This window comes from Nycticebus coucang, chromosome 8, assembly GCF_027406575.1.
Source record: "Nycticebus coucang isolate mNycCou1 chromosome 8, mNycCou1.pri, whole genome shotgun sequence".
NCBI classification, from domain to species: domain Eukaryota; kingdom Metazoa; phylum Chordata; class Mammalia; order Primates; family Lorisidae; genus Nycticebus; species Nycticebus coucang.
The window spans coordinates 127,832,943-127,905,031 of NC_069787.1; the positions used below are offsets into that span (position 1 = coordinate 127,832,943).

General features: G+C 40.3%; 1 protein-coding gene across 1 annotated transcript; it reads left to right on the forward strand.

Moving 5' to 3' along the window:
- Positions 1–4,236: 4,236 nt before the first annotated feature.
- On the forward strand, positions 4,237–52,670 carry OTOL1 (otolin 1). The gene is made up of 5 exons (XM_053600727.1): positions 4,237–4,280; positions 42,191–42,553; positions 46,554–46,643; positions 49,292–49,363; positions 51,707–52,670. Exons 2-5 carry the CDS (start codon positions 42,199–42,201, stop codon positions 52,603–52,605), a joined length of 1,416 nt encoding a protein of 471 aa, XP_053456702.1. The 5' UTR covers positions 4,237–4,280; positions 42,191–42,198; the 3' UTR covers positions 52,606–52,670.
- Positions 52,671–72,089: the final 19,419 nt, after the last annotated feature.

Consider the following 72,089-nt stretch of genomic DNA (forward strand, 5'->3'; position numbering starts at 1 on the left):
TCCATTCAGCAAAATATTAGCTGTGGGTTTGTCATAGATAGCTTCAATCAGTTTTAGAAATGTGCCACCTATGCCTAACTCTTCAGTGTTCTAATTAGAAAAGGATGCTGGATTTTATCAAATGCTTTTTCTGCATCTATTGAGAGGATCATGTGGTCTTTATTTTTGACTCTGTTAATATGGTGGATAACGTTTATGGACTTGCATATGTTAAACCAGCTTTGCATCCCTGGAATGAAGCCTACTTGATCATGATGTATGACTTGTTTGATGATAAGCTGTAATCTACTGGCTAGGATTTTGTTGAGAATATTTGCATGTATATTCATGAGTGAGATTGGTCTGAAATTCTCCTTTTTGGTTGGGTCTTTTCCTGGTTTTGATATCAGGGTGATGTTTGCTTCATAGAATGTGTTGGGGAAGATTCCTTCTTCCTCAATTTTTTGGAATAATTTCTTCAGTACAGGAATAAGCTCTTCCTTGAAGGTTTGATAGAATTCTGGTGTGAAGCCATCTGGATCAGGGAATTTTTTGGTTGGAAGAGTTTTTTATTGTTTCTTTTATCTCAGTGCTTGAAATTGGTCTGTTCAGGAGCTCTATTTCTTCCTGGGTAAGTCTAGGGAGAGGGTATGATTCCAAATATTTATCCATTTCCTTCACATTGTCAAATTTCTGGGCATAGAGTTTCTGGTAGTATTCAGAGATGATCTCTTGTATCTCTGTGGGATCAGTTGTTATCTCCCCTTTATCTTTTCTGATTGAGGTTACTAGAGATTTTACTTTTCTATTCCTTGTTAGTCTGGCCAATGGTTTATCTATTTTATTTATTTTCTCAAAAAACCAACTTCTTGTTTCATTAATTTTCTGAATGATTCTTTTGTTTTCAATTTCATTGATCTCTGATTTGATTTTGGAGATTTCTTTTCTTCTACTGAGTTTAGGCTTAGATTGTTCTTCTTTTTCCAGTTCCATAAGATGGCTTGTGAGACTGTTGATGCGCTCTCTTTCTGTTTTTTGAATGTAGGCATCTAAAGCAATGAATTTTCCTCTCAAAACTGCTTTTGCAGTATCCCACAGGTTTTGGTAGCTTGTGTCTTCATTGTTGTTATGCTCAAGGAAGTTAATGATTTCCTGTTTTATTTCTTCCTGCACCCATCTGTTATTCAACAGAAGATTGTTTAATTTCCATGCCTTTGGGTGGGGTGGAACGTTGTTGTTAGAGTTGAGTTCCACCTTTAGTGCCTTATGGTCTGAGAAGATACAAGGTAAAATTTCAATTCTTTTGATTCTGTTGATATTTATTTTGTGTCCCAGGATATGATCAATTTTGGAGAATGTTCCATGGGGTGATGAGAAGAATGTATATTCTTTATCTTTGGGATGGAGTATTCTATATGCGTCTATCAAGCACAGTTGTTCTAGGGTCTCCTTCAAATCTCTTATATCTTTGTTTAATTTCTGTTTAGAGGATCTGTCCAGCTCTGTAAGAGGAGTGTTAAAGTCCCCTGTTATTATGTATTATCAGATATCATATTGCTCAGACTGAGTAAGGTCTGTTTCAAGAATCTGGGAGCATTTAAATTGGGTGCATAAATATTTAGAATTGAAACGTCTTCTTGTTGTGTTTTTCCCTTGACCAATATAAAGTGACCATCTTTGTCTTTTTTGACTTTAGTTGCTTTAAATCCACATGAATCTGAAAATAGGATTGCAACTCCTCTTTTCTTCTGAATTCCATTTGCCTGAAAAATTGTTTTCCAACCCTTGACTTGGAGCTTTAATTTGTCTTTTGAAGCCAGGTGTGTTTCTTGCAGACAGCAAATGGATGGCTTGTGTTTTTTAATCCAGTCAGCCAATCTATGTCTCTTCAGTGGGGAATTCAAGCCATTAACATTTATTGAGATAATTGATAAGTGTGGTAGTATTCTATTCATCTTATTTTGTGAGAGTCCATTGCTTAGTTTTATCTTTTGCATCAGTGTGGAGGTTAGGTTCTGTTGTTTAATTTCTGAATTCTTACTTTGCTGCTGATCCATTGTGGTGGTCAGTATGCAGAACAGGTTGAAGTATTTCCTGTCGAGCTGGTCTTGTTGTGGCGAATTTCCTCAATGTTTGTATATCCGTAAATGATTTGAGTTCTCTGTCAATTTTTAAGCTTAGCTTAGCAGGGTACAGAATTCTGGGCTGGAAATTGTTCTATTTAAGTAGATTAAAGGTAGATGACCATTGTCTTCTTGCTTGGAAAGTTTCATTGGAGAAGTCTGCGGTCACTCTGATGGATTTGCCCCTGTAGGTCAACTGGTGCTTACTCCTGGCAGCTTGCAGAATCGTTTCTTTTGTCTTGACTTTGGACAGGTTCATCACAATGTGTCTTGGAGAAGCTTGGTTAGAGTTGAGGTGACCTGGGGTCCGATAGCCCTCTGAAAGCAGTGTGTCAGAAACTTTGGTGATATTTGGGAAATTTTCTTTATATATTCTCTAGTATGGCTTCCATTCCTCTGGGGCATTCTTCTTCCCCTTCTGGGATTCCTAAACTCGTATGTTGGAACGCTTCATAAAGTCCCATAATTCTGACAGTGACCATTCTGCTTTTTCTCTCTTCTTTTCTGCCTCTTTTACTATCTGAGTTATCTCAAAAACTTTGTCTTCTACCTCTGAAATTCTTTCTTCTGCATGGTCTAACCTGTTGCTGATACTTTCCATTGCATCTTTAAGTTTCCTAATTGACTGTTTCAGTTCCTTCAGCTCTGCCATATCCTTTCTATATTCTTCATATCGTTCATCTCTTATTTGATTCTGTTTTTGGATTTCCTTTTGGTTATTTTCCACTTTATTAGCAGTTTCCTTCATTGTTTCCATCATTTCTTTCATTGTTTTCAACATGTGTATTCTAAATTCCCTTTCTGTCATTCCTAACATTTCTTTATAGGTGGAATCCTCTGCAGTAGCTACCTCATGGTCCCTTGGTGGGGTTGTTCTGGACTGGTTCTTCATGTTGCCTAGGGTTTTCTGCTGATTCTTCCTCATGAGTGATTTCTTTTATCTGTTTCCTTGCCCTAATTTTCCTTTCACTTCCTCTTGCTCTTTATGTTCTCATGCCTGTGGACTAAGGGTTAGATGAGTCCTTTTGGTACAGGACCAGAAGGGTGAGAAGGTTGAAGAGCAAGAAAGGGATGAAAGAAAGGAGGACCGAGTGAAAAGAAAAAAAAATAGAGAAAGGAGAGGTGGTGGGTAAAAGGAATATTGACAAAAAGAAGAGAGGCACAGAAAGAGGGAGACAGAGCAATATAGGTGTACAGTAGGGTACTTTGACATAACCTTAAAAAAACCACCTTCTGGGGCTGCCCGGTGGGTGCTTCCCTTGAGGTCAGCAGCTCTTTGCTAACCTGAGCAGACACAGTACCCCACCTCCACCAAGTAGAGAGGAAAGACAAAAATGCTATAAATCAAACCAAAACAAGCAAACAGAAAACTTTATGGGATAAAATTGGCTGGAGAAACCAAATAATAGCGGTACAAACACTAGCCAAAATGAAATTCTAGTTATTAAAAAAGGCAGCAATGGGAAATTATAATTAAACTAGAAAAATTGAGAAAGAAAAAAGATCTGTATGGAAAAGGTTGAAATTAAAAAACAAAACAACATCAAGAACATCAAAATAAACAAAAAAATAACCAAACCAAAAAAAAAAAAAAAAAAAACACAACCAGAAAGAAACAGTATGTTTATGTTGTTTAATATTGTCTGGGCAACACGTGGTCTTCTGGAGTATGAGATGTTAATCACAGTTCTGATATTACTGGAGGCTGCTGATTTCTCAAATCCCAGCAGGTAGACACCCTAAATCTCTCTTCAGCCCACTTAAAATGCACTTTGAACTTGTAAACTTGCTGAGTAGAAGCTTTCCTAGGAAAGTGCTTGTCGCTGGAATCACTGCTGATGTGGCTATCCATTTACCCAGTGTGCCAAAACTGGTCTCACTCTGCCCCTGAGGGTTAGGGCTGCAAGGCAGCTCAGACCCCACCCTTAGGCTACTTGGTCACTGGGTTACCAGTTCCCACCCGATTCTAGCTCTGCGACCCTGAGGGCGGAGCTTGCCGGGGCAGATCGCTCACAATAGCTCCCTGTGGCCCACTGCCAAACACTATTAGCTCTGTCTGGCTCAGTAGCTCAGACTGGGGCCCTAGACAACAGCCAAAGTTCTCCACATTCCCGCTCAGGCTCTCCCCAAGTCAGTTCAACTGAGTGCCAAGTCCAAAGACAACAAAACAGTTCACAGGTAAGGCCTTTCCGGGTTGCAGTCTAGCTGCTACTGAACTTAACAGTTGCGGGCGGGTTTAGACGGATTGAACACACGCGACCACTTGCCGTTTTTCCACTGTTTTAGTCCTCCTCTTGGGGTCCAGAAGTCTCTGGCTGACTCTCTGTATCCTCACAGGGGTGATGATAGGCAGATCCCACCAGCCAGAGATGCCTGGAGTCCTATCTCCCCGGACTCACGGGGCCCAGATGCAAGGAAGCTATTACTCAGCTGCCATCTTGCTCTCCACCCGCCTAGTTGAAAGATCTTAATTGGCTTTCATTTATGATTCTAGAGTTGGGCAATAGCTCATGCTATGAAATTGAATGAGTGTTCTGACAAGCTGAGCAGAGGAGACTGCTTTTATAGACAGAAAAAGGCTGAAGAAAGGAGAAATGCAGAACAAAAAGCTGATTGGTCATTTTAAAGTTACTTTCCCTGCAAAGGTTAAAGCAGAGAGGACTTTCTTACCATGCTGACGAAACATGGCCTGTTTGGGCACTTGACTATTATCTCTCTCTCTCTTGATTTCTCTGAAGGTCAACAACTTAGTTTTGTGAAGTGGAACTTCAGCTTAGTACCTCCATTTCCGTTTGCTCTGTGGGGTCCAGTGCAGGAGCTCAGTCCAAACCTATGGCTTTTTACAAATTTTATTTAACAACCATCTAACTCTGGAACATTAGTGAAATCATGTGTTTAGTTTGTCAGGAAAAACTACACACAGTATGCTATGAAAGATGATTTGGGCTAGTTTCCTCGTATATTATTGAGAACACAGATATTTGTGAAAGAAATACGTTTTTACAGTTCCTTTGCAGATTTCAAGTCCATCAACTGTTCAACATGGAGTTGGTAGCTCACGGTGGAGTCACTAATGTGGAGCCTGGAACATTGCTAAGCTCACAGTGGGGAAATCAAGTATTGATTGTTTAATACGATGCAAAAAAATCACACAACATGTGTATACATTTTTTGTGGCCTATACAATTGAACCAAATATAATCAAGCATTCAGATCAGGAATCTGCAAGCTTCTTTTTGTAAAGGGCCAGAGAGCAAATGGGTTAGGCTTTGGGAACCATACAATTTCTTTTGCAGCTGCTGCTGTAGCATGATGGAGCTGTACACAAGGTGGAAATAAGTGGCTTGGCTTTGCCCCAATAAAACTTTATTTATAAAGCATGCAGCGTGTGCAGTGTGCCCTATTTGGCCTGTGAGCCATAGTGTGCCAACCAGTTTGAGATCTCACAACCATTTTACAGGAAACCTGGGGGATATAGAAACACACTGAACCAGCCAAACCTAGGAAGTGAGGCAAATGACTTGGTTTTTCCAAAAAATGTCTATAGCATGAAAGAAACATTTTGCTTCTTCGATAAATGCTTTCTTTTTGATCTGACACTATACATTTCTTGATTGGGAATAAAAAGGAAGGCTGAGTGTATTGGGCAAGGCATAGTGGCTAACCGCGTACCTTTCAGTGGCTTCATGGTGCTGCCCCTTCTCCTAGGGCCAAAAGATCCCTCTGTCTGGACCAGTCACAGTTATTCATTCATCCCTCTGGCTGTAGTACTCTCCCTAAGACATGAACATTTGATCTCAGGCAATCCAATCAGGATTTTTTCCTTTAGATATTTTTTTCTTTTTAAGTGAAACAGAGAAAAGTGATCTTTTCTCTTCTGGTTGTGAGAATATGTGAACATACTACATGTACAAGCCCTGAAACTGACTAGAGTTTCAGGTTTGATTTTAAAAGAATGATGCTAACCTGAAAAGAAAAGCTGAAAGAGGTTGTGTGTGTGTGTGTGAGAGAGAGAGACAGAGACAGAGAGAGAGGTGGGTGGTGGGCACAGCGATCAAGAGAAAATGAGAAGGGAAAGGGAGGGGAGAGACATTATTTTCAAAGAATTCTGTTTAATTTTTCCCTCCAAAATAATTTTTGAGAGGATTAGACATAATATGTATAAAATTTCTGGCATAGCTGACTCTTCATAGATGCCATCATTTTGTCCTAAATCATAAATGGTTTCTGTACCTCCTCTATTATTTAATTTCTTAGGTTTATATACCTTGACTGCTGGCTCCATGCAGGCAGGAAACTTCCTTGAAGAATGTTTAATAAGCTGAATTAAGTTCTATGAAAAAGATGGTCTTTATTGATAAATAAGAATATGAAGTTGCATTATTGGATTAGCACCAGAATGGTCTTTAATGTTTTCCAGTGAAGGTAGACTTGTATTCTGTCAGTTTGTTTCAGGTTACAAGTGGCATTTTAGTGGAAGACTCTGTTCAGAACTTTTTTTTATTCAGTGGAAGAAGTATGGTTAGACAGCTAAATCCTAGAGAAAGCTTTTTCTCGGAAGTTTGTGGATGAAATGTTATTCTCATGTAATTCAGGTTCTAATGTTGAGTATTCAAGGTGCATTTTTAGCTTAATAGCTGTAAAGCAATGGAACCACAAGTTGAAATGGTTTTAAAATATGGGAAGACTTAAAATTATAGTGAACATGTCATTTGGAATAATTGGTATTCTAAACAAAGTCTGAAAGAAGTCATTAGCGTTATTCAAAGCAATTAGCTGATGGTTCTTAAAAGACCCATAGAAGTTGAATTTATTTACTTTATACAATTAAAGGCTTTAAATATATAATACTGAAATTATTGATGTAGTTTTAAAGTCAGTAACTGAAACTCTTTCTTTTTTAAAAACCAAATTGCTTAGAACCCTAAACATATCTAGTGCTATTCTGAATACAAAGCTTACTTAGTTACCAAATTTGATGTCAGATCCACATTAAAATTTTTTTTTTTTTTGAGAAAGAGTTTCATTTTGTTGCTGTGGGTCATAGCTCATAGCAACCTCAAACTCTTGGGCTTAAGAGATCCTCTTGCCTCAGCTTTCCAAGTAGCTGGGACTACAGGTGCCTGCCACAAAGCCTGGCTATTTTTAGAGATGAGGTCTTGCTCTTGCTCAGGCTGGTCTAGAAATGCTGAGCTCAGGAAATCCACCTGCCTCAGCCTCCCAGAGTTCTGGGATTATAGGCATGAGCTACCATACCCAGCCTTCAAATTTTTTAATAAAATATGAATACATCCTAGTTATAGTATCTAGGTAAAGTATATCCTATAGCTTCCACCTTACAGTTAATGCAATTTTCTTACATTCTTTAAAATTTTCTTGTACATTAGTTTACCTTTTTAAATTGACATGATTGTGCATATTTCTGTGGTACAATGTGGTGTTTTGACACATGGATATATTGTATAATCATCAACTCAGGGTAATTAACATATTCATCACCTCAAATATTTATCATTTCTTTGTGGGAATATTCAAAATCCTCTCTTCAAGCTGTATTGAAATACATAATACTTGATTGTTGGCTATAGTCACTCTACTGTGCAATAGAACACCAGATTGTATTCTTCTTTTCTAACAGTAACTTCGTACCCATTAACCAACCTTTTTCTATCCTACCCAACTTGCTAATGCTTTTGTCCTCATTCTCAAGGAATATTACAATTAAATAGAAAACTGTGACCTAAATAACAGATATTTTATTATTTATAATTTATATTTATATGCAGAATTTATTTAAAAAATGTTTTCCTAAGGATGCATTTTTTTCTTGAGATTCATTTATTTATGAGCATAATTCAGTTTAAATAATAGTTGTAGGAAGACAAATAAATTGTGATACTTGTTCTTGAGTTTAAATCTATATTTAATTCTATGTAAATAAATATTTAAAAAAATTATATTGGGGGGGCAGAATAAGATGGTGGACCAGAAGGATTGTTCAACTGAGTTCTCCTAGAATGACTGGGGAAAAAGAGAGAATCCAGCCATACCTGGCACGGGGACTTTACCCAGAGTCACAACTCAGAGAGCACAGTGAGGAGGTGGTGAGCTGGATACAGTATATGACATGGAGAGTGAAAATCTGATGAATTAGGCAAGTGATTGCAAACTTCTGGGATCAGCTGGCCCCCATAGAGGTCTGGGATAAGAGGAAGCCTATCTGGAGTTTTCAGTTGTTGGGGGAAGCTGCACATTGAGTAGAAAGCTTAGAAGAGTGGGCAGACTAAAATGGTATACAGCAACCAGATTTGAATGCCAGTTGGAGTGGATTTATCATAGGTTTGGTGGCTGGAGAGGCAGCCATACTGAGAAGGTCTTGGCAGTCAGGGAGCTGCCATTGTGAGAAGGTCATGAGAAAGTCTTAGCAGGGGTCTAAAGCACAGCCGTCTTAATTCTGCATGCTGGGATCAGAACTCCACTCTTGGGACAGGCTGAGGGACTCCTGCACCCCACAGGAACTGGAGTCAGGGGGCATTATGAGACCTGCCCTGAGCTTCTTGTGAGCTTTAAGATCCCAACCTGGCACTGTCTGAATGCTGAGGAAACAATCAGGTGGTCACTGAAGACAACTAGGTTTGGAAGAAGGACAAGGTTGCTGGCTGTGTTCTCCATCTCCTAAAAGAACCACAGCAGCACCTGGTGTGCTAGCAACACATTGCAACATACAGTCATCAAGAGCAAGGACTTCTGTTTATTTGGCCACAAGGAAGAGTTTGACTTTGCTCAGGCTGAGGCCCCTTTAAGACCTAAGTTCTGAGACAAGGCAATTTGAAGAAAAGGAGGCAGTGAGAAGGAAAAAAGGAGGACAGTGAGATGAACAAGAAGAAAGAATAAGGAGAAACCAACAGAAAAATTCGAGCAACATGAAAAACCAAAACAGAGGAACTCCCCCAAGGGACCATGAGGCAGCTACCACAGAAGACTCCACCTGTATAAAGAATTAATGGACTTGACAGAAAGGGAATTTAAAATACAGATGATAAAAACAATAAAAGGAATGGATGTGAAAATGGAAAGACTGAACCAAAAGGCAGATGAGAGATACGTAGAATATAGAAAGGATGTGGAAGAGATTAAGGAAATGAGGAGACAATCATAAAATGTAAAGATGCAGTAGAAATGTTATTGGGAGGCTGAGGCAAGAGAATCACTTGAGCCTAAGAATTTGAGGTTGCTGTGAGCTATGATATAATGGCACTCTACCAAGAGCGACAAAGTGAGACTCTGTCTCCAAAAAAAAAAAAAATATGCAGTAGAAAGTATCAAAAATAGGTTAGACCCCGAAGAGGAAAGAACCTCAGAGCTAGAGGTTAAAATTTTCAAGTTAACCCAGGTAGTTAAAGAGGCAGAAAAGAAGAGAGAAAGCAGAACAGGTCCTTAAAGAACTATGAGACTCCATGAAGCACTCAAACATATGAATAACAGAGATTCCTGAAGGGGAAGAATATTGTCCCAAAGGAGTGGAAGCCTTTGGGACAATACTGGAGACTATCATAAATGAAAACTTTCCAAAGAAAAGACTCCAACACACTCCTTTCAGATGGATATTGTACTCTGGGTCATCTCAACTCAAACAGAATGTCTCCAAGACACACTGTAGTGAACCTGTCCAAAGTCAAGATGAAACAAAAAAAGATTCTGCAAGCAACCAGGAGTAAGTGCCAACTCACCTACAGAGGCAGAGCCATTAGGATGACAGCAGACTTTTCATAGCTCAGTGGCTAGGACACCAGCCACATACTCCAGGGATGGTGGTTTCAAACGCAGCCCAGGCCTGCCAAACAACAACGACAACTACAAGAACAACACAACAATAGCTGGCGTTGTGGCAGGCACCTGTAGTCTCAGCAACTCAGGAGGCTGAAGCAAGAGAATCACTTAAGCCCAAGAGTTTGAGGTTGCTGTGAGCTGTGATGCCACGCACTCTACCAAGTGTGATATAGTGAGACTCTGTTTCCAAAATAAAAAAAAAAATGTTTTCAATTGAAACATTCCAAGCCAGAAGAGCATGGTCATCCACCTTCAATATTCTTGAACAAAACAATTTTCAGCCCAAATTCTGTATCTTGCTAAACTAAGCTTCAAAATTGATGGAGAAATAAAATCTTTTGCAGATATACAAGCACTGAGGAAATTTGCCACAAGAAGACCAGCTCTACAGGTAATACTTAGACCTATTCTCAACACTGACCATCACAATGGACCACCAGCAAAGTAACCAATAACTCAGAAGCTAAAGGTCAAAACTTGGCTTCCATAATGGCTCCACAAAGGATAAAACTACACAATGGACTCTCACAAAATAAGATAAATAGAACTCCACCACACTTATCAATTCTCTCAATAAATGTCAATAGACTGAATTCACCACTGAAGAGGCACAGGCTGGCTGATTGTCTAAAAAACCCATAAGCCATTCATATCCTGTCTCCAGAGAGACACACCCAGTCTTGAAAGACAAATCAAGACTCAGGGTTAAGGGGTGGAAAACAGTATTTCAAGCAAATGGAAATGAGAAGAAAGGAGGGGTTAAAATCTTATTTTCAGATACAAGAGGATTTAAAGCAACTAAATTAAAAATGACAAAGACGAACACTTTATCCTGGTCAAAGGAACACTACAACAAGAAGCCATTTCAATTTTAAATATTTATGCACCCAATTTAAATTCTCCCAGATTTATGAAACTGACCTTGATGGGTCTGGGCAATATGATATCCCATGACACTATAATAGTCACGGATTTTAACACCCCTCTAACAGAACTGGACAGATCCTCTAAAGAGAAACTACACAAAGATATAAAAGGCTTATATGTGACCCTAGAACAAATGGGATTAATAGACATATACGGAATACACTATCCCAAAGCTAAGGAATACATATTTTTCTTGTCAGCCTGTGGTGTGTACTCCAAAATCCAGATAACCCAGGATAATCTCCCTATTTTAAACTGAATACATTCTTATGTGGCTTAATTTTAGTTCTCTATAGATCCTAGTTATCAAGCTCTTGTCTGATTCATAATATGCAAATATCTTTTCCCATTCGGATGGTTGTCTATTTGCTTTGGTTATTGTCTTTCTATCAATGGGCAAGAGACAGGAATAGAACCTTCTCTAAAGAAGACAGATGAATGGCTAACAAATATATGAAAAAATGCTCATTGTCCATAATCATTAGAGAAATACAAATCAAAACTACCCTGAGATATCACCTAACCCCAGTGAGAAAGGCCGTCATCACAAAGTCTCAAAGCTGCAGATGCTGGTGTGGATGTGGGGAGAAGGCAACACTTTTACACTGCTGGTGGGACTGCAAACTAGTAACAATCTTTTAGGAAGGAAGTATGGAGAATCCTCAACAAACTCAAATTAGACCTCCCATTTGATTCTGCAATCAAATATGGGATTTGGGCATCTACCCAGAAGAAAAAAATATCCTTTTATCATAAGGACATTTCCACTAATCTGTTTTATTGCAGCTCAATTTACAATTGCCCAAATGTGGAAGCATTCTAAATGCCCTCCAGTCCAGGAATGGATTAACAAGCTGTGGTTGTTATTGTATATGTATTCCATTGTATACCATGGAATACTATTCAGCCACTAAAAAAGATGGAGACTTTACACCTTTTGCATTACTCTGGATGAAGGTGGAACACATTCTTTTCAGTAAAGCATCACAAGAATGGAGAAACAAAAATCCAATGTATTCAATTCTAATATAAAGGAAGTAGATGAGCTGATACAGAGCAAGTAGGGGGAGGGAAACAGGGAGGGAAAGGGGGTCACAGCGTGTGGCACACCTCTTGGGCGTGGGGCACAATTATAAGAAGGCGTTTATCTAACAAGTGCAATCAGCGTGACCTAATTCTTTATACCCTCAATGAATCCCAAACAATAAAAATAAAAATAATAAAAATTATATTTTGACTTTCATTTCTGTCTATGATGCATTAACAGGGACAAGATTTATCTTAAATGACTAAATAACCAGACAATTGTCTCAAAATATATAAGACAATTGTTTTCTGATAGTGGAAAACAGGCAGTACAGGAGTGATTTTTAAGAAAACAGGACAAATAAGGTGAGGTCTATGACTTCTCTGCCTATAAGATAAAGAAAGTCTCCAGGTTAACACAGGGATGGGGAGCCCAAACATAATGGAACAGTTTCCTTTAGTTTGGGAGACATTGTGCATAGTCCACACAGTTCAATGTGTTTTCAACGGAAGGGCCAGAGTACTGTGGGGGAGAGAGGTACACAGTGAGTTCTGAACATCTGGCTCTCAAATGTTTATTCAGAAAGGATCAGCCAGAATACAACATGGAGCTAACACAGCGCCAGAATAGTTGGTGTTTCTACCAACCAGGGGTGGAAAGACCTCTATTCCCAGGATATCAAAATAGAGTGAAATTAGCCCTATTCCCTAAGGCATGCAGGTCAAATATGACCCATTTGGGGGGTATATACCATAAACTAAGAATAATTTTTACATTTTTAATAAATAAATTAGAATGAATACATGGCAGACTGTGCACGTCCTATAAAATCATTAACTATGTGGTCCTTTACAAAAATGCCTATTGAGCCCTATGCTAGACTAATTGCTGAGCCCTTCCCTAGACTAAAGGCTGTTCTAAACCTACCTAATAAAGCTTAAAAGCAAATTTCTAAAGTATAAAACCATGTCCAAGTAAATTAACCACATCTTAGAACAAAGCCTAAAAATATTTAAAGGAAAAAAAAGTCTAGTATGCGTGTCCAAGAATCTTAAATGCATCTTTAAACAATGTCCAAAACATTTAAAAGGATACAAAGTATCCAGTATCCAACAAGGTAAAAGTCAAATTGTCTGGCATTTGATAAGAAATTTTCAGACATCTCAAGAGTCGGTAAAATATGTGCCACAATAGGGAGAAAAACCAACCATTAGAAAAAGAGATTACATTGATGATATAATTAGCATGAAAGGACATTAAATCAGGTATATTAAATATATTACCTCCTTTGAAGAAGGCAGAGAACCAAGTATGAGAATAATGAATAGGTTAATGGAACGTATTAAATAAGATCTATACTGAACTTCTGTATGTGAAAAAACTCAATATATGAGAAAAATACACTGAATGGGATTGATAAGAGATGAGGCACTACAAAAGGTTATGAAGTGAACTTGAAGACCTAATCAAAGGAGTATGGAGATAAAAGGCTGAAAAAGATATGCAGATTGCCAGTTCACTGTGCTTCAAAGTATGACCTTGTTGGAGTCATATACATGTCATGTGAGTTACAGAGAGAGGAGAGAGATGGGAAGGAGGTAAGAAAAAGCATTTGAAAAATCAATAGCTGAAATATTATTTGATTCAACAAAAATTATAAACCCCACAAATTTCAGAATATCAACAAATTCTGATCAGAAGACACATTAAAAAAAAAAAAACCCTTAGGCTGGGTACAGTGGCTCACAGTGGCTCAGCACGCTGGAAAGCTGAGGCGGGCAGATTGCCTGAGCTCAGGAGTTGGAGACCAGCCTGAGCAAGAGTGAGACCCCATCTCTAAAAATAGCCAGGTGTTGGGGTGGCCACCTGTAGTCCCAGCTACTTGGGAGGCTGAGACAAGGGGATTACTCAAAACCAAGAGTTTGAGGTTTCTGTGAGCTATGATGCCACAGCACTCTACCCAGGGTAAAATAGTGAGACTCTGTCTCAAAAAAAAAAAAAAAAGAAAAGAAAAGAGAAACCCTCCCACACAAGGCAGATGGAATCAAATTCCTTAACACCAGGAATAAAGAGAAAATAAATAAGGCAAAGAAAAAAGACATATTACATACAGAAAAACAAAGATGACAAGAAAAGAATACAAACCATTAAATAGTTAAGTAACATACATAAAGTACTAAAAGAAAAAACCCCATTGTTCTAGAAATCTATTCCCAGCTAAAATATGTTTACAAAATGAAGGAAAAAATATGTATTTCTTAGACATATAAAAGCTAATGAAATTTATCACCAGCACAGCAGCATTATAGGAAATATCATAGAAATTCTTAAACAAAAGGGGAAATAATGGTAGATAGAAATTCAATTCTAGCCAAAGAAATAAAAGGAACAAGAAATAAATATTTGGATAAATACAAAATAGTTATTTTCTTATTATAAAATGTCCTTAATGAGTAATTATTTCAAACAAAAATTTTATAAATATATTGCTGGGTTTATAACATATGTAGCTGTAACCTATAGCACCAAGTCCTGAATTGGGGGAAATGGAAATAGAGTTTTATAAGGTTCTTATCCATGTATAAATTAGTGTAATATTAAGTTGAAGGTAGAATATAATAAGTTAACTATGCATATTATAATCCAAGAGTAAGGATCAGCGAACCAAACAGACACAAAAAGAACATATATTATGATCATATGATGAAGAACTTTATGCGAATTAGTTCAACAACTTAAATGAACAGCAAATTCTTTGATAGATACTAACTTCTACAGCTACAAGATGACTTTAGCGTTGTGCTGTAGCAGTATCGTAGCCAATGAGGTTTATCCGAGGAGTGATTATTGCTAAAAAAAAAAAGAATAGATGACTTCAGTTGCCCTTTATCTATTATATAAATTGAATTTATAACTAAGAATCATCCTGCAAAGAAAATTATAGGCCCAGATGTTTTTATGATGAGTTCTACTACATATTTGAGAAACAAATAGTACAAATTCTATGCATTTTTTCCCCAGAAAATAGAACACTCTTCAACTAATTTTATGGAACCAGCATAATACCAATACCAAAACCAAAGATATTGCAAGAAAGTTAGAGACCAGCATTCCTCATCAACACGAATGCAAATATTGTGTTACAAAGTAGCAACTGGAATTCAGCCATGTGGTAAATGGAGGATACATCAGATCCAAATGGTGTGTATCCCAGAAATGTGAGGTTGGTTTTACAGTCAGTGTGATTTACAATATTAACAGACTAAAAGAGAGAAGTGTAGGACTGTTTAAACAATGCAGAAAAAGCTTTTAAAGAAAGTCAACATCACTTTTTAATAGAAACTTTCAAAATAATAATAATATAAGGGAATTGTATCTTTTCACTTTGGGAGGCCCAGGCAGGAGGATTGCTAGTAGTCAGAAATGTGAGACCAGCCTGATCAAGAACAAGACCCCATGTCTACAAAAAGTGGAAAAATTAATCAGGCATGGTGGCACAGAAATTCAGGAGGCCGAGGTAAAAGGATTAATCACTTGAGCTCAGGAGTTAGAGGCTTCAGTGAGCTGCGATGATCTCTTGCAATTCTAGTTTGGGTGACACAGAGAGAATCTTGTGTCAAAACAAACAAAACAAACAAACAAAAAACCTGGTCAATACAAGGGAATTTCCTCAAGCTGATAAAGGAATTGATAAATTAGGAATGATTCTCCCTTAAGATTGGCAGCAAAACAAGAGTATCTATCTCACTACTTCTATCTAGCACTGAGGTCCAGAGCCAGTGAAATAAGGCAACAAACGGAAATAAAATTCATACAGATTTGAAAGGAAGAAGTAAAACCATCTTTATACACAGATGACATGGTCCAGGGGTCTTCAAACTACGACCCACGGGCCATATGAGGCGGTGTGATTGTATTTGTTCCCATTTTGTTTTTTTACTTCAAAATAAAATATGTGCAGTGTTCATAGGTTTTTTTTTGAACTATAGTCCAGCCCTCCAACGGTCTGAGGGACAGTGAACTGACCCTCTGTTTTAAAAAGTTTGAGGACCTTAAATGGTAAGGCATCTACGAAAAGCAACAGAAGTAATGAATGAGTTTAGCAACATTTTAAGAGGCTAGGTAAATACGCAAAAATCAAGTGGATTATTTTCCTTAGATGATGTCGTCAAGATTCATCTATGTGGTTGCATGTTGCAGAATTTTCTTCTTTTCTAAGGCTGAGTAATATTACTTTGTAATATTTCTTTGTAGGTATATATCACACTTATAACAATGGAGCTAAAGTTGCCCGCGGCAAGGTGTACTTTAGAGGTGGCTCCACTCTCAAAATGGCACTGTACTTCTGCAACCTGTGTCCCTGGGAGTAGTGAGGGTGGCCTGGGTGAATTCCTTCTCTAGATTAATGCAGCCAGCTGGACTCCAGGCAGCTCCCTGTACTGGACTTATGAAGTCTTATACATGAATATTTATGATAGGTTTTTTTTCTAGCTCCAAACTGCAGCCAACGCTAATGTCCTTCAGCAGATGAATGAGTAAATAAATGGTGGTATATACATGTAGTGGAATAGTTCTCAGCAAAAATAGTGATGAACTATCGATATGGACATCATCAGGAATGAATTTCAAAAGATACTACGCTGCGTAAGAAACCAAGACGAGACAGTAATAATGGACTGCATATTCTGCTTAAGTCTAATTCTAGAGAATGACAATGTATCTATGCTGATGGAATACAAATCAGTGGTTGCTTGGGGATAGGAGTGGAGTGGGGAAGGGATTGCAAATGGATATGTCAAAACTTTTTAAAAATGTTTATTATTTTGATTGTGGTGATAGTTTTAAAGTTACATCTACATTTTAAAACTATTCAAATAATGCACTTATGAGTATATATGTGCAGTTTACGGCTTGTCAGTTATATTTCAAGAAGCTTTTAAAAGAAATAAAATAATAAACAATAAGAACAAAACCCCCAAAGAATTTATATTCTCTTGGCTAAAGTACTTTTCCAAATTTGTATTATAAAAAATATTTACTTATTTATTACATATAAATGTCCATTTTACAGTAGGTCTTCTGTAAGTTGACCGCTTATGGGACTGTAATAAACTTGTCAACATATGGAGGTGGTCAACATAGGAACTAGGCCTACCATACTGATATGTACATGGGGTGCATGTCCACTCTATGAAAATTAGGTCAACTTAAGAAGGTGGTCAATAGGGCGGTGCCTGTAGCTCAATGGAGTAGGGAACCGGCCCCATATGCGGGAGGTGGCAGGTTCAAACCCAGCCCCGGCCAAAAACTGCAAAAAAAACAAAACAAAAAAAAGAAGGTGGTCAATATAGAGAGGTGGTCAACTATGGAGGGTCTACTGTAGTTTATTTCATCTTGAAAATTTTGTTATGTGAATATATATTAAAAATAGTTAGAGTTGCCAGTAATTGCTTACTTACTATTTAATGCACCATCATTAAGCATATATTATACCAAAATATGGGTAGCAAAATGGATTAGTTCAAATCAGAAAGCAGTCCAGTGGGAAAAATCTTTGGCTGAACATCTTTTAATATGTTAAAATAGTGTCTAATTTCATAACAGATCATTTTTGCAGTTTCGAGTTCTAGCCTAATCAGCTTTCCACTTCATTCTTTTATGAAAGGAGAGAATTGAAAGCCCCAGGCAGGCTGGTTATGGACAGAGAGGCCTGTCTGTTTCATGCAAAAACCCAGGACCCCAAGGCTTTAGCACTCTGACTCTTCAGCTAACCCCAATTACAGAGGCGATAGATAGATCAACACAGACATTAGGGGTAAGCAGCGTCGGAAGTGGACATGATGAACTACCACTGGCACTTTCTAAAAAGATAAACCAGCTACGGCATAGAAAGAATAGCTGACCCTTGTCTTTCTATAGTTTATAAAATTTCTCAAATAATAAACATACATTATCTCCTTTGATGATGGGCAACCGAATTCTTACCAGTGTCCAGCACATTGTAGGCACTTCACATTTGGAGACAATTCTCCATTTGTCTTTCGTATTTCTGCACATCTTGCACAGAGGAATCCACTGCCTTTATTATGGACCATCTTTTCAAGGGGTGCAGTAAACAGCCTTACAAGATATAGTACCTTCCTCTAGAGGAATGGGCAGGCTTACTTACTATCCATTATAATAAAGATGTCTCTTTCAGGAGCAAAGGTCAGACAAGTTTATTTCCTATTTTAAAAGATTTGTGACTGTTATGCTGAGGGTTCCTCTCTGGCAGTGCACTGCATAAGCAGAGATCATTTGGCTGCCTTGAAATCACATTATAGGAACTGAGGCTAAGGGAACTAGCAGGAATGTTGATGCTCTGGTTATTGCGATTGCTGTGAGCAATAAACTGTTCTTTGTGTCTGACCCAGGAGTCTCATTTTTTCTACCAGGATCCCCGAGACTGTGGGAGGCTAATGTGTTAGTTTGCAACTAGGTTAAAATCTCAGACCCTTCAGAGTTCTTGATTCTCTGTATATGTGCTTTTTAGATCAAAGTGCATAATCTCAGGAAAGCTTAAAGAATCATAATAAGGAGTCAAATATATAAATAAGGAACAAAGATAAATAAGCAAAATCTAACTCAAAATACAATTTTCTCACCCTGGAGAACAAAGCTACTATCTTACCCCACTGAGCGTGGGGAAGAATAAGATAAGTGGAAAAGCCTCATTGATGTGAAGGTCGAGGAAAAACAATTGTACGGACCAAAAGGAAATACAGAAATTAGAAGTTAATAGAATCCAGACATGGGGGAAGTTAATGTTAATCTTAAAGAGAAGTCGTGATTTAGGAAGGTTAAAAAGAAATATTGAAGAGAAGTCGTGATTTAGGAAGGTTAAAAAGAAATACTATGCCATTATATGGGCATCGATTCTTCCTCAATCTCTGGAAGAAATCACAACATATCACTGAAAGTGATTCTCTCTGAGAAGGAGAACAGAGTGGAAAAGGAATTTACTTTATATATTTTGAATTCTATATTGCTGGCAGGTAGAATTTATATAAAAAAGAAATATATATAAAATTTAATTAAAAAAACCTTTAAATAATGTTTAAAGCTAAAAAACCGCTATCTGCCTTTTAGACTAAAAAAAAAAAAAACTACATAGGAGGGAGATTACTTTTAAAAGATTTACTGAGGACAATGTTCTTTTCTGGATTGCTGGCAGTCTGGTTTCACGGAGGGAAAGATGTCTTTACCTTTGGAACTGACTAGTTTTACAAGGAAATTCTGCAGAATAGGCTCTTTCATTCTGGGAATGTAAAATAAGTAAATATCCACCCATTGCTCTCGGATAAAAGTATAAAGTTACCTTGAATCAGAATGTGTGCATTGTCTTCTATTCTGTGATGTTAGTTAGATGTACAGATTTTCCTTCTAAAGGAGAGGGCAGAATGAAAATGTTTTTCCAAAAGATATTCAATCAGGACTATTAGTATCATCTACATGGGTTTGTTTAAGATCAAATAATTAAGAATTTGAGATGGTCTTGTCAGCATGGCACTTACTTTTAGTTAAAGGTGAATAGTTCCGTCAGGCCTGAAGCAGTTCATAGGGGAAGGGGGTTCCAGGCACAGAGGTGTTAGAGCTTCTCCAGCCCAACACCGACAGGAGAACAGCAGCAGCCCATTGGATACTGAAAGCACATGTGGTGAAAAGACGATGAAGTCAGTTAGGCTGGGTTGACATGACACAGCTGGGCTTGACCTCCTGTCTCCCATTCTTACTGTTTTGTAAATTTAGCTCCCACCCTAAAGAAGCCCATCTTGAGAAGTTTAGGAGGATTGATTTAGGAAATTAACTTGGAATTGGAAATGTGATAGGTCGCTGAGTTGTCCTGACTATTATGTAAAATGAGTTACTGTAGTCTTGGCTTTGGACCCTTCTGTATCGCACTGGTTTTGGAAATAGAAGAACAGAACAGTCTTGGAGAGGCTACGCTCACGTTCTCCAGAATTGCTGGCCTTGTCACAAATAAAGTTTGGTGGCCCTAACCCTGTCTCTGCATATTGACTGATAGTGACAGGCAGCCAGAGCCTCTTTTTCTGGTAACAATATTACAAAAATATCTTAGACTGGGTCATTTATAAACAGCAGTTCTGGAGGCTGGGAAGGCCGAGATGGAGGTACCTGTGGATCTGGTGTCTGGCGAGCACCTGTGCCTCCGAGATGCCACCTTTTCTGTGCTCTCACATGGTGGGGAGGGCAAATGCTGTGCATAGCAGAAGGGGAATCACACTCCTTTCAATCTCTTTTATAAGGACACTATTGCCATTCACGAGTCCCCACTTCTTAATACCAGGATAATGAGGGCTAGATTTCAACAAGAATTTTGGAGGGACATAACCATTCATATCTCCTGTACATGGGAGATGTGACTCCGATAAATTAGTGAATCTCTAAAGGAGATTTCAGAGCAATAGTTTAAACTTTGTGCTAAAATAACATCGTTCTCTGAAACAGAGGACAGGTGTGCAGAAAGGCCAGGTTAAAATTAGGTGGTCTGGAAAAACCTCCAAGTCCAAGGTTTGTGATGCAGATTTAGGGAACCATCTTCTCCATTGATTAGTGATTTAGTCACCCTTCTTTTAGGGGTATAGAGAGGGAGACACCATTACAAATGGAGGTTTCTTATATACATTTCTCTTATAAAAAGGCAACTCTTCAGAGCTATTCCTGGGTCTGCAGTTTCTCAAAATAACCATCTCAAAATACTCCTCATACCAGACAGTCTTATTTTGGGATGGCATATTCTGGGCTACTATAGCCATACATTAGGGTCGTATGTATGTCCTGGGCCGCCTCATGTGGAAAACGATGGGTTCATATTAAGCAAAGGGAGCTGACAAGTTAAAAACTAAGAACCATCCTGGGAGAGGAATTCACTCTTAGGATGTAAGTTGCCACCTAGGATTCTAATAAACCTGTCCATGCGATTTAGATTTATCTCTTAGGCTAGCCCTTCTTGAACTTACGTTTAAGTTCTGTATGGAGCAGGGGAGATAAACAGAAAATATTTTTCATGTTGTTATAAGAAAACCTTCAGACAGATTAACAGTTTAATTGAGAAAAGAATGATTTGCAGCCCCCGGAACCAGAATAGATTCAGCGCAACTCCACAGCTGCCTCCTGGTTGGATAACATGTGTGGATAGAGAAAGGAAAAGTGATGTATAGAAGACAGAAATGAGGTGAAGGAACAGTGGGATTGGTTACAGCTGGGCCCCTTTGCAGTATTTGAACCTGGTTTGAACGGCTGGCTGCCTGTGGGTGACTGAAGTTTGGATGCTGTGATTGGCTGGGACTCGGCCACTTGCGGCAGGAGTAGGTTACAGTCTGTTTACGTATCAAGTCGGGTTACGGTTCATCATGGATGCAGGAAACTTTAGGCCCAGGTTAAAATATGTAAGAAGGCAGCTCTAGGCTAAACTTAATTTAACAACTAATCTCTTTACAGAATCAAGATACTAAACAGTTTACACTCAATCTCCTTCTAAAAGGTTGGGGAGAAAAGTATCTCACCAGCTTTCCAGTGCACCATCACCCTCACTGCTGGAGGACCAGGGGTTGCGTCCAAGGGAGACTCGGGGAAGAAAGGTGCAGAGTGGCTATGCAGGGCTGGTGGCGCCATCGGGTGTGACACACACCAGGAATCCTAGATGTAGCTGTGGAGGGTCTTAGGACATAGATGTAAAAGCAACTACAATTTAAATAATTGCTCTTAAGGTGTCCTAGAACCTGGAAAAAAAGTCTATTCATACATATATTTTATTTTTGATCCATATACTTAGGGTTGTTTTGCTGCTAAATAGGACTATTTCCATCTGCACTGAGTCAATACCTTGATTGAATTCAAACGACTGAAAAGGCTTTCATTTTAATTGGCACCTTACAATGTATTTAAAACAAGCAGATACTAATGTGTGTTAGTGATGGATGCAAACACTAATTGGTTTTATAGCATGAAAGTATAAATCTGTCAGACCTTAAGAAAATGTATGATGTAAAAGAAGCTATTTTTAGTGTTTAAATTGAATTGCTGAAATACTGCAATGTTTCAAAGGCCCCTAGTGGGAGATTTGCCTATATGCTGGAACTCTACTTTATTGAAAAAAACCCTCAATGTTATAAAACTTGAATATTTTCAGGAAGCAAAAAGCATTTTCAAATATAAGTTGTTCAAGGAACATTAGGTCTCTTATTGCTTGAATCAATGAGAAAAAAGCTAAATGGTTTTAAAAAAAAGGTTTGAAGCAACCAAAAAGATAATCTTTCTTTTCTTCTGGCAGTCAACTTAAATGATGAACAAATATAGTGAAATGTATGGTTGTTAAATTTTGACTTTATTTACACATTAAATTTCAGAATAGAAGGAAGCTCTCTGCTACTTAAATTTTCCACCACAAGAGCTGAAAACAAATGAATATTTTTGCAATAAGATTTTCAATAAGAGGGAAGATGAAACAAAACATTGTCACGATTAAAATCTTAGAAAATTTAAAATTAATTTCCTACTGTTTGGAAATTCCAGAACTCCAATGGAACTTTAATTTTTAAATAAGTTAAATTAAAGGGAAAATTACATTTAAAAAAACAAAAGATTCTGAAATACGAAGATTTTTCTGTTGGGTACTTTGTAAGGGAAGCTTTCTCCTTCAACTCCTTCTTTTTTTTTGTTTTGGATAAAAGTAGTCAGGGTCAATTGTGCAGACCTGTTATGTGAGATACGCATCTGGGGAGTAAAGGTCAGTGAGAGATAAAGGCAGCTAGCACAGAGAGGCCTTTTGTACTGAAGCCCAACAGGACCGATTTGCTTGGAAAGAAAGCAAGCTGACAAGCTCCTTCAATTCGGGGTCGGGAGGTCAGGAATATAATCTGCTTGGTGATATAGCTGTGTTATAAAAGGAGCTTTATTCTAGGGCTTCATTGTTTTCCTCTTAATAAATTATTTGAGTCCAAATGCTACTTGAAGAGGAACACAAAACATTTTATAAAGTCATTTTGACACACACACACACACCTATAAATATATTCTACCACTTGTAATCTGAATTTCACCTTGACACATTTTCTTTTCTAAAATTCAACACACAGAATGGCTTCTTGAAATCATCACTGTGATGGCCACTGAAGAAAAGATAATATTTAGAGAGTGTATTAGCACAAAATTGCAAATTATCAGGTTAAGATGCCCCAAGACAGGGACACTGCAGTTTTTTTTACAAAGTAACTCAGAAATTAGAGGTACAGCTCAGGGTTGGGTTTTATCCTGGCATTCCTGATGGCTGTCTGACTGCAGGGATGGTGAATCAGGGCGGCTGCCTTGGGTCTCATGTTCTCTGGGAAAGTGTCTGCAAACCTGGTGGTATTCAAATAAGTGGAAGCACCCATCTCACTACACACATAAAGTGGGGAGGAATGTTTCCATCACTTTATGCCTCTCTCGGATTGTGCCACATAACGTGATTTTTTCAATGAGGCTTCCTTTGAGTTTTTTTTTTGTAGAGACAGAGTCTCACTGTACCGCCCTCAGGTAGAGTGCCGTGGCGTCACATGGCTCACAGCAACCTCTAACTCTCGGGCTTACACGATTCTCTTGCCTCAGCCTCCCGAGCAGCTGGGACTACAGGCGCCCGCCACAACGCCCGGCTATTTTTTGTTGCAGTTTGGCCGAGGCTGGGCTTGAACCTGCCACCCTCGGCATATGGGGCCGGCACCCTACTCACTGAGCCACAGGTGCCGCCCTTCCTTTGAGTTTTTTAAAAACCAAACTTTTTTTTCTTTTAACTTTGTGTTGTGTTGTGTTTCATCCTCTTCCTGTAATGTTTGTCCCCATTCATTCTTTTGTTGAAAACAATTTTTCCTTGACATGGATTGTATTATTTTTCAACAATTCTTCCTCTTCTCCACGTACTTGCTATGTTTCACTGAGGTTACAACATATTACCGCCAGACCTACTGATGTTGTACTTGAGCATGTGTCTTGCTCTGGCTAATGGAATATGGGAAATAACGACTCTACTGCTTTTAAATCTGAAGAGACAGTTTATGTTTTTCCCACTCTCTCGTATTCTGCCATGTGCTGTAAGTTGCATGTGCACTGGGAAGCTGCTGTTCTCAGTATGACAAATATATAAATGGAACAAAATAAATCTGACCTACAGCTTGAAGCAGAGCTACTGAGCCAACTGGTAAACTTGTGAGTGAGAAATACATGAATGCTTTTCATTGTAAGCCAGTGGAATCTTTAGGGATGTTTGTTATACAGCAATATCAGAACATATTCTGACTAATACACTCCCTCGTTTTTATATTTCAAGATCTGAAATATATATAAAAATGAAAGAATAGAATTAGTACCTGCATGACCTCCACTTAAATCAAACCATTGTTAACATTATAGCATTTCTTTTTTATCTCTCTTCTCTAATTTTTTGAGGGGCATTGAAAATAAGTTTTTGGTATCTGATGCTTCACTCATAAATACTTCATCTTATAGATCTAAGAATAAAAACTGTCTCAGAGTTGTCTTAGTTCAAGATGCTATAGCAAAAATACCATAGGTTTAAACAACAGAAATATATTTCTTACAGTTCTGGGGGCTGGGAAGTCACAGACCAAAGTGCTGTTCAATCTGGTTCCTATTGAAGGCCTTCTGCCTCACATGGTGGAGAAAGAGAAGTCCTATCTCTGGGTCTTTTCTTATAAAGGCTCTAATCCCATTCATAAAGAACCTTATTACACCCAGGATCTCACCTTAACGCCATCACCTAGGGGATTAGGGTTTTAGCATATGAATTTGGGGGGGACACATTCATTCAGGTCACAAGAACATTCTCCCATTTCCATTTAGTTAATCTAAATTTAAACTAGCTCATAGATGACAAAAATTTAAAAACTTTTATCTTAAAAGAAATCCATAAAAATGACCCAAGCAAAGTACTCTAATATTACAGAAGAGGCACTAATAATAATGAGGAGTGTGGTGCATAAGGGGCAACCACAGCCAGGTAACAGTGAGTTGAAATTGTGCAACAATTTCTTGGAAAACATTATTTTCAACTTTATTAAATGCAGGTAAAGATAATGACTTATAAGTGCAGCTACATACATTTTATCATCATTACTGAGGGCTCAGGCAGTGAGGTGTTTTAAGCTATCTAAGTTTAGTGGTACATAAATCTATCCAGTGCCAGGATGCTGCAGGGTGTGAAGAATTACAGGCTGGTATGAATTCCTGATGTGACTCAGCGTAATGTGTGATGCCTGCTGAACGTTCTCAAATGAATTGATGAAGATTTCCATGGGCCACACTCCTTTAAACTTCATGCTCAAGGTTGTTTTTGTACTTCAGCAATAAAGAGCTGTATAAATAACTCAGAAGGGAGGAAGGATAAAAATTACTGACACGTGTGGTTTAGAGATACAAAATAGTGTAAAGTGGTCTTACGAGCTGGGCTTTGGTGCCAGATAGCCAGATAGACCTGGGTTTGAATGCTTGGTCTATGCTTCCATGGGTGACATTTTTTAAATTCTCTGTGCTTAGAGTTCTTATCTATAAAATGGGATAATAGCACCTATCTCATACGGTTTCACTTCCCAGTAAGTTATTAATTAAATACAATTGTTAATGTGTTTATGTTTATGGCTTCCTCTGCAACCTTTGTGGTCCATAATGGACATGGGCCTTTGCACATTTAGCTTTCTCAAAAGCTGTTCAGGGAGATTTAGTAATAACAGAGGAAAACTAGAAGGAAAGCCTGAGTACAGAGCAGGGGCCAGTCACACTCCCACAGGGGCAGCACACACCAGGGAGATGGAACTCGCCAGGAGCATGTCCAGGGTGAGAGCCGTGATGGAAGCAGGTATGGATGGGGAGGATGACCACATGCGTAGGATGTGGGGGTAAGAGTCTCTCCTGGGGGCAGAGCTTGCTTGGGAGTAATGTTTCGTAGCTCCATGTCTAGGTTAGAATCCAAGTTGAACTGATTCTGGACTGTGAAAGGTTTAGTTCAAGAGGAAATATATGTAAAGCTCTCACACAGTGTCTTACACCTGGAAATGTTTGGCAAATGGGCATTTCAGTAGATGTTTATAGACAGTAGGCACCTAGGGCCACCTTGCCCAGTGGTTCTCCAACTTTAACTTGAAGACCACCTAAGGTGTCTGTATTAGACGTAATTTCTTGTTCCCACATCTGTGGATTTTGGTTCAGAAGGTCTAAGGTGGGACCAAGGGCACTGCCTTTTTCTTCATTGTTGTTTCTTTCTTTTCTTTTTTTTTTTTTTGAGACAGAGTCTCATTATGTCACCCTCGGTAAAGGCCTCTGGCGTCTCAGCTCACAGCAACCTCAAACTCTTGGGCTTAAGTGATTCTCTTGCCTCATCCTCCCGAGTAGCTGGGACTACAGGTGCCGGCCACAACGCCTGGCTTTTTTGTTGTTGTTGTTGTCGCAGTTGTCATTGCTGTTCTAGCTGGCTGAGGCTGGATTCGAACCCACCACCCTTAGTAGATGGGGCTGGTACCCTACCCACTAAGCCACAAGAGCCGCCCTGTTGTTTCTTTCTTACTTTATTTTTAATGAACACATTTATGATTCTGATTCGAGTGGTCTATGTATGGACTACAGCTCGAGCCTAGACTCAGACAATTTCATTACGGAGTCCCCCTTCCTAGAACTGTTCTACAGAAGCTCTCTTTGGTATGCAAAATGAAGAATGTACAGAGATAGTTACTGCAATATTCTAAGAAGTTAAATATCGGGAAGGGTCTAAATGGCCCTCAATTGATGGATAGCCAACACAAGGGTAGTGTATTGGCATCACGGAACACTACGCAATAATTAAGGAGACTAAGGGAGAGCTTCATGTGTGATGCAGAAAAATCTCCAAGATGTATTGTTTCATGAAAGCAAGTTACAGAACAAGCTGTACAAAAGTAACTATTCATTAAACACAGAGAACAATCCCACCTATTTTTATAGGGCGATAGATGTTTGGAGTTGTTCTCTGCAGTATTTTATGTGTTTACCGGGGGCATGTATTTACATACTACTTGTATAACTAAAATTCCATGAAAAAAATGACTGAGCCAATCTCCTCCATTTGAAAGATGAGAAAACTGTTCTTTGTCTGCCACGAGTCTCAGAAAGTGTCGTGAACTGACAGGTAGGCCCCATGGGCTTGACTGCAGATCCCCGGGCAGTAGTTTTCTTCATCAGGCGCAGCTGAGTTAATCGGGCCTTTCAGATGAGGATGTTGTAGCCATAGCCACATTCTCAGTGTCAGGAGGAGGCAGTGACAGCTAAGAAAAAGCCTCCTGGGGCTGGGCAGGGTCTGCTAGGTAGTGGCTTGCAGGTCCCTGGGCTTGATTGAACTTGAACTTGTCAGTGCCCAGCAGTGATCAGATCCCCAGAAAACCCAAACTGAATAGGAGACAGTAGCTTCTAGAACGCCCATTAATTTACAATGAGAAATTGACATGGGTTGCTGTCATTATATCAGCATGACCACAGCGTCCTCTCCGTGTGGACAGCTACAGAGAAAGCCAGGTGATAATTAGAAACCCACTTTGTAACTTACCAGGAAGAATCAGTACATCGAATTATTTGAAATCATGATCAGCACATCGTGTCAGAGGGCAGATTCAGACAGCACTTGATGCGTGTGGAATCGGGAGAGGATTTACATTAATCAAGCATTTTATGGCATCTAGTTAAAGTAATCAGCCGCGTCCCGCTTGTAATGGACATCAGCTTGCTAATGGGACTGAAACATTTAACTCTCCTTGTGCAGGCTCCCTGGACTGTCTGGATGGTGGTAATTCTGTTTGTGCTGTCCACATTCCTTCACTATGTTTTGATGATGACCAGCCTCCTCCTGCAGGTGGTGTGTTAGATGCCTAAATGGGTTCAACCAGATCACCATGTTGCTGGTCTGGAATGCCACTTGGTTTCCTCTGTGCCTTTGCTCACATCTATTTTGTGTTGCTCGTACAGGGCAGGGCCTGTGGACGTCTCAGGATCCCCATGACTGGGATGCCTTTCCCCTCCTCTGATTTCCTCTGCCTTGTTGGGCCCCTTGCCATCCAGATCGCAGCAGGTTAAGCTTGTTATAAAGGCCTTCCCTGAGCACCCAGTCTACAAAAGCTGCTGTCATTGGCTTGTGCTTAATGCTCATTAGCTTGTTAGCATCTGAAATTTATGGTTTACATATTTGTGTTTTAATGTTTGGTTGTATTTCCCGTTAGGATACAAATTCCACGAAAACAGGGTCCTTGTCAGTCTTTCTGCTTGTTTACACTCAGCACCTAGAACAGGGTCTCGCATGTGACAGGTTCTCATGAATGCTATTGAATTAATGAATAAATGAATGATCTGTCAAGAGGCCAATAGAACTTTTTATAAATTCCTGGGAACATCTCATTTTAGCTCCTTAACAGTGAGAAGGGTATCTTCTTAGGCATGAACCTTGCCAAGAATCTATAAGTTTTGGTCAATTCTCAAGGGTGGCAGGCTCACTCAGTAATGGACAGTGTGGGGTGGGTTGTTTGGAAGCATCTTCTACGTAGCTGTTCTGCTGTAGTGAGAGCTCTCTCAGCAAGGGAAGCAGATGCTTCTGAACACACAGCTGATTCTCAAATAACAGACTGTAGTGGACATACTTTAGGAAACTATAATATTTACTAAACAGGGAATTTGTTTGACTTTGTGGTACCATGACCTTAAAGTATTAGGATGGAAGATGCCCTGTAAACAAAGGGGAATGATAGACAGAGCAAGGCCAGTCAAGAGCTAAGACTTCAATACTCCCAAGGCATTTGCATTTCATCAGATTTCAGAGCTTTTCTTTAGAGTCTGAGAAAGTTACCACTCCCCTCATGGCAGGGCACTCACCTCTCATTGGGTAGGGGTAAGTCTTGAAAGAAATAAAACAGACCCCTGTCTAATGGTGAATGAGACTGAATTTTCCAATGTACCATTCAGGAGAGGGGTTGCTGATAAGGCAACATCCATAAGGTAAGAGATGATTACAAACATTGGTTTATTTTATCTTCCATCAGGCCTTTTGCAACAAGATCTCAGGCTGGAAAAGGTCCTGTTGATATAATTTGCCTCAAGGAAGTAAGAATATGAATAGAAATGAGAAAAGCACACAATTGATAAAAGGCAGCTTTTCCTCTCTGGTATTAAATCTATTTTTCGTATTGACTTTTAAAATGTGGAAGTTTACAGCATGGAATATAGAATCAGTCTTAATTTTAAAGTTACTAAACTTTTGAATATCTGTGAGAATACATAAATTCTAAGAGGAGAGAGGACATAACATGTTGGCACTATTGAGGTAAAACTACGTATTTTTGGTACCATGCAATAATGAATACCTTTCAGACGTGATATGCAGCAAAGCTCTTAAAAATCAGGTTATGTTTAGATTATAATAGTGTGGCATATCTTCAGCTAAGAAGATATAGACAGGCATAAAAATATAGTTTCCCTTATAACAATTATCTGGTAAGGGGAAAATATATTTTGCTTTTAAAAATATGTTCTGCTTGGCATTCTACAGAACAATTATGAATAACAATAAAAATTTAAAACGTGCTTAGCTTTCTGCGATGGAATTAGTGGGACACTGCATTTCTACATCAATTGGTCATTTTCTTTTCACTCCCTCCTGTAAAAGATTTATAATTCATGAATAAAAATTAACGGCTGGCTTAAACTTGACGGGAGGGATTTTAGAACAGAAACTAGTATTTATATATTATGTGTTTTCTACCAGTATCCAAGGCAAATCTTTATGGTCATTTATTCAGATGCTAAATGCTATTTGCATTTTGAAATTTCATAAAGAATGCTGTCATTTGTTTTCCATTTTGAAGAAGTCAGTTTTTCTAATAATATATCTGCACTAAGAGAATAAAAAAAGGAAACGCCATGCTTCTCTGAGAATGAAGGCAGACAAGCCACCAAACAGAAGAATCTCACCTAAAGATCTTTGTAAGATACAGTTTTCCTTTTGAAATTCCCATTTGATTCATTCCTAATCTTTTCTTTCTCCTTAAATCCATTGGCAGAAATCCAAAATGAAACCAAGAGCTCTATTTTCAAATTCTTAAAAAAAAAAATAACTAGAGATATACAAGGTATTACTTAATGAGGCCAAAGGTAGGATAAAAAATATTCATCCTTCATCTCATTTCCTTTATTGTTGAATAAAGACTAGACACTTGGCTGCTTTTTTCAATTTCTTAGATTTATGAGATATTAAGGAAGAGTCCATATTAGAAAAGAAACTTTATTTTCATTTGTGCAATACCTACTGGAGGAATATGACATTTACTATAATTTAGTCTTACACCCTGGTAGCTTAAAAGATTTGAAATCTAAGTGCTTTGCATAATCTCCTTCCAAGTGTTTTAATTGACATTCTGCTATAATGAACCCCACAGACCATTACCTGGCTAATTGCTTGAGTTACAGTGCTTACACAATGCCATTCTTTGTCCTTGTCTTTGGGGGTATTAAATAGCAGGGCTGTCCTGAAAGAGGAAGTTACTGCTGTTTTTCATGTGAGGCTTTAACCTCTTAGTAGCTTTGCAGGGACAGGCTCCCTTCTGTTCTCCTCTGGGCTGTTACCAAACCTGATGCTTATCAGAGATATCTGTTATTCTGCGATTTTCAACTCTCTCTAGGAGAGCCCTTGACCTCTACAGGGTCTTCCAGAGCCACTGCCACAGGAATAGGCCTGGACCAATTGACAAAAGAAGATGTGACCATTTGAATTCTCCAGCACTGACTCTGATTAGCCAGGATTTGCTAGGAAAATAATTTTAATACTTTTGCAATAGAAAAGGGTTTAGAGTGGCTCATCTAGTGCAAACTTATTTTAATCTAATGACTCCGAGCCCTCCTGGTGAAGGGACTTCCCCCGGGGTCATGCAATAGTTAGTAACCCAGGTTGGGGGCTCCCTTTCATGAACCCATATCCATGATGAAGTCTTAAAGTCTGATGTCAAATTAAGGAGTCGGAGCAAAGCAGAAAACGCTAACCCATCCCAGAAAACTGTGGTGTAACCTATATCCTTCTGTGTCTTCTGCCTATTTTTTGGTGATATTACTGTTCAAGGACAAGGGCTTTACGAGTGGTGGGGAGCAATTAGGAATTTTTGAACCAACTCTGGTCCTTGTAGGCCTAGATGGCCTTTTCTTGGCAACTTCTGATTCAAATGTAAGAGGGCCTGCTTTTATCTTGACCCATGATGCTAATAGCTCTGAAACCAGTTTAGATTCCAACAGACAGGAGACTGGTACCTTTTGTGACATACATAATGTCTTCTGATATCCCCAAATGTCTGATTCTCCTGATGTTTGTATGGATTGAAAAAAGAGAGATCTTAAAACATCACAGAAATGGAAGACAAGTGGAAGTTTTATAACTGAAAATATTTGTATAATAAAGCATCTAATTCATGCCATATCCCTAGTAGTTATATTTTACATCAGCATGCAAGTAGGCTGGTGAAGGGTCAACACCCAGAGGCCAGGCCATCAGCAGAAGGTGAGCTGCCAGTAATGAACCTTCCATATCTATAACCTTATCAAAAAATATCTTTTGTTTCAAAGGCAAACTCTTTTCCTCATCCATCTCTTAGATTCCGTATCCTGAACCTTCTTTTGAATCTTCCCACTAGGGAACCTCTCGCCAGTTTTTAGATGGACTGTATGGAGCAGAGGTGAGCTCTCTCCTATTTATTTTCTATAATGTTGAGGAATGTTCTACCAAGGCATTCTACTTGGTCTCCAAAGAGGTGAAGAAATTTGCTTAGTTTGGTTATACCTATTTTAATAGGTGTATATATACCCCATAAAAAGTATGGGATATACTTCATATCAAGGAAATAGGACAGTCTCAGTAAAATCTCTACTTCATGGAGAAAGGTTTTAACGTGAACTCAGTTTGACACTAACATGGATTTTGGTTAACATTGCAACACTTTGATTAAAATTATTTATTTCTATTTTAAAATTTCGGAATATTAGGGCAGTATAAATGTTTTGATTATATGAATTGCTTTTGTACAGTCTGAGACAAAGTGGTAAGTGTGCCCCTCACCAGGATAGTGAACATTGTATCTGTTGAGTGTGAATTTGCCCTACCCCTTACCCTCCCCGCCCCCCCACACCTGCTTGCTTTCCACTGAGTTTTACTAACAACGTGCACTTGGGTGTTGATTGATTAGTGCCAGTTTTATAGTAAGTACTTGCGGTGTTTCTTTGTCTATTTTTGTAAAACTTTGCTTAGAAGAATGATCTCCAGTTCTATCGAGGCTGTTGCAAAATGTATTAGTTCACTATTTTTTTTTAATGGCTGAGTAGTACTCCATGGCATACATATCCCACATTTTCTTAACCCACTCATATACGGATGGGCACATGCATTGATTCCATATCTTTGTGATTGTGAATTGTGCTGCAATTTGAGTGCATGTGTCCTTTTAATAAAATAATGTTGTTGTTGTTGTTTTTTTCCCATTGGGTAAATACCTAATAGTGGGATTGCTGGATCAAATGTTAGGTCTACTTTTAGTTTTATGAGGCATCTCCATACTATTTTCCATAGAGGATGTACTAGCTTGCAGTCCCACCAACAGCATCTAAGTCTTTCTCTCCACATCCATGCCAGCATCTGTTTTGGGATTTTTTGATAAAAGCTATTCTCATTGGAGTTAGGGGATACCTCATTGTGGTTTTGGTTTGCATTTTCCTGATAAGTAGAGACATTGAACATTTTTTAATATGTTTATTGCCATTTGTCTCTTTTCTTTTGAAAAAAATTTGTTTATGTCTTTTGCCCAGTTTTTTTATGGGGTTGTTTGAATTTTTTCTGCTGATTTGCTTGAGTTCTTTGCAGATTCTGCTCATCAGCCCTTTATCAGATTTATGGCAAGCAAATATTTTCTTCCATTCTGTAGATTGTCTATTTACTCTGCTGATGGCTTGCTTGGCAGTGCAGGAGCTTTTTAATTCAACCAGGTCCCACTGGTTAAGTTTTGTTGTTGCTGTGATTGCCTTTTCAGTCTTCTTCATAAATTCCTTGCCCAGGCTGCCATCTATAAGAGTTTTTCCAACACGTTCTTCTAGAATTCTCATAGCTTCATGCCTTAGGTTTATGTCTACTGTCCATTGTGAACTAAGTTTTGGGAGTGGTGAGAGGTGCAGATAATGGACACATGTCAGTTTCAAATTTAGGGATTGCAATACAAATTTCGTTGAGCATTATTAATGCTACCAGGACCAACGAAGAAAAAAATGAGTGAACAAATTAATCAATGTGTTTGAAGCCCATTTCTCTTTGTCTTTTAAATTAATGGACTCTATATTTATGGGCAGTTTTATATTTACTGAATAATTAGCTAGAAAGAATACCGTAAGCCCCGCCTCCACACACACACTTGTCACATTCAGCTTTCCATTGCTTTTTTATTATCAGTGGAATATATCAGCCCGCAAAAATTTACTTCAGGCTCATTATCCAGTTGCATATCCACAGATTCATAGTTTCCATTTTCCCCACCTTCTTTAGTTCTCTCCATCCCTAAAATTGAAAAATCCACTATAGCAGACATACTCAGAATCACTGTGAGGGAAATAAAAAAGATAAAACCGAGTAGTAATAATTTTGTTCTTGCCTTTGCTTAATCCTGTTCTAAAACTTTTCTTTCTTTCTTTCTTTCTTTCTTTTTTCTTTCTTTCTTTCTTTCTTTCTTTCTTTCTTTCTTTCTTTCTTTCTTTCTTTCTTTCTTTCTTTCTTTCTTTCTTCCTTCCTTCCTTCCTTCCTTCCTTCCTTCCTTCCTTCCTTCCTTCCTTCCTTCCTTCCTTCCTTCCTTCCTTCCTTCCTTCCTTTCTTTCTTTCTTTTTTGCTTTCTTTCTTTTTTTTTTTTTTTTTGAGTTTGGAACTATATGGCCAGTGTTTATTTTTGTGCCTAAATCTAATCTATAATTTTGCCTGTCTGCTCATGCGTGCAGTGACCTCACTTTCCCCTCGGTCTCCTGAATCGCTGCTCAGTCCTGCCCTAGCCGGATGGCTCTCTCACCTGCAGTTCTTCTCTGTGACAAACCCCCTGCCTGAGTCCCAACTGCCACTTCCTGTCCTGCTGCTTTGATTTAAGGTGGGTTCGGAGGAGAAGGGGAGCAACTGAGAAGTTCGCAGTGTCCACAGAGGGGAGCAAAGGCTATCTACACATGCAGCTGGACTCTTTATGGTGTTGTATTCTGAGCCAAAGCTGATCCATTTCCATCTGACAGAAAAATGCTGAGGATGTTTTTATTTTACTGCATACTTGTTAAATACAAGAAACATTTAACTTGTTAGAATGCAGGGCTGTATTCAATGTGCTTAATAAAATTGTAATGGATGCACTTATTTAGAGATTCTGGAATAAATAGGCTCCTGCTGGACAGTAGGAATCACGATGCCCTTGCGGTATCTATCAGCACAAAGGCACGAGCACCGTCTATCAGAGCTGATCACCACCACTCTGGAATTGCCTTTGAAACATTTAAGTGAGATGCAGGAATCTGTAATTACAAAGTTTCTCCTTCCTGGTGACATGGCGTATGTTTGCAAGTAAACTCATGATCTGAACTCTAGAAAGCCCACCTGTCTGAGTTTATTAGCAGAATTGGGGCAGGGGAAATGGCTCAGAAATTCTCCCTAATCCATCCTCACGGTTGCAAAGCATGGAAGGACAGCACCTTAAAAAGGAAACAAGGATTGTTCGCTGGGTGTAGTTCTCAGAAGGAAGGACATGGGATTAGTGGGGCAGCTGCCCACTCCCCCATTTTCCTGTTTCTGATGTCCTGGCTGCTTTGTGCGATAAACTCTTGTTGTCTGAAACAATCTCCCCTCATCGCTCTTCATACCATACTGTCTGCTTTTTATTTCTTCTCTAGCACTTACTATGGTCTGAAATATTTATCTGTTTACTCTCTGACACTCATTGGAATGCAAGGTTGACGACAGTGGCTGTTTTGTTCTACAATGCCTTATATGATATGGGGTCTGACACAGAGTAGGTTTTAATAAACATTTGGTGGCTGAATAAAAGAAAGAAGGAAAGGAAGGAAGGAAAGAAGGAAGAAAAAGGAAGAAAGAAAAGAAGGAAAGAGCATCATGGGTATGAGAAGGAACGCGACGTGAAATGTTGCTCTAAAGGAAATTCTGTAAGAAAGTGAAAGTAGCTGTTCAAACAGCAAAGGACAACTTTAGACCTAAAAGTTTATCTTTTAATTCTACAGAACTACAGGCGCAGAGGGGAAGAATGCTCTAAAAGGTCAAAAAAGTCTATTGCCAACGCAGCCCAGACAATATGTGCACACATACCCATGTGCCTAAAATGGTTTCAAAGTCTTTAGTCTTTATGTGGGAGTTAGCGTTCAAGAATACAACGTGAGCCCAGTACTGGTACTGCCAATGTGTTTAAAGGCTCAGAAATTGTAGGAGCACTGTGGTTTAAATGTGCCCTCTAGAGTTCATGTGTGGAAAACCCGATCCCCAATGGAACGGTGTTGAGAGATGGAAACTTTAACAGGCTGTGGGTTAATGTCGTTATTACTAGACTGAGTTTTTCTAAAAGCACATTGATTCCCTCACTCTCTGCACTGTTTCTGCTTCTAACGGGGATGGCATGGCAGGAAGGCCCTCTCTGGGTGCAGGGACCTGATGTTGACTTCCTACCCTGCAGAACTGTGAGAATGACATTTCTTTTCCTTATTAATCATCCAGTTTGTGGTAGTCTACATGTATTATAGCATCATAAAATGGACTAAAGGAGCAGTGTCTTTTGAAATAACTCTTTACGACACAGTAGGGTCCATGTAGTTTTTAACTGACCAAGATGTGGCTAGGTGAGGAGTTCAGGAAGAAGAGAGTGTAGAATTGTGTGTAAGACAGAAAAAGGCAGGAATCAAGAGAGGGGGAGGTAAAATTAGACGGGGGAGATGTGATAACAGGGTCTGGTCTGGAACCACTCTAGATCTGTCTGGCAGAAAGGGCTTTCGATTTTTTTTTTGTAGAGACAGAGTCTCACTTTATGGCCCTCGGTAGAGTGCCGTGGCCTCACACAGCTCACAGCAACCTCCAACTCCTGGGCTTAGACGATTCTCCTGCCTCAGCCTCCCGAGTAGCTGGGACTACAGGCGCCCAGCTATGGGCTTTCATATAGGTAACTAGAAAGTGGGGAGGGGGAGGTACAAGGACTGTTACTGGCTGTTAAGTTTGTCTCTAGCCTTCAGAGAGTCTGGACATTGCCACTGTTGCCAGGGGCAGGAATTGGAGGATACTGTTGCCAATAGCTGCAGCCACTCAGAACCGTGGCAGGATTTCAGTCCGTGTGCCAGAGGCCGTCTCGAAATTTCTCATTTGCCAAAGCCTGTGCATTTGCTGGCTGCTGCCTGGGTAAGAATAATGCCTTCTACTTTATTTCTGTCACACACATCTCATGCAAGTGCCTATGATCGGCACAAACTAAACCAGAACTCTAGTGACAAAAGACATTCTAGGAAATGTAGTTTCCAGGCTTTGGAGCCCCTGAGACCAGTGGGAGCAGATAAAAGGAAATGAGAACGGTGCCAAACGGCCCACATGCAATCTGGCACAATGGGAGAACAGGGAAAATGGGTCACTGTTTTAAAATATTATTTATAGTTAGTGCCTTTCATTATATCTAATCCTCATTAAAAAAAAAAGCCAGCAGTTCCGAGAGCAGTATGCAAAGAGCTTTTCATGCATTAACACCTTAGGTTTCCCAGCCACACCTGGTGAAACTACTGTTATTAGCTCCACTTTAGAAATGAGGAACAGAGATACAGAGAACAGTAACTCACCACAAGTCAAACAGCCAAAAGTGGAAGGCCTGAAACTTGAACTCAGAATTGACTCTGTACAAAGCTAACGGTTTTTAGTCCTTACACTATACTACTTGATTGGTTCGTTGTTTGATCTATTTATAATGCAAGACCTTTGTCCCAACGCAAAACTTGTCAGTCATTTTACAAATGTCCACTGTTATGTCAGTGGGAACACTTTCCTTTTACTGGGAAAAGAACTAATAAATCTTTAAAGAGTGCCCCCCCCACCTCATCTTGGGCACCTTCTTCTTAATGACAAAGAAGAATATACCATTAGGAGAAATATGATGTCTTCTGAATTTAGAATGAAAGTTTTATGGCATGAGCTAATTTTCACAATAGAGTGTCCACTGTTATAAAACAATATCATAGATTTTGAGGTTAGAAGAGACATTTGAGGCCAAAGAATCTTTAAGATCTCTCCTAATAGAATCCCAATGAGGGGTGGCCCAACCTCTGCTTTAACAATTTCTGTGGGTGAAATTGCCAGGAAAATGGGGACTGATTGATGAGGAAGAGCTCAAGAGTGTCAGATTTTGGGGTGAAGGTAAGATGTTACTGCCTGGAGGCTGCTTGGTCAGTTTTGTCTCAGTGGTGGGAAACATAGTGTTAGACTAGAGGCTGGACCCATTGGTGTTAATTATCGTTTGCTGCTTAATCTCATTAAAACTCTAGTGAGAGTGTCTATGGTACATTCAAGATGGCCAGAAATTATTTGATAGTCCTTGCATTGAGGAGTAGGGCCCATGCCCCTTACAGTTGAGGATGGTTGGCCTCTGCGACCGCTTTGACTGACTGGATTCAGCGGAAGTATTACTCGGCCTGTTTTCAAGTGTAGCCTTAATAGAACGGCAGCTGCCATTTCTTCAACACTTTCTTTGGGAACCCTGAGCCCTGATGGAAGAAGTGTGAATATCTTGAGGTTGGCATGCTTGAGAGACTTGGGATTGGCAGGCCCACCTGAGCCCAGCTTTGTTCCATTTCTATCATGGCACCAGGCTAGTTAGCCTCTCCGGGCCAGCTCACCCACCAGCTGATCAATCTTGGGTAGAGGTCTCATGAAGCAGAAGCTGATGAGACAAGCTGATCCTGGCCTGAATTTCTGACTCATAAAATTATTAGCTATAATAAAACGGCTGTTTTAAGCTACTGAGTTTGGGGTACGTTGTTATATACCAATAGATAATTGGAATATAAGATAGGACAATAAATTCTGTAAACTCATCCTAGAAATAGTGCTATGCACCTTATTGCTAAATATCAGTATGGTCACTATCGAAGTATTCCTCTTGGGCAGCTATGCACGAATGTCAGCGCTTAATCCACCTTTCAAAACACTTTTTCTAGATGAGTTTGTGAACTTAATTGTCAGAACTTGTATGGTGACAGCTCTGATGGCCATTCCAGAAAAAGAGTTCCAAAACTGCCTTGAAGGGTGGTCGAGGCACTGGCATTAGTGCCTAGCTTCCCAAGGGGAGCACTTTGAAGACGGCCAATGAGGTATCTGTTTGCAAACTTAGTTGTCCAACCTCATGTATCTGTGGGATTGGTGTGTGTTGTCTAACCTTGGCTGGCCTCAGCTTGTCTCACTCACTCACATTCTTCAGGTCAGCTGGGGATGCTACTGCAGGTGGTGTCCTGTGAGGCCGGCTTAGCAGGGGCAGCTGTCCTTGTTTCCGCTCCTCCTGTGACCAGGAAGCCGGGCGTTGGTATCCTTTGACAGCTATGGCAAAAGTGCAGAGCGCGACTGGAAATACACACAGGCCCTTGAGACCTAGGCTTGGGGCTCATACCCGGCCACTTCCTCAAGTTCTATTGGCCAAAGTCATTGCCTGAACTGAGAGTCAAGGGACTGGAGTATAGACCCCATTTCTTTTGTGTGGGGCACTGCAAAATTCATACAGCGAAGGACGTGAGTGCCTTGTATATAAGGCAGGGTGAAAAATTGGGGATAATCATGCAATCTACTACATTTATTCATTTCAGTTCAGCAAACATTTGTGGGACACTTATAACACTTATCCCGAACATCATCGAGAACACGGATACAGAAGAACCCTAACTTTCTGCGCTTGAAATGTCTACAGTCTGGGCAGGATCAGGATAAGTAGCGGGTTACCGCATTTAGGTTCTCTGACTGGAGACCTCTAACTGCTATTTTGACCTTTACTCTTAATCCTTTTGTTAAGATTTATACCACTTTTAACATCATGCTTAGCATGTAAGTTATGTCTTATTGTTATAGGGACTTAAAATTTGCTTGACTAGTTGTGCAAATTTTGTTTGGCTGGGTTTCTTTTTTATGTTTTTTACACATACATGAAAAATTTTACATAAAAAGAAATGATGCATCTGCATTGTCAGTCAAGTTACACCAACATTTGCTTCACTGTCATTCAAAGGGCTTCGTGTTTTCCTGATCTCTGAATTCTTGGGGAGCTTATCACAGTCTTAAAGTGCGGCCAACATGATCCTCTAACACCTGTATTTAAATCTACAATGCAAGAGAAGTGTATGTGGGGACAATTTCCTGCCTTCAAATGGGGATGCTGACTCCCTTCTCTATGCTGGCGCCCTTCCTTCATGCCCCGTCTGGTGTGCTCTGCCCCCCTCTGTAACTTTGCTTAGCCACACCAACGTGCTCCGCTGTCAGAGCAGATTTATCATCTCTCCTAGTAAGCTCCCATTTCTTGTCTGTGGGAAGGTAGTTTCTTTTACTGAAAGGTCCAAAGCTGAGTTCTTTCTTCAGCCTTTCTGATCCCTCCTGCCTCCCGGGTGGCACGGCACAGGGGGGATATGCATGGTTGACAGTGGAGTAGAACAGACCTAGATTTTAATCTCAGTCCCACTACTTACTAGCACTGTGATCTTGTGCAACTATTTAAACTCTCCCTGCCTCAGTTTAATAATCCATTCTTCAGATTACCTTGCATGATTCCTGGGTGTTGTAATTGAAATAACAATCAGAATGTGCCTAGGGGAACAGGCTCCCTCCACCCCACCGGTTACACCTGTTACCTCTTCCTTGCTCCCTCAGGAGTGGTTTGCCGAGATCTACCACATGTCTGCAGGGTCAAAAATGCTTTGTTCATACAGAAGACTAAAGCAGATACGTGTTAGTAAGGAAAAAGAAGGGTCATTTCCCCACAGGACCTAACATGTTTGTAAGAACATCAGAACGATCCTATAGCTTGAACACTCAGCATTCTGGAAAACCTAATTCTTCTTAAAGTAGTGGGAGAATTAAAAGCCACCAATATTTCAATATTTTACTTAGGCCAGCGGTTCTTAATCTGTGGGTTGTGACCCCTTTGGGGGTGGAACAGCCCTTTCACAGGGATCACCTAAGACCATCCTGCATATCAGATATTTACATTATGATTCATAACAGTAGCAAAATTATAGTTATGAAGTAGCAACGAAAATATTTTATGGTTGGGGTTCACCACAACATGAGGAACTGTATTAAAGGGTCATGGCATTAGGAAGGTTGAGGACCACTGATTTGGGCCTTCTGCCAGACTTCTGATTACTCTTTTGCCTGAAGATGTGGGTGTGGTTATTTTTGAATTCTTTACTGCAAGAAAGATCTTTAGGGATGGGGCTGGGCTTTGCTTGTGTTTATATTTTAGGATACCACATAGACTTCTTAGATGCTCAAATACATGTCTGTTGAACCAATGGTTATTTTATTGAATGCAATTGTATGAACTAATGAACGATCAATTGTTATACATGCAAGCAGAATATTTCTGTTTAGTTTTTGCTGCAGTTGGTTCAGCTAGATGAGTTGCCACGCTTTGTGTGCCCCATTCGTGGGGTGCAGGTGTGTGTGGATGCGGGTCTGCGTTCAGGGAGGTGCAGAGTGAGGGGGCCCTGACGCCGTCCTCTTTCCTTTGCTATCTCTCATCTCTCCCCACAAGACTGTACACCCCCTGAGCACAGAGACCGTCGCTTATGTTTTTGTGCTTGTGATGTTGTTAACATTCAGTCAACATTGGTTGAATGGTGGAATGGGGTGACAATGACAACTTGAAAGGAAGTTAGCACTTTCAGATTTTTGTGTGATTTTGGAAATGTAGCATTCCCCCTCCCTTCTCATCTGCCCTGACGGGTAGTTCTATCTTCCCCATTGCTCTGTTCCCTTGAGTTATGTTTGGATTTACTGTTCGTTAATCTCATTCTTCTAAATGCCACATGATTTGTGGAAAAGGGTTTAAGCTCTGAAATTAAACAGACCTGGAGTCCAAATCTGTAACTGACTGTGTGACTCTCAGCGAGGTGGCGCCTGTGAAGGTGAATGATACTGTGTCCCCTGCCTGTGGTGAGACCTGCTGGGGGTCATGAATGTAAGGCACCTGCTCAGAGTAGGGTCTCTATTAAAATTAAATGATGGTTTTACTATTCTTATTTCCATTCCCTTTCCTCTCTATTTATCTTAATTACTCCTCCCTTTTATCAGAAAATGTGCTTTGCTAACCCTGGCAATCTGTTAGCAGCCACTGGACGGCTGGGAATTAATGGAGAATGGAATATTGTGAAATATCAGAATTTCTCTTCATTTGGGAACCTTCTATCATTTCACTGTGGACTTTGATAAAGGCCTTTAAAGAATAACCACACTTTGCCCCATTAAAATAACACAAGAATAAATGAGCGCCTCTAAAAAAACTCCCCAAGTTATAAAGCAAAGAGTTGGAGAGTTAAATGGCATGTGAAGAGAGTAAGGCTGTAGCATATATTTAAATTTATGATGTTTTTTATTGTCTCTTTCCATTTATTACAATAGATTTTAAAAAATTATTCTCACAACAGGAGCATTATCCCTAGTAGATTTAAGGACTATTTCACCAGTATTTTTTTTCTTGAAATAATTGAGTTTGCTGGAATAAACCATTCCGCTCAATATTTTTCATCTCCCTCTAATACAAATGTATTTGATTCCTATAAATCTTAGCGAGATCAGTCAGGAAATTATACATATTTATTTTCCACAGGGTATGTGAGTTATTAAGTCATGTTGCACTTATTATAGATCATGTTTGCTATTTGGCAAGATAATTTGAATGATTGAGAATCATATTTTAGAACATGGAACACTGAGAAAATGACCAGAAAAGACAATTGAAGCAAAGTGTTTTTTATAATATTCTGTTGTGAGTCAAGCACACATTTACATATAAAATATATCAAAAATATATCATTTTACCGTTTGCATACTGTTCCTTTTGATGGTTCCCATAGACACATAGTCCTCTTATGTAAGTTTGCGTTTGTTACCAGTTCATCTTTCCTCTGGACCTCACGTGATATGTGTATATTTATTTTCCTATTCCCTTTCTTCCAGCCTCAACTATGTGGCTATTTTCTTGGCTTTGTGCCATTTTAATTATCTTGGCTATTGCTGGTATGAACACAATAGCAAAGACCACACCAGACACCAAATTTACGAAGAAATCTGAGGGGAAAGAAGTACCAAAGGGTTTAAAGCCGTCGGGTGGCCCCGGTCCAGAGGAGGAACCAGCGCCCTTCCCAGAACCGGCCGGAGTGGCAGCGCCGGTCCCCAAACCTGCAGTCCCGGACTCGGCCGTCCGCCCGGCCACCCCCTTCGAAAACTCTCTTGAGACGGCTGGTGTCTTTTTGAATTGCTGTGATTGTTGTTCTGCTGTCCCAGGGCAGAAAGGAGAACCTGGAGAGACTGGACAGCCAGGTACGGGTTAACGCAGAAGGTGCGGTTCTCCCTGCTCGGGGGTGGGCTGGGAGGGGCTGGAGCTGGTGGCAGGCTCATGTGTAACATCGTAACCAATGCTAATGGGCACTGTGTTGCCCATAGTAGTAGCCACTAGGCTGCCAAGGTGGCATTAATAAATATTAAAATTAAATTAGATAAAAAATTCGCTTCCATGGGCATGCTAGCCATGTTTCAAGGGCTGGAGCAGCACGCAGCCGGTGCTACCAATCCAGGCAGCAGAGATATGGAAGGTTCTGTCTTTGCAGAAAGTTCTGTTGAACAGCGCTGGTGAGAGCAGAGTCAGGGACCACCAACCCAGTTCTGGTGCTGTAGCTCTTTGGTGACTGACACAGGTGTATAACCAATGCCATCTTTTCATTAGTGACTGACTCAAAAGGGGAAAATGCAACTTCCGTGGCCTGGTAAGAATGTCTGCTGACTGATGGGTTTTCTGAGTCCATTTGTGGTTAAGATTAGAAATGAAATACTGGTGAGGTGGAGAATGAAGCTCCAGATTCAGTTAGCCTCTCATTGAAATTCTGAGGCAAAATCGTGTCCTGGCCCAGCGATTTTCTCCCTCAAACATGATGGTTACATATTTCAAAATTTCAGGTGTCTTTAAAATATATACAATGAATATACTTGCAGTTTTATTCTGATGTATGTTGGCCTGTACGGGGCCACATAGCAAAGAATTTAATGTGAACTTAAAATCAGAATATCAATTGCAAATTCACTATTTCCTGGAAAAATACATATATAAAAATATTTGTTGTGTCTTGCCTGAAGTATTTAAAGTTACAAACTCGGTAATTAGGGATCTGCACTAAGCTTTCATTCATTTCACCCTACTGCAGGGATCTTTGGGGAAACGTGCTCATTATTTATGCAGAATTAGATTAAGGAATAAAGGAGAGATGGCCAGCGGCCTGGAGCACCGAGATTTCTGGGTTGCTACAACACTGTCTGAAATGAATAAGACTCAGAAAATTATATTTGCCAGAATTCTAGTATCCTACTTGACAGGCAAGCAGCTTGGGGGTGAGAACCCCAAGACCATGGTCAAGTAGACACAGCTCATTGCTAAACTGTTTGCTAAGCCTGTGATGTCCATGACATAAGGGCTTTTGTTTTATCCAGTAGTGGATTTAACTGGGCTGTTCTCAGAGTTCAGCCTCACTTCCAAATACTGTGACAGCTGCTTTCAAGATGTGCCTGCAGGGGGGCTCATACATCTTAGCTCAATGGTCCCCAACACCAGATTCATGAAAGTCAGTTTTTCCACAGATGTGATGGCGGAGGGTCTTACAGCAGGTGGAGCTCAGACAGTGATGTGGGTAGTGGTGAGCTGCTGTAAATACAGACAAAGCTTCACTCACTGGCCCACCACTTGCCTCCTGCTGTGTGGCTCAGTTCCTAACAGGCCGCAGCTACACCTGGACAGTGGGGCGGGGGTGTGTTGGGGACTATAGTCTTAGTCTGACTTGTTCTGCCATAGGGCATAGTGCTTAAGAGCACAGAACACTGGGTCCATCATGGTCCTCCCTGAGGGAAGCTTCCTTCTCCAAGTCCCAGTTTCAAAAACAGAAAAATGGGATAAGTGATGGTAACTTCATGGAATCGTCAGGAGAACTGAGTGAACTAACATGTACAAGTGATCATTTGTGGTCCCTGAAATAGAATAAATGCTCAAAAAAATACTTTTTATTTTCCCAGTTCTGTGGTAGGAATCTGGTTTGATTCTATTTTTGAAAGCTCTGAGCCTGAAAAAATTCTGTTTTAATATTCAGAGAGAGAGAGAGACATTTGTTCTTGTTTTTCTAGTATTTTGAGGAACACTTTTCTCCCGTCTTTTAAAAATTAGAAAAACAGCATAAGAGAAACATTGAACAAACCGGAAAAAGGAAAATAAACTTACTCAGACCTAATTATTTTAATTTGTCCTCATTATTTTTCAGACCTAGGTCATATGAACACAGGTGCACACACTTATTATTTATATCACATTTTGCATTATCTACTTTGAAAAGCCATGAGTCTAATATTATAGAGTTTCTGAATGAAAATGCTTTGACATTCAGATATACCTAATGGCCAGCAAAAGTGAAATTCCCCTGAAAATTTTATCTTCTGCTTCTCTCATCCATTCAGATATCATAATCGACACTTACAATGTGTCAAGAGTGGCTAGGCATTTTATATAATCTCGAATCTTTGTAAAGATGTTAAAAATGTTATCACATTTCAACTGATTTAATTGCATTTCATGGAGTTTTTGGTAAGTCCACCAGAGGTTGCACCACCTGTAAGTGCAGAATCTGGAGTCCAGGCAGTTTTGTGTACCTGGGAGCCCCAGCCCTCCTTGTTACATTCAGTATTATGGCATTTAGGTAATTGGACTCAGACGTACATCTCACCTACAGCCAGAGGCAGCCCCTCCCCGCCCCTCTGCCTTTGTCTGTGTAGTTGCTTTGAACTCGGGTGGGACACATCGCAAGGTGACGTGTAACTGGCCGTCCTGTTTGCTTCTACCTTCTCTGCTTATCCTCTCTCTGCTCCTCTCTTTGCAATCATTTCTTTTTTAGACAGAGGAGATAAACTACCACCTTTGGTTATTTGAACCTGTCTTCAGCCTTAACCTCCATTGCAAGCCATTTGTTAAAGTTTTCCTTCTCAACAAATGTGGTATCCTTTCAAAGAGCCATCCTGGTGAACATAGTTTTCTCCATTTTATCAGCCTTAACTATAATTAAGGTAAAATTAATTAAGATGAGATATTATAATTTCGTGTGCACTCATGTATGTGGTATGTAGTTAAATCTCAAAGAACCTGGCCATAAATTATTCCAACTACATATTATTTTAGGGGTCAAGAAGCAATTCTTATGGCTTGGACAGTGATGAGGTGCAGGAAGGATAATTATCCTAGGCATAGTTTCCGTGTGGGGCCTGGGTGGAAAGGCACTGGACTGAGGGGATGAGCCCTGTGTGATCTGAACTTGGCCTATCTCCCAGCCTGCTCCCATCCTTGACTGTTATCTTCATCCACAGTGCTCTTTCAGTTTCTTAAAAACACCATGCTTTTTCTACTTTTGCTTTTCCTGAAATGCCCCCTCCTTTTCTTTTGCTTTGGGAAATCCTGGTCTTTTCTTTGGGTCTTAGCTCCATGCCATTTTCTCAGGGAAGTTTCCTCTGACCTCACAAATTAAGTCCCTTTACCATAACAATAGGACCTTCCTTCATATCCTTAAGTAGAGTGTGGCAATTTCCATTGATTTGTAGGATATTTACTTGTTAAACATGCATCTTTCATAGACTTTGAGCTCCCTGAGAGTAGAAATAGCTGGAATGTGGATGGCTGTATTCCCAACAGCCATCCTTACCAGGGTGCTTATGTAGGCGGGCTCAGAAATACCCCGTTTCCCCGAAAATAAGACAGTGTCTTATTTTAAGGTGTGCTCCCAAAGATGCGCTAGGTCTTATTTTCAGGGGACGTCTTATCTTTCTGGTAAGTAGGTCTTATTTTTGGAGGATGTCTTATTTTCGAGGAAACAGGGTGGTTCAGGAATGAATAAATAAGGGTGTGAATGGAAAATCTCAAAGTGCTAAGTATTGCGTTTTAACTTTCAGTCTGAAAGTGCGGTGCACATGAGGTTAAGTGTCAGATAATCATTTCATTCTGTTGTTTGATGTAGTGCTGCCTCCCTGAATCATTTGATCACTGCCATGAAGGCAGTGACAAGTACTAATGGGCTCAATTTACCTATTCAGGTAGTGCAAAATTGCAAATCAGACAAAAAGGGTGCCCTTAGAACTCTGTGATGGTTTATTCTCACCAAGATTTTATCATTAGGACATCGACAGTTGTTGGTCTCAATAAAAGGACTGTCTTTCCCCTCCCCTCCCCTGGAACCTACTGAACTAATAAATTTCAAAAGAAAAATTTTCTACCCTGATGGGTTTTAAATTCAATTTCCAGGTCCTAAAGGAGAAGCTGGTGATATGGGGATCCCGGGGTCACCAGGAGTTGTTGGGCCCCAGGGCCCAAAAGGACATAAAGGGGAGAAAGGTAGGTAATTCATTTCATTTTCTGTCAAAATTCAAGGGACATTCTGTGTCATTTTTCAGGAGAGCAATTTGCTAAGTAAATACTGGATTCTTGAAGGTGGATGATAGCCTGCTTGCTAGGAGAATTTAAAATATTTCATTTGTCAGTTGCGGGAACAGAACTTAATTAAAAAGGAACTAAATAAGAGTAAAAAGTGATTTGGGGCCAGTCACTTCATTTCACCTGGAAATTCAGGGAAATGGACTAAATATTTATTTGTATTGATTACTATGAAAGAAGATTTGTAGTTATGAGTGCTTTCATAGGCCTTTTCCAGAAACTCTGTAATTCCAGAGGGGTATCAGTAAAGAAGGCATTCTGCCCCAGAAAATCCCTGGGTCTGTAAGTGCTTAAAGGTACTGAAGAAAGGTTACAGACTCCCTGGGACATTTAGAAATTCCTCAGTGAATATTGGCGGCCTGTAGAAAGACCATCTATCTATCAAGTTAAATGTTTTAGCCTCCGTGTCACATGTCAAAAGACCTAATATCATCTATGTATCACGCTCCACATAGCTCAGGAACTGCCTAACTCATTTCTGGTAGAACAGTCAGTGAAGTAATTACTCCAAAAAGATGCTCAGGGAAGAGAGAGCTACTTCACACTTGTCAGTTACGTGATTTTCATTCTTGGAAATATTTAATCCTTTTGTGCCTGAATTATGTTAGCAGAAAACCCTGTGAAATAAAGATGAGTGATGACCCTCCCCAGTGATTCATACATTTTGGAAGCTAGACTTCTGGAAGTAAAAGAAAAGATGGGGAAGTATCATAAAATAAGGTTCTTAAGAATGTTCTTTGATGAAGGATCAAAAGTAAAAATTCATTCAGCCAGTCTCTATAAAGTGGCTACTCTACTTTCCTTGGACTCTTACTTAAGATTGTGAGTTTAAAAAGTGAGTAGAACCACTGAATTTATGTTAACCACGACTTGACTGAGTCAATTTAGCATAAGCAACTAGCCTCCCTAAATGAACTTGAGAACCAGAGGAACTCCCAACAGTGAAGGCTAATATTTGAGCACGGGCAAGCACTGGGAATAGCATCCGTTCTCCACTTCCTTTTAGGGTTGGGTTCTCTCCTAATGCAACTGGATATTTTTCTGATGTCCTGTAGGCTAATTTCCACACTTTGTCTTTTATGTGCATTTTAAATGGAGGAGCTAGCCACTTGGAAACCTCTGCTGTGTGATATGTGGTGAGATTTCTCTAGTCTTGTCTTGTGTAATTAGGGGGAGGCTGTTCTCATTCCTTTTAATTTGACTTAGGATTTTTTTTTTTCCCTGACAAGAATGAAACCAAATGTTAGTTATATCATAGCTAATGTGCTTAGAAAATTGGTGCTAACCCATGTGGTGTGAGGTCAAGTTTGACTTTGTACAAATTTTAAATTTTTTCATACTTCGGATCCTTCTGTGATGAGGTGGTGACAAAGATTCTGCTCTACCTTCCTTGAAGGGGAAGTACTATAAACTTCTATAAATTAAAAGTGTTCCGGGTGATGAAATGTGCTCTGTTATATGAGCCTCTAAGTTGTAGAAGAGGTTGTATTAATATCAAATAAAAGTTTTATTAGAAGAAAGACCAATTTAAGTAATAAAATAATGGTAAGATCTTGTAGCACTACCTGTTACAAAGGAAATGCTCAATAATAGTGAGATATTATTGATACCATTGTTATTGCTCTAATCACTTACAGGGAAACACAATCTGGTGTGACTGTACTGTGATAGGATGAGCTTTTAGTGAGGTCCAATATAAAAACTATATTTTATGGCAATGGTTCTCAACCTTTCTAATGCCTTCTACTGCCGCGACTCTTTAATATAGTTCCTCATGTTGTGGTGACCCCCAACTATAAAATTATTTTTGTTGCTACTTCATAACTGTAATTTTGTTATTGTTATGAACCATAATGTCAATATCTGACATGCAGGATGTATTTTCATTGTTACAAAGAGGTCACGACTCACAGGTTGGGAACTGCTGTTTTATGGTAATATGGCAAATATCTGAAAACCCAGCTCTTTCAATTTTTTTAAAGCATGAATTCTCACAATTCTATAATTTGTCCAAAAAGTGTATAAAAATATCCAAACACAAAATGAAAATTGGCTTTTCCTTGATGCTCTGTGTCAAGGACATTTTTTTCCCCTGGATAATTGACTAGTTTTAGTCAATTGCAGAATGCTGTATCCTGTGTTAAAATTCATATGACATTATTTCTTGGGCATCGCAGGCATATAAAGAAGACATTGCAACTATTACTGAAAATTCATAACAGAAAAAGCTTAAACATGTACATGTGAAATACCTGCAGGGCTCCCCAGTTTTCTGAGAGGTTTGAAGTGCCGTGGGAAAGCAGAGGGGAAAGATTAATTCTGTTTGAAGGGATCGGCACGGCCTCCAGAACTCTGTTAAATGGTTTACTTTCAATTAGGATTAAATACTGTATTTCTAATGATCCTCAGTAAATTACTTTCCCACACTATTTTACCTTTAAGCCATTTTGGTTAAAGAAAACACTGGGATGTGATGTGGTTTTGAAATGAGTGTTAGAAATATTGTAAGAAATGTAGATGGCAAGAAATTAATCTTGGTATCATTTTAGGACTTAAAGGAGAACGTGGAGACCAAGGAACAAGTGGAGTTCCGGGATACCCAGGAAAACCTGGAGAACAAGGTAGAGTATGAAATGTGTCTACTGGGCACAGACTCGTGTACACAATGTGTCTACCATGCACAGTTTCGTGTACACAACGTGTCTACTGTGCGCAGTCTCGTGTACACAACATGTCTACTGTGCACAGACTCGTGTACACAACGTGTCTACCGTGCGCAGACTCGTGTACACAACGTGTCTACCGTGCGCAGACTCGTGTACACAACATGTCTACCGTGCGCAGTCTCGTGTACACAACGTGTCTACCGTGCACAGACTCGTGTACACAACGTGTCTACTGTGCACAGACTCGTGTACACAACGTGTCTACCGTGCGCAGTCTCGTGTACACAATGTGTCTACCGTGCGCAGACTCGTGTACACAACGTGTCTACTGTGTGCAGTCTCATGTACACAATGTGTCTACCGTGCGCAGTCTCGTGTACACAACGTGTCTACCGTGCGCAGACTCGTGTACACAACGTGTCTACCGGGCACAGTCTCGTGTACACAACATGTCTACTGTGCACAGACTCGTGTACACAACGTGTCTACCGTGCGCAGTCTCGTGTACACAATGTGTCTACCGTGCGCAGACTCGTGTACACAACGTGTCTACTGTGCGCAGTCTCATGTACACAATGTGTCTACCGTGCGCAGTCTCGTGTACACAACGTGTCTACCGTGCGCAGACTTGTGTACACAACGTGTCTACTGTGCACAGTCTCGTGTACACAACGTGTCTACTGGACACAGACTCATGTACACAATGTGTCTACTGTGCACAGTCTCGTGTATGCAATGTATCCATTGTGCGCAGTCTTGTGTACACAACGTGTCTACTGTGCACAGTCTCGTGTACACAATGTGTCTACGGCGCACAGACTTGTGTACACAACGTGTCTACTGTCTACAGTCTCGTGTATGCAATGTATCCATTGTGAGCAGTCTTGTGTACACAGCGTGTCTACTGTCTACAGTCTCATGTATGCAATGTATCCATTGTGCGCAGTCTTGTGTACACAGCGTGTCTACTGTCTACAGTCTCGTGTATGTAATGTATCCATTGTGCGCAGTCTTGTGTACACAGCGTGTCTACTGTGCACAGTCTCATGTACACAATGTGTCTACCGTGCACAGACTTGTGTACACAACGTGTCTACTGTCTACAGTCTCGTGTATGCAATGTATCCATTGTGCGCAGTCTTGTGTACACAACGTAGCTACTGTGCACAGTCTCGTGTATGCAATGTATCCATTGTGCGCAGTCTTGTGTACACAACGTGTCTACTGTGCACAGTCTCGTGTATGCAATGTATCCATTGTGCGCAGTCTTGTGTACACAACGTGTCTACTGTGCACAGTGTCGTGTATGCAATGTATCCATTGTGCGCAGTCTTGTGTACACAACGTGTCTACTGTGCACAGTCTCGTGTATGCAACTGTCTACTGTGCACAGTCCTGTGTATGCAATATATCTACTTTGTACAGTGTTGTGGGCAGTATGACCCTTTGTTCTTTTCCTGTTTGTGTTTAACATTATTAGAGAGGTCAGCTGAAAGGGTAAATCACTGTTATGCTTCCAATAAAACATGTGCTGAATTATAAAGATGAAGTTTAGAGACGAGGTATAAGCATCTGAGCTATGCTTAAAATGGAAAATAAAAACCCCAAATCCTTTTGCATTTCAATTTCTTTGCTGTAAGGTTTGGGGTTTGGTGGGGAGGGGAATCTGTACATGTAGGAGAAGACTTTGGGACCAAATGAAAGGATAATGGAATACAGCAGGCAGCTATAGTTTTAAAATTCTTTATTTAGAAGTAAAAAAAAAAAGGTGGCTCGGTGTCTATAGCACAGTGGTTATAGTGCCGGCCACATGCACTGAGGCTGGCAGCTTCAAACCTGGCCCAGGCCTGCTAAACAGCAGTGACAACTGTGACAAAAAAAATAGCCAGGCGTTGTGGCAGGTGCCTATAGTCCCAGCTACTTGGGAGGCTGAGGCAAGATAATCACTTAAGCCCAAGAGTTTGAGGTTGCTGTGAGCTGTGACGTCACGGCACCCTACCGAGGGCGACATAGTCAGACTCTATCTCAAAAAAAAAAAAAAAAAAAAGCTACATATGCATGTATGAGGTCCGAATATAAACTACTGTTTCTTGGAAGCATTACTTTTTCCGCCATGAAGAGCGTGTCATGATATAAAGTGCTTATTTTAAGAGCCTCCTAGGCACAGCCATTACCGAGGCAAGAGCCAAGTTTCTAGGATCCAATTAGGTTTTATTTCCAGTTTTTGAGCTCCGTGGTAATAGCATACTGTTTATAGTGTGTGCGATCCTAAAACATTGTTTTAATTTCCCATTTCAGGAGGACTTGGCCCTAAGGGGGATAAAGGAAACACTGGCCTGCCAGGAGTGAAAGGTCAGAAAGGCTCCGAAGGGGACGCCGGTGACAACGGCACCAAGGGAGACAGAGGCGACCCAGGGACAGCGGGCCCACCAGGCTCCACCGGGGGGCCTGGGACCAAGGGAGAGAAGGGGGACGCGGGGGAGAAGGGCTACTGCGGAGAGTCTGGGGAGAGGGGAGGGAAAGGCCAGAAAGGGGAGGGGGGCCTGAAGGGAGAAAAGGGTAACAAAGGGGACCTGGGGACGGAAGGCAGAAGGGGCCCCGATGGTCTGCCTGGCGCCAAGGGTGATCCAGGCACTAAAGGGGAAAAGGGGGTGTTGGGACCTCCTGGTCTCCTGGGACCTGCTGGGCCAAAGGGTGAGCTTGGGAGCAAAGGGGTCCGAGGCCCTACCGGGAAGAAGGGCTCTCGGGGCTTCAAAGGCTCCAAGGGCGAGGTGGCCTGTGTCCAGCAGGCAGCTTTCAGCGCTGCTCTGTCGAAGCCTTTCTTGTCCCCTGACACCCCTATAAGGTTTGAAAAGGTTCTCTATAATGACCAAGGGAATTACAGTCCCCTCACGGGGAAGTTCAGCTGCACTCATCCTGGGACGTATGTCTTCTCCTACCACGTTACTGTGAGGGGCCGACCTGCTCGCATCAGCCTCGTGGCCCAGAATAAGAGGCAGTTCAAGTCCAAGGAAACTCTCTACCACCAGGAAACGGACCAGGCCTCTCTGCTCATCATCCTGAAATTAAGTGCGGGAGACCAAGTCTGGCTTGAGGCATCCAAAGATTGGAATGGGGTGTATGTCAGCGCTGAGGAGGACAGCATCTTTACTGGGTTCCTTTTGTACCCAGAAGAAACTCCTGGAATTTCACCATAAATTTGTGTCTTGAACATTGTAGTTTGGGTTTAGTGCAGAGGTTCTCAACCTGTGGGTCACGACCCCTTTGTAACAATGAAAATACATCCTGCATATCAGATATTTACAGTATGATTCATAACAGGAGCAAAATGACAGTTATGAAGTAGCAACGCAAATAATTTTATGGTTGTGAGTCACCATAACATGAGGAACTGTATTAAAGGGTCACGGCATTAGGAAGGCTGAGAACCATTGATAGTGGAATAAATCAGAGTTTATTTAGAGTTTCTTTATATTTAACTTTCTTTTTTTTTCTTTTGGCCGGGGCTGGGTTTGAACCCGCCACCTCCAGCATATGGGACTGGCACCCTACTCCTTGAGCCACAGGCGCCGCCCTCTTTTTTTCATGATTATAAAATCAATACAGAAAATTTCTAAAAATTACGTCACCTGGAGCTAATTACTATTCCTATTTTAAAACATAGCGTTTAAAAATATTCATCTGTGTTTGAAAGCATATTTGTATTGAATTTACAGTTAGCTTTTTCCTCATTTAGCATTATAATGGCATTTCTCAAGCCATTTGAACAATGTTTGTATACAAAAATATGAATGAGATTTGTAATTAATAAATATGTCCTTATTAGATACATCATATAAATGTGTGTCACTTCCTTCTGCTTGAATATGAGGCCAACAGCTGTCATAGTATGATACTGGGTCTTTCTTAAAGTTTTTAATTCTCTTGGGAGTGTTACTTTCCAACAAACTAGAACTATTCTCATGTTAGTTCAATTCAGGGAGAGTACAAAGAAAGAGTGGTAAAAACAACCTGAAGTATATTTCATATTTATCAATGTGTAAGGATTAGCTCATAAAACCTTTATTATATGGACTTGTGTACTGGGTAACATGTAAAAAAAAAAGTCCATAAAGATATTGCTCCAGTGTAGTAAAGATACTATCATTTATCAAATTATTGTGCTTAAAGAAGAACTGAATGTCTCCAAATGATTAAAGAATAAAATTAAATCATCATTGATCTAAATTTTGGCCTTTTCTTCATGGTAAAATGTTTAATTAGGCTTAATTCTTTGGCATCATTATCATTATCTCAGTAATAATTAATTCTAGTTACTCAGTGATAACATTGCTGGAGTGGGTAGAGGTTTGGGAATTCATTTGCAAAGTGAATGTTTAACAACTGAGAATATTTGATAATTCAGTGGTTTTATTTTTTAAAAACAAATTTATTGAATCCAAATTGAATTAGTTTCTATGAAAGTATAGTCATGCAGATTGCAAATCTTGGTGCATGGAGCCAGGGAGTGGGTGGTGGAGATCTTCAGGATCTTTCCCAGCCAGCTTTGGCAAGCATCATTATTCACTTGGGATTATCCATCTATCTATCCATCCATCCATCTATTCATCTATCTATCTATTAGAACAGTGTTTCCTAAACTGTATTCAGAGGAATACAATTTCCTAAACTGTATTCAGAGGAATACAATTTCTGGAAGTTATTATTTTGTGCTTGAGTACGTTGGATAATTGCTTTTGCATTCTTCAATACTTTACTAAGAAGAATGTGTTTCAGTGCTATCCAGGACATTACAAAAGATGGGAAGTCACCATCTTTTTTACGGCTGAATAGTATCCCACAGTGTGCATGTGCCACAATTTGTAATCCATTCCTGAGTTGATGGACATTTAGGTTGTTTCTGCGTCTTGGTGTTTGTAAATTGAGCTGTGACAATCTAGTTCAAAGGACTTTATGATAAAATGATTTTTTTTTCTTCTGGGTAGATGTATAGTAGTGGGATTGCATGGTCAAATGGGAGGTCTAATTTGAGTTCTTTGAGGGTTCTTCATACTTCTTTCCAAAAAGGCTCTATTTGTTTGCAGTCCCACCAACATTGTAAAAGTGTTCCCTTCTCTGCACATCACGCCAGCATCTGCAGGTTTGGGAGCTTGTGATGTGGGCTAATCCTACTGGTGTTCAGTCATATCTCCGTGTGGTTTTGATTTGTATTTCTTTGATGATTAGGGATGATGAGCATTTTTTCCTATGTTTGTTAACCATTCACTGTCTTCCTTAGAGAATGTTCTGTTCGTGTCTCTTGCCCAGTGACAGATGGATTATTAGCTCTTTTTTTGTTGTTGTTGATTTGAGTTCTCCGGAGATCCTACTTATCGAGCCTGGAAATTGTTATTTTGGACCACTAGAAAAAGAGTGGGTTTTGCATCAAATATTGGATGTGCTGCGTTCTGTGTCTTCCCCTCGAAGATTTATGAAGCACATTAATATAGTGATATTCCTACAGAAAATATATTTGTTTAATTTTGGCTTATCCAACAATCTCAAGTTTATTTGGGGTATAGAACTCATCAAGTAACATCCCTTGGAACCGCATTCTGTAAGATAAGAATTCTGGAAGTGATGCGTTAGTTTCTCATCCCAGGATTACTCAGCAGGCTGGAGTGAAGTCATTCCCAACATCTCTCCCTTTCTCCAGCTCTTCTCGGTTTAGATAGTGAGTTTGCTTTAGTTGTGACTGTGCTGGCATTTGTCAGAGGGAGAATAAGATAAGTTTCAAGTGATTGACAAACTGATACACTTAGAATTCTATTTCTTCTCCCGTTTGAGGATTAGATAGTGAAGGGATTCAGAAACTTAGAGTTTTGTCTCTGGTTTCTCATGTCTGATTTTTCTTTAAATCATCTCCATTATTGGGTTGGAATGTTTTTTTTTTGGGGGGGGGACTGAGAGTCACCTAACCTAGGAAGGAGGAAGGAAAAATCCACATCACAGGACTTGATGTAAAAGGCAACCTGGCGGAGGGTGCAGCAGTTCATAGGTAGTATTAATGAAATCTGACTGTGTCTGATACTTCTGTTTCTGGGAGTTCTTTTATAGGAAGTCTGGAGTGAAGAGCTCCGGGGTAAGGTCCAGGATTGTGGTTGATTGTTGGCTTTTTCCAGGGTAAATCAAGGGAATGGATCTCCTCCAGGAGGGCTTTTGGGAGGTGAGTTCTGCGTTCTTCCTGCCGCTCTCTGGTCTGGGGGGTGGAGAGGAGGCACACAGCGTGTTCCCTCCTTTCATCCCCACCATGTCTCCCATCTTATTAGAAAACAGAAAAGTCAAGGGTGGATCTCTCTCCTCCCAAGGATTTGAATATAACCCAAGCCTGCTCCTACCCTAATGAGCTCTAGACACATACAACTGAATGCCAGCCCCGAGTGTTAAACTACTGAGAGTTAAATGGACACCCCAAGCTTAATAGGAAAAAAAAAATCAAGCTTCTGAAATTCCCCCAGACCTTCTCATCTCCCTTCCTTCCTTAACTCATATACCGACAAGTTCTGTTCTGTTGCTCAGGTCAGAAACCTCATCTGCACTGATTTTTCTCTTTCACACTTAAATCCAATTTGTAGATAATCCTTTTGGTACTTCCTTCAGAATGCATTCAGAGTTCGATGACTTATCACACCTCCAGTGCCACAACCCTGCTCAAGCTACTGCCATTTATCGCCTGATTATTGCAGTAACCTCCTAACTGGAGTCCTCTAACATTCAAGAGGTCCAGAGCCAAAATGAAAACAGGCCCAACATACTTCATGTGGAGATATTTACAACACATGTCAAACTAACAAACAATTATTTAAAATATATTCTATCCTCCTACTTTGATATGTATACATTTTAGTTGAAAAAATAAAGCTATGATTTTTTTATATGACTGACAGTAAACAAAATATCAATGATTACTGAATTATTATTGTGTGTGTCTGGGTGTCTTATTAATGGGCAGGGAATGTTCGATGAGTAACAAGATAAAGCCATTAATTCAAGAATTACGTATTTATCCCAGGATCTTGTTTTTGAAACTTAATTTAAGAAAAAGATGATGTTTTATAATCAAGCCTTCCACACAATTCATGTTCTATTGACAATTTTGTCAAATTAGTCCTTGTTGAGTTATTGTATTTCTTAGTAATTAAAACAATTAATTTCTACTTGGAATGAGAAAATTTGCTTAGCTGAATTGGCAATAAGGTTTGCAAATAAACCAGTCATTTTATATATCATATTCAAATGCTATCATGAGGGGTCACAGGATGCAGTATCACTATTGTAGAAAACATTGGGACATACTTGCATTTTTTCATATAAGCCAGTGATCACTAACATTGCCATTTCGCCGTCTCTCACAACAATATTCTAGAATCCAGATGCATCATGGGTTTTTTGTCTGAAGCTGCATAAATAAAAATTTGAGTATTATGAATTGTTTAGTAGTGAATGATATTCTGTAGCCATTAGATGTGCAGTTTTTAGAAACTCCAGGCAATTCTACAGTATCTCAAAGAGAAGCCAGGAAATGGACGGCCGGCGCGGATGCGAAAGACACTTTGTTATCTGAGATATTTGTGCTCTCTAGGTGGAAGTTCTTGATATATTAACTGCATTTCTCTTAATTAAGAACACCCATTGCTCAGCTCGCCCTGCCCTCCCCAGCTGTGGCTAATGTTCCATGTTTGCAGAGGTGCAACCCACTAACCTTGATGGCAACTGGACGTAGTTCCCCTTTTGTTTCACGCACATAGGGCAAGGGGCTTGGAGAAAAGTTTCCTGGGTCTCCTGGGAGGTGGTTGTGTTGCAGCGGAATTGAAGCCCCATCTCCCCTAAGTGCACTCTTCAACTTATATACTGTGTGCTTATTTATGTGGGACCCTCTAAATCACGGGCTCAGGGTAGAGGCTCCTCTGGCTTGGTCTAAAGGCAGTGCAGTCTATTTCTGTTTTTAACTTTTTTTTTTTCATTACAGATGGTGTGATCGTAGCGCACTACAGTCTCAAACTCCTGACCTCCAGCGATCCTTCTGCCTCAGCCTCCTGAATAGTTGGGACTATAGGCTCATGACACCATGTCTGGTTGATTTTTACTTTTGATTCCTTCAACCAAAGCAATGCTGTTAAAAAGGAGGTGGGCTCCTCTTACCCCTCTGCTCAGAGTCTCCTACAGGGCTCATCTCAGTCGAGGTTGATGCTGCCAAAACCTCACTCCCCATGTGACCGGCCCCGGGGCCCCCGTCTTGATCGCCTGCTACCTCCTCCACCCTCCCTCTAGACTCTGCTCTTCATCCTTGTCGACTGCACCAGCATCTTTCCCCTGAGTACTTTGCAGACGCCGTTCTACCTAGATGGCCCTGACCCCAGTAAATGGGGGGCTGGCCTCTTCCTCTCCCTCAAACCTTTATTCAAGGATCATCTTTTCAGTTAGGCCTTCCTGAATCCTTCAATTTTAAACTTCAGTCCCCTGCCCTAACTCTCATCCCTGCTTTATTTTTCTCCACAGCAGCCATCGTCATCTAATATAAACTTTACAGAATGATTTTGTTTATTTTCTGTCTTCCTCCTGGACAGAGAGTTCCATCTGGCCGGCAGTTTTGTCTGTTTGTTGCTCTCTCCCCGGGGCTGGCTGGGACACCTGTGTTCAGTGACTACAGATTGATGGGACAGCTGCGTATCTCTCCACAAGGTGGTGCTCACAGATTATTTTTGTTTTTGCTTTCCATCCTTGTTTTTTTTTTTTTTTTTTTTTTTAAAAAAAAACCCAAACAAGTTCTTCCCAGCCCTAGTCTTCTGCAAAGTAAATAAAATGCTGTCTTAGATTTCAAATGAAGAACCTGATTTAATGACTAGCATGATCTGTGTTTCACTGTGTTTCAGAGAGCCGCACATTTCTTTTCCCTTTCCTGATTGGGAAGTTCTATACGGTGGCAGTGAGAAGCTTACAGCTACGGAAGGGACATGTCTCCTGTTGTCCAAATGTGATGTTTCTAAGTGGAGGCCTGATCCATTTTTTAATTGTTATTTATTTTTTTTTTTGAGACAGATTCTTACTATGTCACCCTGGGTAGAGTGCTGTGGCATCACAGCTCACAGCAACCTCAAACTTTTGGGCTTAAGTGATTCTCTTGCCTCAGCCTCCCAAGTAGCTGGGACTACAGGCACCTGCCACAACATCTGGCTTTTGTTGTTGTTGTTGTCGTCTAGCAGGCTCAGGCTGGGTTTGAACCTGCCAGCCCTGGTGCTTGTGGCTGGCACCCTAACCATTGAGCTATGGGTGCTGAGCCCCAATCCATTTTTAGCTCTTACGCCAACTTAAAATGGGTTTTCTTGATTCTTGTAATATAACATATACTATAGCTATAAAGCCACTTACAAAAAGATTTTTAAGGGTGGCACCTGTGGCTCAGTGAGTAGGGCGCCAGCCCCATATACCGAGGGTGGCGGGTTCAAACCCAGCCCCAGCTGAACTGCAACCAAAAAATAGCCGGGTATTGTGGTGGGTGCCTGTAGTCCCAGCCGCTCGGGAGGCTGAGGCAGGAGAATCGCTGAAGTTCAAGAGCTAGAGGTTGCTGTGAGTCCTGTGACATCATGGCACTCTACTGAAGGTGGTAAAGTGAGACTCTGTCTCTACAAAAAAAAAAAAAAAAGATTTTTAAATGGAGCAAGAAGGCTAGTGTTTAAGAAAGCTGGTGATGGGCGGCGCCTGTGGCTCAAAGGAGTAGGGTGCCTGCCCCATATACCAAAGGTGGCAGGTTCAAACTTGGCCTGGGCCAAAAAAAAAAAAAAGAAAGCTGATGACGCTCAAGAGAAGCATTTAGAAGAAGGAAAAACTGAGAGCAATGCAGCTGTCAATGATGAAAGTCAGGTGCAGGCAGGAGAGAGAGGCATCGGGGATTATGGAGGAAGATGGGGTGCGAGGGTGGGACGCATGTAAAACTGCAAAGGAAACCACTGGAAGACTGCGAGAGAGCCTGTCGCTGCATTCTCTGAGCAGCCTGGGGTATGACCCGTGTGAATCTGGTGGAAATTCACATTGAATTGAAGGAGTACTTGATTGTTCTGTGAACTAAAACGAAGCATATTTATTGTTGTTTGAATTGTAAGAGTGTCAAGCTTGATAGAGATGGCATGAGAGATTTGCATGTTCAGAGCCCTTTCTTCTGAGATGGAAGATGGATGGAAGGTGCTCTCTCGTTCGGAGCTTGTGGAAGTTGCCCAGGAGGCCGCAGCTGACTCTTTGTTCGCTGCACAGTCACTCGTATGTTTGGAGTTGCTGTGTGCCAGGCTGTTCCCTCAGTACCGAGGACAAATCAGCGAGGAGAGTGGGAGAGGGCCCTCTGTGTTCACAGGGCTTGTGAAGAGAAAGAATAAACATGTATAGGTTTTTAACTGTGCAGTATGTTAGAAGATGATAAATGCAAAGGAGAAAGGCTGGAGGTGGGGGAGACGGATGGCAAGGGGGGAGTTTAAAATGAGGGTCAAAAGAACCCCAATGAGAATGTGAAATGTGAACCAAGATGTGAAGAAAGTGAAAGAGTAAGTCAAGATGTCTGAGAAAAGAGGGAACGAAAGAAGGAGGTGGGGGCTCGCCTTGTGAGGAGGCCAACGCGTCCGTGGTGGGGTGAACAAGGACACCGCACAGAACGAGATTAGACTGTGGAGGGCGTTGGGGCCGGTGTGGGTGTCATGGGGATGGGCTGCCCAGACCTACTCGAGTAGAGACCAGATGCCCCTCTGTGGCATCAGCTCCTTCAGGGCCCTCAGCCGCAGAGCTGCCTCCTTCAAGGTCATGCCCTTCCCAGGGTGGTCCACGTCTGGTCACCAGGCGTGCTAAGTGTGGACATTTCAGTCCTGCAGGGTCCCTTCGTCCGGCCACGTTTCTCGGAAGCTCTCTGCTGGTTGACCAAGGCTTTGCCAGATCTTACTGCAGCTCAGCTTCCTCCCTGCCTAATTCTGACTCGTCTTCCTTCCCTTCACAGGGAACACCTCCCACTTCAAACTCCATCTCCACATCTGCTTCTAAGCAGTACAATGTAACATGTGACAGAAAGTGGCAAAAGGCTGCGGTCCTGTAGACCACGTGTTCCGCCCTGTGCCCCCAGCCTCTACCTCTCCTTTGTTCTGGGCCAGAGCTGAAAGAATAAATAAATGAACTAATTAATGTCATTGGAATCCTGTTGGAAGATGTTAGCCTGACGTTTAGATCCACAGAGCCTCTGTTGTCTGAGTGTAGTTCTGAAGAGTACAGATTCAGGGACCAGATATACTTACCGAGTGAGAATCCCATTTACTGGTGATATGACCTTCACCAGGGCACTGAGCCTAACTATGCCTCAGTTCTTCATTTATAAAATGAGATTTTACTTCAATAAATGAGTTTGTACAGTAGACTCTCCATAGCTGACCACCTCCCTACATTGACCACCTCCTTAAATTGACCTAATTTTCATAGACTGGACACGCACCACATGTAACGGTATGGTAGGCCTAGTTCCTTGTGCTGACCACTGTCATGTGTTGACCATTTGGTACAGTCCTCTGGGTGGCCAACGTACAGAGATTCTACTGTGTTTCCAAAACTCTTAGAACTGTGTGTGGCACATAGTAAGTGCTAGGTAAGTGTTTGTTAAACAAGAAAGCCAGCTGTATTCAAGTCAAATGTGTGAAAGGATACATTTTGTACCTGGGTCAGATTTCCTTCACACAGTCAGGTATGCACCAGGTTTTCAGTGGATGGGCTTATGAGTGGGGAGGAGGTAAAATCAAGATTGCTTTGGGTTCAGAGTAGGATCAGAGAAGACCGCGTGGGTTGAATTATAGATGTGCATTTATTCAAAGCCTTCCCATTGAACATCCAAACTGCATAGACATAAAATAATGTGGTTTATAAAGGATACATAAAAATAAAGTGTTACGCCTTTGAATTGAGACTGAACTTCACTTATTCCTCAGAACCACTAGTAATAGAGTTAATACACTGAAGTTCATGTTTAGGCACCCAGGGCCACTATCTTGAATTGCTACACTGACTATATTCTTCTTATACACCTGAACAGGACACTGGAGGAGGGCCCACTTACAGACGGACGTTTTGCTGATCTGAAAGGTAGTGACGGTGACAGATGAGACCTCCCAGTGGACTGTGGCTAGGGTTAGCAGCAGGAAATTGCATCAGCTCAGTGATTAAGGCAACATCAGCAGTTAAAGGACAGCAGCAAGGCAGGTGGCCTCGGTCTTGCTGCTGCTTCTGATCCATCTCACAGGGTGATGAGTTTGAGATGTGTCCGCCTGGCCTACAAACACAATCCTCCCCCGCTACTCTCTCTCTTTTTTTCCCCTGAAAATAAATGAGCAACAAGAAATTTGGAACATCCAGATTATTCAATGTCAGAGCTATTGCCAAGGCAGCACGCCCACTCTCCTTGGATGTTGAATGCAAGTTAAAATTGCCTCTGGCAAAAGGTTTCGAGAAGGCCTTACTCATTAATTTTAATTCAAGAAAAATTAATGAGCACCTACTATGTACCAGGCACTAAGTTCGATGCCAGAGATACAAAGATGAATGAGATAATTTCTTGTCTTCAAGGAAGTCACAGTCGAATGGAAGAGGCAGCTAGGCGAAGGCAATTGCTGTGCCATCTTTTTTGTCTCAGGGATGGATGAGGACCTAAATGGCATGGCAATTATGGGAGAAATTGAGAAAACACTTAATCCAGCAAGTTGGTTGATTGATGTTCTTATTTAACTACCCTAAGGAGTACTAGCCCAGAATATATTTCAAAAGATTCAGCCTCAGTAGAAGAAAAATGTTAAACAGAAAATCTAAGAACAACATTTTTACAATTGGGTGTTACCATGTGGGACCCTAAATCTTGTTTCTAGGACCTTGCAAGGATTTGGAGAGAGAAGGCTAAAGAACTCTGTGGGGAAATCAGCAGTTGGGACCTGAAGGAGTCAAGGACTGAAAGAGGCAAAGGCATTATTGGAGCTCTTACCCGAGACTGAAAACAGCTCAACAATTTCCTCCCTGGCTCCTTTTGTGAGCAGAGAATCCAAAGCCCAGAGAATCCAAAATGTGTGGTCCAAGGAACTATAGATCATGTCACTTACATTTCAACCAAAACTCCTTATTTTAAGAAATCTGGGAGATGTAACATATCTGTAGAAAAATACACAAATGTTAAAAGTGCAGTTTGATGATCATAAACATATGTCTATAACCACGAAGCCCCGACTATACATCATATGAAAACTGTCTGGTACCCAGAAGGCTTCTTGTGCTCACGTCCATTCGAATCAGCCCACCCCCAAAACAGAGACACTGTTTCTGATTTCAGATGAATTTCGCACATTTCTGACTTTCTTGTAAATGGAATCATGCAGTTTCATGTTCATGTTCGGCTTCTTCCCCTGCATGCCATCTGAGAGATCATTTCGGCTGCTGTCTGTAGCATTAGCGCTGAAGGTGTTGAACACCCGGCTGGTCGTACTCATTGGCCACTTGTGTATCTTCTCTTGTGAAGGGTCCACCCAATTCTTCTGCCCGCTTTTATTGGGTATTTTTTCTTATCAACTTACAGGAGCTCACTGGACTGTCTACATGTAAGACTCCTGAGCATGAGTCCTCTCCCGCCCCCTTTTCTCGTCTCTAAGTAAGTAGTTTAAATGTGAGCCACCTCCCCTTCTTCATTTATTTTCCTTATGTTTCCCAAACTCCCAAACTTCAGGCCTCCTGCTGCCTTTTTACCTTTGTAGGACCAAAATTTCCTTCCAAAAAAGTGAGTGTGATGTAACTGACTGAAAAGCCTTTGTTACTTTATCCCCAAGGTATTTATCTTTTAAAATGAAATAAAGCCAACAAATAGAATGATAGAATATCTGATAGTGGAATTTCAGGAATTATAAAACTGATGGGGATTTTTTTTTTTTGCTTTTCCATTCTTTCATTTGTTTACTTTTTTAAAAATTAAATCATAGCTGTGTACATTAATGCAATCATGGGGTACAATGTGCTGGTTTTATATACTGATGGGGATTTTTTTTTTTGTAGAGACAGAGTTTCACTTTATGGCCCTCGGTAGAGTGCCGTGGCGTCACACAGCTCACAGCAACCTCTAACTCCTGGGCTTAAGCGATTCTCCTGCCTCAGCCTCCTGAGTAGCTGGGACTACAGGCGCCTGCCACAATGCCCGGCTATTTTTTTGTTGCAGTTTGGCCGGGGCTGGGTTTGAACCCACCACCCTTGGTATATGGGGCCAGCGCCCTGCTCACTGAGCCACAGGTGCCGCCCACTGATGGGGATTTTTAAAGGAAGATTAGGGAATAAGAATATCAAACAAAATGTACATTTTTGTACCTCTGAATTCAACTAAGCTGTTGTTATTTTTTTTTAAATCAGAATAATTAGCTTTAAGAGATGTTGGACAAAGGCAGAAAAAATTTATTCATCAATGAATGATTACTTCGTTAAAAAAAGGAAAGATTAAAGGTTATAGGGCTATGTCTGGATCACTGGTTTCAGAACTATTGCAAATGATTCACCACTAGTGAGTTACTTCTAGTTTGGGAATCCTATAGTGCAGTATTCTAGGGGGGCTTGTCATCTTGGAAATTGGTGCTAATATCGTGATAAGGATTTGCTAGGAAATGACAACGTAAGCTTAAGAAGTTAGTGAGTAACATTAAATTGGGAAATGGAGTCCAATATTTTTCAGACAGGAGAATGATTTGAGATGCTCTTAAAAATGAGGGGGGAAAGCCCAGAAGAAACATGAAGAAACCCCAATGAAGTCAATTTATGTGATGAGACAGAGATCTCTAGCCTTAAAGTGAGAGAAGCGGGAGAGGGTGTGCCCAGCAGGCCCAGGCAGCGTCTGCTCATCTTTAAGCTGCAGCTGTGTTTGAACAGAAAGCATGGCTCTGAGATGTCCAACCTGAGCAAAGTGGGCTATTTAATCCGCACTCTAATATCAGCTCTTAGATTTATGAGTCCCAGTCTGTTTTTGCCATACATATTTCACTCCTCTGGTATTTATTGGTCACTTGCTAGCTGTTGGAAGCCATGACAGGTAATCATCATACAATTGTGTGAATTCTTCAATTGAAGTAAGTATTAATTATAACAGAAGAGACGTTGAATGCAGTTTGAGAGGACTGGGGAGACTTTGCATTATTCATCTATACATCAAATATTTATTGACGGCCTGTCTCATGGTGGGCACCGTGCTCGATGTTGAGGATACAGCTTTGCACAAGAAAGATGTGCCTTTGCCTTCATGGAGCTGGCAGTTTGGTGGCAAAGAGAAATGAATTAAAACATATTTTGGAGGATCCAGTAAGTACTAGTCATGTGAAAAAGTAAGGAAGGCCATTCCCAGCAGAAGTTCCCTGAGGTAGAATTAAAGAGTTTGGAAAACAGTTGGTAAATATGGGATGTGGCTAGAATCCTGGGGAGTCCATTTGATGAAAATCTAATAAAGTATATTCTTCTAAAAACATTGCAGCTATCATAAAACCTACCACCAGGTAGGCTGGCTAATCTAGCTGTCTACCTACCCATCTAATTTATCCATGTATCTCATCCATTCTGTGTATAGTACTGATAAGTACTGGGGGAATTTGTACAGAGATGAATATGACGGGATCTCTAGCCTTAAAGGTGCTTATGATGGAATGCGGGAGAATTACTCCCAAATGGTAAGGTGAGAGACGCTGAGAGGTGAATGAAGAGGGAAGGAGCTAGGCTCAGGGTTCAGTCTGACTCCACCACATCATTGAGATGGGATTTTGAGCATTTTGATAGAGATTTCCCGTCTCTCACTTTCAAGTGCTCAAAGACTGGGATAGCAGTTTTGGGCTGTTCAGTTCTATCAAGAAGTGTCAGAGAAGACAAAAGACAAGCTTATGAAAGTGTCAAGAAGAAAATGGCTCTTTGGGTTTCCAATGGATTGTTTTCTGGTCAAATAATTTTTAAGTGTCAGGTCAAAAGGTCAATTTAGAGTTACATTTATTTTATCCTCTTAAATGCCTTTCAGAGGCTTTAGGTATATATTATTTAGTTTTTTTTCTGTAGTGATGAACATCCCCCAAATTTCAATGGCCGTCAACAAAACACATTTGTTTCTTACTAATGCATTTACAGGTTGGTTGTAGTTTTGCTCAGTTCTGCCTGGCCCTGCTGGACTGAGCTCCACAATGTGGGGCAGGGACAGGTCTGTTCCATGTATCCGTTCAATCTGGGACCTAGGAGGAATGAACAGCCATTGTCTAGGACAGTTTTCTTCATGGTTAAAGGGTGACGCTCAAACAACGGGAGAAGCTTGAAAGACTTGGATGTGATATTAGTCATAGGCACTTACATATGACCAAACTCATGATTGGGCTGAGAAGTATATTTCTTATGGGGCAAGAAAAGGAGAAAGTAGTATAAATACATACACTCCACAATAAATGAGGAAGTATGTATTTAAGGCACTTGTGTCAGGGTCCGGGACTGGCCAGGTCTCCGGCCCGGCTTAACTAGGTTCTGGATGCGACTGCTAAGCTACCTTGCTCAGGAATAATTTCTCTTAGGTGCCTGAGGGAGAGAGAGTGTGTCTTAGAAAGAAAGTCTTAGATTAGACAGATCTTAGTCTTTGGCAGAGCTTGGTAATCTTCAGCAGAGAGACTCCTTGCTGGTGTTCTGCAGGCAGGAGAGGAGACAGAGTCAGAGTAAGCGGGTCCGTGATAGAATGCGCATGCTCCCGACTGCCTTCTCCTCCAGCCTAGTATAAGGCTGATCTCGTGCCTCTGAACACCACAGGTGTAGAGACTTCCAATTCACCACTGCTCTCATCTCGCGAGCTCTCATGCTTGTTAGGAGGGCTAAATCCCTCTCCATGCCCTTTTCACCAAGATGTTCCATTGTTGAGCTATACAGGTATTTCTTCTAACTCTCAATCCTCCTAGCCATCGGCTATACGGGCTGCTACACACTTGTTTATAAAATAACTTTTACAGAGAAGCTGAAACATCACCCAAAAGTGTTGTAATCAGACCTATTAGAGAACACTGCAGTAAAAAGGAAGTGGTCTAAGTTTTTCTTTTACATTACTCTATGAGAATCGATATTAGAAGTGGATACCTAGTAATCATCTGAAATATTTGACTTGGGGTAAGACTGTTGCAAGAAAAATTCAAATTCAGGCTATGATAATTTAAGGGTATCCATTTGGGGGAACGATCTGTGAAGTTATTCATTAATTTAGAGATGATGTAACAATATTAGTCACGTTGGATTAGAGCGGCTCATGGCTATTCAAACATGAGAACATATTATTTTTTGAGGGGGCCTAGTTAGGAAGGTGTGAGGGAGAGAGTGAACATTTTATTGTGTGGATACATATAATTGTTATGTTACTGACACAATCTTTATGTTTTGTTTGGTTGAACAGTGTGCATTTCTTAACAAGTAATTTCCTCCCTGCAAATCCAGGTGGTATATTGCTGTGATTTCTACTCCAACAAGTAACAGAAGTAGTCATTTTCCCTGTGTGTGGGAAAAGCATAAATCAGTCTTTGGAATGGGACTGCAAATAAGGCTCTGTCTGAGCTGTGAACTTGTGAGTTAAACTTGGTTATAGAATCATGAACTAAACTTAGAACAATTTAAACGCAGAGTATTTTGTGTGGACATTTAAGTGGCTGTAGGACATCATGTAGCACGATGAAAACATCACATTTTCCATCCCTTCTTGTACTTTTATGCTTTATGCTGGTATTAGGTGTTATTCTTCATTTGCAGAGGTGATTATTTTAGATTATTATTCACACTCTGCAGCTTCAGTGAACTCTACTTAAAATCGAGTCATTGAACAATTTCAATAAACAAAGAGATCATAAAGAAACTCTCTAACTCAGAAATATCTTTGTGTAGACATGCTTAGAGAGACCTGCGATTCAGCACAGAGCAGCCCGTCCTATAATGGACATTAGACTAATTCTGTTTTTAAATACAGATGATGTAAAACATTCTTACAGAGAACTACTTGACAGTATTATTGGAGCCACTAAAATTTATTGAGGGGATAGAGTAAAAAAAGGAAAATAAGTTTAATTTACATAATTAAAGAAAGCAAAGCCTTTATCAAGAAAGTATTATGAGGTCATTGGATTTCAGTTGACGTCTTCTTCCATCTTCCTTTTGTTAGGGTTTTGAGTTTTGTCGTAGTTATGGGGCCTTTCAGCTGCAATTAATGAGAAGCGTAATTCAGCCAGCAAGGACATTCATTATCCCCCGTAACAGATGATACAGAGGTGACCCCAGTCATGAGGATATCAGGGCTCTCGCTTTATTTCTTTGTTGTTCTCTAAGCAATACATCTTCTTGTCTCTGCACCATCTTTATCTCAGTGACTTTTCTCATTGTATTAATATGCCTGCCAGCAGCATCCAAAGAAATATACCTCCTTGGTCACGTCCAGAAGAAAATCCTTCTTCTCTGATGTTTCAGAGATATTAGTTGTTACTCAGTTTGTATTTTTCCTTGCTACATACTAATTGAAGATTGGTCTGCTAGCACAGCTTTCCACTTGGAGATGATGTTTTCTAGTTTCTGTTGTATTTGGATGTATTCAGGAGACTCAAGTTCTTCCTAGCAAGAAGTAATGGAACAACTGCCAGTCATCTTCTGAAAGGGAAGAAGAGTATGCTTCCCTTTTAGGCTGTAATGAAGGTTTGTTGGTGGACTTAGCTCTAGATGGAAATCTGGTACTGGAACGGTTATATGTGGTATTGGGAGCCACAACAGTTGACAGCTTCATGGAGCAGGGATTGACTTTGAACGTGAGAGAGTAATAAATTCCAGGTTTCAATTTCACATTTTTTGTAAGGTTTCTGAACTGACATCCTTACTGATTAGAGGCTAACACAGTCTATGCTTCATGCTTTGTATATCACTTTAGGTCATGTGCCCAGCCCTGGCTCAGAAATAGTCTCCAAGGGAATCCATGAAGTGAATTGATTGTCTTGTGTCTGGTTCCTGAAACAATCACTGGCAATGCAGTGATCAATGAAGATTAACCTCCTGGAGCAAAACCCACTGGAGTCAGTAGGGCTTCTGTTAGGAGGAAGTGAGGAATGGTTGATCCAAAAACGTGCTCGCTAGAAGCTTGTGTGTCATCGTTGGCATACCTCACGAACTGGGCTGAGGAAATAAAGGTCAACCAGTTCAGTCAAGTCTGTTTCTTAGATCATCTGGGCTGGAAGGTACAGTTGAAATGTTGGTATTATTTCAGATTTAGCACGTTTTGTTTACATTTATTTATATATATGAGTAAATGTATGTTTTTAAAATTTTGTATTAATATAAGAGTACCTATGATTAGGTCATATTGTTTTCATCTGTTAGGTAACATCCGAGTCGTAGCTGAGTCCTTCAACCAGGAGGTGTGCCCTATATGCCTACGTTGTATTCATCAGGTGAGCCCCCTCCCTTTTCTCCCCTTACCTCTTCTTGAATTTAATTGTATTTTTCTCAGTTGGGCCTGTCATTATTCATCTACTAGATTCAAATTTGTATTGAGCACATCGGGTGTTTGCTTTTCCATTCTTGAGATACTTTACTAAGGAGAATGTTCTCAAACTCCATTCAGGTAAATACAAAAGACGTAAAGTCTTCATGTTTTTTGATGGTTGAATATAATTTCATGGTATACATACGCCACAGTTTATTAATCCTTTTATGGGTTGATGGGCAGTTGGGTTGTTTCCACATCTTTGCGATTATGAATTGAGCTGCAATTAAACAATCTAATGCAATTGTCCTTATGGTAAAAGGATTTCTTCTCTTTGGGTAGATACCTTGCAATGGGACTGTGGGAGCAAATGGAAGGTCTATTTTTAGCTCTTCTCTATACTTCTTTCCAAAAAGACCCTATTAGTTTGCAACCCTACCAACAGTGTCTGAGTGTTCCCTTCTTTCTTCACCACACCAACATCTGCAGCTTTGGATTTTTGGATGTGGGTTATTCTCACAGAGGTTAGCTGATATCTCAAGGTGGCTTTGATTTGTATTTCTCTGATGATTAGGGATGATGAGCATTTTCTCATGTAAACGTATGTATGTTTATACGTAGGTTTTGGAGGAGTGATCCATCTTGCTGTGGGTGGGATAGGCAAGCTCCTCTTTCCTCTAGTTATTGTTACCTGAGAAAGTTTTGTTAGGTAAGGACTAGTTATAACTGTTTCTATCAGACTTCAGGAATATAAAACAAATCATCTCCAACAATTCATCAGTCCATTGACAGCATAGATAGTTCAAGAGCCCAATAGATGCTCAACTACCCAGCAGCACTCTTAAATAGTACTTCCATTTGCGAGTCAGAAGGAGGAGGGTACTATCTAGATGGAGGGAAGGATGGGTTTATTCAGGTTTTACCTGGTGTTTGGCACCATCTATACAGCTGGGAGCCGTTTTGAGTTTGGATCAACTTTCCTTGGTGTTTTATTTCTCTGACCAAGACTTTAAATTTGCATAACAATGAATACATTTGCATAACTAATGAAAGATAGGATTGACAAACTTAGGTGGATTATTGACTATATAAGAAGTCGTGGAAGAAGAAGCATGTACAGAAAATAGGCAGCAACCCTGCATTCTTCGGGTAACTAGATACTAAGGAAGCCATTGTTCTCACAGAGGTGAAGAGTTGAGCTGTAGGATCCAACTGATGGTGCTAAAATCCTGCTTTCCCCACTAACTAATTGTTTGAATTTGGACATTGTCTCTCTACATCTCACTTTCTCCTTGCTAAAAAAAAAAGCAATGGTAATAATACCTACCTTGTGGGTGACTGGGAGTTTAAATGAGACTACACGTAACACATTTATCCTGTTAACACAGGACAGCTGTCATCACAAAAGTCAAGGCAGGTCCCCACCTTCATTTTTATTGGTTTCTTTAATTTGGAGAACATTTGAGTGATATAGAAAAAGGGATTATATTTTCTTTCATAAGTTGGGGACTCTATTTTTACTGATACCATCCCTTGGCAAAACTGAGTGGGAAATTTTCTTATTCTAGATTCCATTCTTAAGGAAGTTAAACAAACACCACATGTACTCACTATTAAATTGTAACTAATTGACCGATACTTATGCACACACATTTCTAATGTGTGTTATTTCCCTAACACCCATTAGAAATCAAACAGGTGGGAGAAGGGAGGGGATTGGTAAATTCACTCCTCATAGGTAAAATGCACACTATTTGGGTCATGGACACACTTATAACTTTGACTCAAACCCTGCAAAAGCAATTTATGTAACCAAATCATTTGTACCCCTGTAACATTCTGAAATAAAAAAATTAAACACACGTGTGCACACACACACTCTGCTTTAAAAGGGATCAATTCTGAGTCCAATAGAAATAATTATCAGCTGGCTTAACTGTGGCATGCCACCAGCTGTGCAGCATTCATCTTAGATGACATTTCAGACAAGTTTTCTGAGCAGATAAAATGTCACTGGCTTTATATGCCGGAATTAGACGGCAGGGATTGGACAGAGCTCTGCTAATGAGCCAGTTGATTTCATTCAATACAAGGAAACACTCTCTCAAAATTACCTCTGTCTGAAAGTTTAATCAGATGCTTACAGTGGTGGTGAGTTCTGTTTTACTGAAGGTTTCCAAGCAGGAGGAGGGTGAGCATTTATCTTGGATAAGATTGAAAGATTCACACATGGAATGCATGGTTGGACAAGGTAACTGCTTGAATTAACTCTACTTCTGAGATGCTTTGACTGTGCCTTTCACTCCTGCTCTTGTCCACATAAATAAGACCTTCGTCGATAATTTAATCTATCAATAAACCATTGTAACTCTTCACTTGGTGAGTTGTCATTGCCAGAGAGAATGTGTCATTCCTTGAAGGAGCCCGGCGTTAGAATCACTCATTCTAAGGCAAAGCTTAATCACTGTGAAGCTACAGTTACTGAAGAAGTCACTGAAAAAGACCTTAATATGACAGTAAAAAACAAATAAAACTGATGAGGCCAAGGAAAAGGTAAACACAGTCCTCTGGGAGAGAATTAAAAAAATTCATGCATTTACCTTTACTCACCGCAAAAACAGGCAATTACAAGACTTTTGACTTTTTAATTATACTGTGGCCACATATTTCAACTTCAATGTTTTGAAGAGTCTTGGATGAAATTGTTTTAATTGAGGCCAACTCACTTATTGGTTATTATTTATAATTAGGGAGAATTTTCCCTTAATGTAATTCTGCTAAAGCCTTCAAAACACCTAAAAGAAAAGCTAGCAGTAATATGCAATGAAGTTACTTACACAACTCTATTTTCTCATTTAATTAGCTTAGCATTAAAAAGTAAAAGGGAGGGAGGGAGATACTGTGCATTGGGCCATCACTCTGTGCTAGATGCCTGGCAAACACAATTGTGTTTAATTTGTAAGTAACCTGGTGGGATAGGCATTTAATATAGTTTATAGTTAACACCTTTCTGAGGTTCAGAAACATTACAGACCTTGTCCATGGTAACTAAGCAGGTACACACTGGAGCCAGATTTTGACTTAGAATTGACTGAATACAAATAGAATGAATCTCCATTACTTAAGTAGTAGACCCTTCACCCTTAAACCCAA

Bases quoted from the DNA above. Each gene is read 5' to 3' on its own strand.
- OTOL1 (XM_053600727.1), top strand. From the start codon at position 42,199: ATGTGGCTATTTTCTTGGCTTTGTGCCATTTTAATTATCTTGGCTATT. The intron at 46,644-49,291 runs GTAGGTAATTCA...GTATCATTTTAG, and splicing joins AGGACATAAAGGGGAGAAAG to GACTTAAAGGAGAACGTGGA. The intron at 49,364-51,706 runs GTAGAGTATGAA...TTCCCATTTCAG, and splicing joins AGGAAAACCTGGAGAACAAG to GAGGACTTGGCCCTAAGGGG.